The sequence below is a fragment of the Polypterus senegalus genome, chromosome 8, assembly GCF_016835505.1.
Source record: "Polypterus senegalus isolate Bchr_013 chromosome 8, ASM1683550v1, whole genome shotgun sequence".
Lineage (NCBI taxonomy): Eukaryota > Metazoa > Chordata > Cladistia > Polypteriformes > Polypteridae > Polypterus > Polypterus senegalus.
Genome location: NC_053161.1, coordinates 155,221,557 through 155,293,645, shown reverse-complemented (window position 1 = coordinate 155,293,645; position 72,089 = coordinate 155,221,557). Strand labels below are relative to the sequence as shown.

The window sequence follows — 72,089 nt, the reverse complement described above, 5'->3', positions numbered from 1 at the left end:
TTCAATAGACAGCATGGCTGAGGCAGTGTGTGCTTGATGCTGTATACCCATAATTCTCTTTCCAATCAGCTTCTGTAGAGCTGTGATTTCACACTCAGATACATTAATATAAATACTCCCGAGTGGTGCAGTGAGAGTAATATGGAAAAAGATGATCCGCTGTGGCAACCCCTAACGGGAGTAGCTGAAAGTAGAAGGTGCAGTGAGAGTAACAACACTAAAGCAGCAATGGTATTTAGAATAGTTTGACCATTCTGTGGGCCATTATATTGTTATAGGTTAATTACAATCGGATGCATTAAACTAATAAACAATATGCGGTTAATTCAGTATATTTATAAAGCCACGTTAGGGATGTGGATCTAAAATAGAAAGGAGAAACCACACTGGAACAGTAGCACTGCTTTGACGCTGGGTGCTGCCAGTTTGCAAAACTGAGCGGAGAACTTGTGTACGCCAGCGTATGAGCTAGCATGAAAATGTGCGTGGCTTTACGCCAAGTTTAGGTTTTATACATTGCAATTTGAGCATGGAAACGGGCTTATGCAACATTTTTGTGCATATGCACCATTTATACGAGGCCCCTGCTGTCTTTCTAATGGGTTTGTTTTGTTTTCTCAGCCTAATGATGGCCTGTTTTTACTTGCATGGACAGCTCTTTGGATCTCATATTGAGAGTTCACAGTCACAGCTTCCAAATGCAAACTCCACACTTAATGAAATAATGAGGGACCTGCTGATAGCTGGCTATGGAACAGCTTGGCGGGCAAATGTCCAAATACTTTTGAACTCCTGAAAATGGGGGAGGGGACCAGGTATACAAATGGCTGTCATTCCCAAATGGCTCATACGATATTTATGTTAAACCCTTTAAAATCTAAATAAAACTGAAAGTCTATACTTCAATCATGTAATTATTTCTTCATTTCAAATCCATTGTGGTGGCGTACAGTGCCAGCATTATTAAAATGGAGTCACTGTTCATATAATTGTGGACCTATAAGTGTTTATAGGTTCCTTTTTGAGGTCCTCTGTTCCTTTTCGACTACTAAGGCCTGCTGTTGAGCAACATTTGGTGATGCCACCCACCTCTGTGGTGTCAAATCTCAGTCCAGACTTTCTTCATGTGTGGCTCCTGGCTGCACAAGCTGCTCCACTCCATTAGGAATTCCACCTCCTTCAGTATGTTTAAGAAGAGTACGAAGACTCTTTTGTTTGGTGAATTTCTCTGTGATATCAGCTATTAGTTTTCAAAACCTAGGACTTGTAACTCGCTTGTATTTAGGTCAGAACTGTTCACTTGCAGTGTTCAGTTTTGTACCTTTGTCCTGTAACTCTCACCCCCAGACTGATGTTTAATTGATTGATTGTTTGTAGTACTCATTTTGTGTTAACTACCCTTAGTACAAAAGAGAAAACCTTGGTGTAAATGATATCTGTATTAATCAGTTTAGGAAATGGAAGATGGGGAGATGGAACTCTCAGTTTTTAGAAAAGCCCCTCTCCCCCTTCCAGGTGAACATTAAACAACCACCAAACGACTCGTTCCAAGGTCAGCTCTAGAGTTATGTACGGGAGCTTTTAAATGATGACCAATAAATACTTCTGCTGTAATTTTTGGGGTGAGGATTAGCTCTAGAACTTATAAGACTGTCCCTTTGATACACCTCACCAGTGGATCACGGGTCTCTTATGGGGCACGACAAGCCTCACACACATAGTATACAAAGAGTTTCTCCTGCTTCTTGCCTTGTCTTGTCCTGTTGCAAACAAATTTCCCTCCGGATAATAAAGTCTACCTAAACCAAAAATTACAGATCAAACACTTCAGACGTGCTTACAGTGCACATTGTAGACTTTCATTTAAGGGTATTTGCATACGTTTCAGTCACACCATGTAGAAATCGGGTCAGGTTGGGAAGCATGCACAGCAACGGTGCGTTGCTACACCCATCACATTACAAAACAGCTCAGGTTCCCAGTTTTGGCAACTGTGACGATGCGGGTTTGCTCCATGCTCCCATCGTCCTTCCAGGAGCCCTGAACCCGATTACCGACGAGCTTGGCAGTGAGGCACAACAAAGCAAGGGGATTATGCAAAAAGTGCAAAGTGCTTTTATTAAAAGTAACAAAAATCAAAATTGTGTCCAAATAAATAGTGCAGTGTATTCAAAAGTCTTCAAATAAATAATCTATTAAAATGGATGAAAGGTGGAGGTTAAAAACCAATAGAAAAAAATCTTTTAAAAACAAAGAGGTTTAAACAATGGCTGGAAGCAGTCTCTTAAAATCCAGAGCACGGTGCCTTCTTCTTTCTACCTGGCGGCTCCCATGCTTCTCCCATCGGGCTTCGCAACAGGAGAGTTGCCCTACCTGCAGGTGCAACTGCCTTCCACACTACGCCGGGCTCCATCTGGACCGAGACTTGGCTAAGCCATGAGTGCGGCGATTATTTATTTTAAAAAGTGGCCTTGTTAACTTGAGCTGTGGACCTGCTACACCACAGCAACCCTCAGAGGCAGATACACGGTCCAGTCCCACCTTCCGGAAATGACCGCCTATCCGCCGCAGCCAGGTGATACGTAGGCGTTCCCTTGGCCTGTTCCTGCCACTCAAGTCCTCAACAATGAGGATCCTGTGACCCCATTTTATAATAGCAGAAGTACGCATTGAAGGCATTTTATAACCCGACTCTTGTGCTATACTTTCCTTCATTGCATGAAATCCTTGGCTGGCCCACCCTATCCTCCATATGAGCTTTGGTCCCTTCCTGACTCTCTCGTTACTTTTGTGGATCTCCCCTTTTGGTATCAAACTGCCTTGAAAACATGCGTTGGCTCTTACCTTAGCCTGCTTCAATAATTTTTCCCTTTAGCAATTACTTTTAATTCCTGGAAATGTATTGATTACAATGCCCACTTTGAAATTGTAATTACGGTATGTTTGGTGTCTGTGTTACTTACTAAATCTTACATAATCTTACTTAATAAACTGATGCACTTTAAATTTAAAAGTAATAGTTTGTTACTTAAGGCTAAGCATTTTATTTCCCCATACAGTAATACCTCAGTTATCAGAAGTAGATTTAACCCTTATATACACACACCTTGGCTCATTATTGGCCCATGATGCCACGTTTACAGCTCTCATGGTTGTCATATGATACAGTGTGGATGCACTTCCCAAAGTACGCCTCATTCATTTAAACCACAACAGGTTACTGCAAAAACGTATGGCAAAATCATTTCAAATTATTTTTATCTGCACATTTTAAACACTGCCTTTGTAAGCAGCACTCAAACAAAACATGCTTTTTCCAGGATTTTTTGCATCAATGTACAGTCCCCTCCAAAAAGTATTGGAACAGCAAGGCCAATGAATTTGTTTTTGCTGTGCATTGAACACGTTTGTGTGTGAGATCAAAAGATTAATATGAGAAGAGAGATTGGAGTTTCAACTTTTATTCCCTGATATTTACATCTTGAGATATTTACACCTTTGGTATCAAACCACCCAGTTTATCAAGTGAGCAAGAGTATTGGAACATGAGAGGCAGACAGGCGTTTCTTGTTATCCACGTGTGTCATATAAGATTGGTTGTTTAATCATGAAGTAGACCTGGATGTCAGTTTAAGCTTTGGCCTTCACCTCTGAAGACTGCTTTTATAGTTAGTAAGAGTAGACCAACTTGAAGACCATAGAGCTGTCTATGGGAGAAAAGCATGGCAACTGAGAAAAGGGGGGAAATCCATTAGAGGCATTTCAAAAACATTGAGCATATGAGGATACCGTGACCCCATTTTATAACAGGATTTCATGATAAGAGAAGCTCTAAAGTCACTTTATGCTTTGGGGTGTGCATTTTTTGCCAATGGAATAACAGTTGCCTGTTTCCCTAGGCGCTGGGCGCTTGCTGTAAATCCAAGGACATATGAAATAGAAACTAGAGAAACTAGAATACTTACAAAAGAGCAGCAAAAGAAAAATTAATACAGGAAGAAAGGCAAGACCTAGGGGGCATGACAATAGAATGGGAAAAGACCTGGGTAGAAAAAAAGAGGAGGCACCTCATATGATGTGGCATTTCTTAACTCATTTACTGCTTACTACTTACCTATTTATGTATTTATTTTTTGAAAGAGCTGCTGTAAAAAGCCAAATACACCCCTGGGGACAAATAAAGTTATGTTTGTCTGTCTGTGTGTGTGAACTACGCCCATTCAGATTCTCCATGTCCATAGCCTCCCCCGGGATCTGGGAAGAGCTCTTTTGGAGGTAAGAATTGAAAGTCTTCTGGACAGGGGCCTCCCCCAGACATTCCCAGTCTACCCTCGCTACTCAATTGGGCTTTCCAGGTCTGTCCAGGTGCCTCTCCTACCATCTAACCCAACTCACCACAAGGTGGTGATCAGTTGACATCTCTGCCCCTCTCTTCACCCAAGTGTCCAGAACATATGGCCACAAATCTGGTGATAAGATTATAAAATAGATCATAGATCCTTGGCCTAAGGTGCTCTGGTACCAAGTATACTTATGAGCCACCTTATGTTTGAACATGGTGTTCGTTATAGACAAACCATGCCTAGCACACAAGTCCAATAACAAAACACCACTCACTTTTAGATTAGGGAAGGCTGTTCCTCCCAATCGCGTCTCTCCAGGTGTCTCTGTCGCTATCCACGTGGGTGTTAAGCCTGGGTAAAAATATGGATTTTCCAGTTAATTGTTATTTTTCATTTGAATTTTCATTTCAATGATTTGATATCGGTTCTTAAAGTCTCAAGATCGATCTTGTGAATGTCTATCCTGCTCAATTGCTATATGTAGTTTTTTATTTATCTTCGTGTTTGGCATCTGACCCAGAAGATGTCGTTAATGCGCCTGCTAAGTCATTATACGGAAAAAGCACTATGTGAATACCTCGCATAGAATGTAAAGGTTCCGGCTGCAGGTAAGACAGCATAAAATGATGTGTCCTCCTCCAATGAAATCAGCACATTTTTAAAGAACAACTGGATAAAAGCAAAGCCATATGTAAGCTGTACAGCTCAGAAGTTAAGTATTGTTGTTATACAACAAATTTGAAAAATCATTTATCTCGATGGTAGAGCCTAAGCAAATCTGTGCTGGAGACCGCAGGTAGCTCCAAGCTTCCATTCAATTCACCTTGTACCCAAAAAATATCAATCTGTAGCAGTTTTTATCTGTAAAGATAGAATACCCTACACCATTTGTTGAAAATGAGGGCTTTCAACAAATGAGACATTTTTGAACTGCAGTATGCTATACCAACCATAAAGCAAACGAGTGATGTTATTGCACCTGGGCTTTATGAATTCTTAAAGCATCGCCACATCTTTCACGTCAGCAGAGACAGTAGCACTAACTTGGGGCAACTGACCATCCAGAGCAGCAGACGAATCACATATCGCGACATTAGAAAGGACAGGGTAACTGTGGAGGATGTGTTACAGACAAGCGTGCTGCATGCCAGTCACACCACGAGCAACCTCGCTGCCTGTACAGTATGCAGAGCTGCTCAGATGACTGGCTCTTGTCTCAAAAACCTTTCTAGCATTTCCAATTAATGTTTCATCACGTGACTGCATCAATCACAAGTTTGTGTGTTGTCAAGTCCAATAAATGTTGCTTCACTATGTACTGCTATGGTGGAAAAAGTTTGCAACGTGCCTCACCTGGCTGAGCAAGTGGACTATTGTTGAAATTTTCAAAGCAGCGTACAATACCAAAGTGAACTTGTACACAAAGCAGCTCATCCTCATTTTAAAAATGGTTCTTCTTTGAGGAGGAAGTGTAAAGACACATTTTCAAAAACTGATTACCACAACTTTTATATGTGAGCAACTGAAGTTACTGTATGTGTCACTTGTAGAATTATAGAAAGACAGGAGTCTTCCCACTGTATCTCTTCATTTTGAGCAGTTCAAGATTTTAAATGTCCAATTGGGGAATAAATGTGGCTAACAGTTTAGTTGAAGGGTGTCTACATGGAGATTCATAACACACGAGTAGGTTATTGAACAACATTTACTACTTATGAAGCAATATTTGATTATTTTTTAATATTATTCGCAAGATGATATAGATGTTTTATAGCATTGACTTAAAAGCCTCACATAATATGTATGGAATCTGATGTGGCTATACATATGTTAGATAAATTATGCTGAATTTAGAATGAGTGCAGTGCTTTGTTCCACATCTTGCAAATACCGATGTTAACTGTTCATGACTAATCATTTATTGCTTCTTAAATGTCATTCTATGCTTATGTATATGCTGTGAAGTCATTTTGTAGACCCTCCTTCAAATAAAGTGTTACTGAACTTTGTCACTTTATATTAATGTTCTTTATGCATGGTTCAGTAATCTATAAAAAAGCCAGCACTTCAAATATATCATTGCACACTAATTCAGTCAAAACAAAATTGTTATCAAATTGAATCAGTGCCAATACCCAGCCCTAGAGGGAGGTAAAGTCACCCAGCCGAACTATGGAGTCCCAGGCTGGGGCATGTTCTTCTGTTTAATATTATAATATTATACAAACAAAGGGTCATGTTACTTCCTTTAACTCCACAGAATGTCTATTAATGTTATGTCTGTTAGTCACTTTTCCCACAGCACAGACTAATACAGGATACAGTTGTCTTGGTGATAAGTTAGTTATTTTGAATGACAGTGGAACCAATTCAAAGTCATCAATGTGTCAAATGTACATTACAGTCACGGCCATTACCTGGCTGAAATGGCAGCTGAATGGAAGGACCAGGGGAGGGGGCATCTGCAAGGCACTACCTCCCCCAGGATGTTAGAGGGCAGCCCTCCTGGGCAGCTGTGGCACCATGGATTCCCACAGGGCATGCCAGGAACTGGAGTTTGGCCAGGCCCTGATGGGTTCAATGGGGGCTGCCAGGGGAAGCTGCAGAACCCTACTTTGGGCTTTCACAACACCTGGTAGTGATTTCAGGTCTGATTAATGGACTAGCTAAAAAGGAGCCGCCTCCCTCCATTCAGGGAGCCAGAGTCAGGTGGAAGAGGACAAAGCTTGCTGGAGGAGGAGTGGAGGTGAAAGAAAGGAAAAGAAAGAGAAGAAAAGGGTTTTGCGCTGGACTGTGCAGTGGGTGCTTCCTGTACTGTGGGGAGAAATAGAAAAGGGCTTCCCCATGTGAATAAACGAGGTGCTGTGTGGCAAACTTGTGTCTCTGCCTGACTGTGTCGGGTTAAGGTGGCTGTACGCACCCCGGTGGTCCACACTACGCACCAAAAGGCATGCTTTTGTTTCAACATGGTATGTTAGCTTCTCTGTTTTTATCTCTTTTAGTTACTAATAATCTGAGATTTGCCCCAAGGATAGCGTAACTTGTCTGGTCGTCCCAAAGGTGCTGTGCCCACCACCGCTTAATTAAGAGCATTAGATACACAACTGTGTCCACAAGTCAGCCCTTGGACCTGCAGTGTTTTTAAATGCTTCTCTAATGCTGCTTGAAAGTTTATACAAAGCCAACAAGGCCAAATAGCTTTGCTTGTGTCCATCCTGTCTTTTGTTCTCAGCTTTTGAGATTTAGGCCCGTGTGCCTTATTGGAGAACATTTTTGTCTTGTTTCATCACTGATGATATTTAGTATAATTAGGAAAGCAAGAAAAGGGAACAACAAAAATTCTGGAGATCACAAATGATCTACATATTATTTTGAAAGATTAATTTTTTACGGCATCTTTAAAATGGGTCTAAACTTTTAAAGACCTAAGTCTAAGTAGTGCTGTTTTGTTCTAGTGTGTTTTTATTTTAATTTCACCTCTTCTAATTGGAGTAATCCAAAAGGTGTTTTCATCACAGAATTCATGGGTGTAAATTGACGTTGAGGTACTGTCTTGGTAAAATTGCAATCAGATGGGCAGTATAGACTCGCTATAAATGAGGCATTTTTTTCATATTCTGTAGCAGGAAGAGATGAAGAACATCCACTTAGGCCAAGCTTTCACTTCACAGAGCTCTAAACCAGTGCTTCCCAAACTGGGAACTGGAGACCACCTGAGGCTGAGGGTTTTTGCTCCAACCAGCTTTTGTTTTTAATTGGACTCCTGGGCTGATTAAGTGAACTGTTATTTCCCAAGTTCCGTGCTTTAGGAACAATATATTAACTAGAAAAGTAAGTTTGGTTAAAAAAATACTAAAATGTAGCAAGCAGTTATATGGGAATAATGTATACAGTATTTTTCTTTTTAACAATATTTTCATCTTGATTTTCATTCTACTTTCCTGGTGTTCTAATTGTTTAATTAATCCATTATTTACTAATTACTGGGTCTGACACTAAAGTAGTTGCATCCTTTGATTATAATCAGTTATTCAGTGTTGTTAGCCTGGGTATCTGCTCTGCTTGTTTTTAATTGTCATTAATAAGAAGGGAGCAAACTGCACAGAGAATGGGCAAAATATAATGAACTCAACAAAAGAGACTTAACCATTTAAATCTGGAAATATTTCTAAATGTCTTATAAATGTAAAAATCATACTGCTGTGCTTTTCTGAATCTATACTAATAAAAGGCAAAGCCCTCACTGACTGACTCACTCACTCACTCACTCATCACTAATTGTCCAACTTCCCGTGTATGTAGAAGGCTGAAATTTGGCAGGCTCATTCCTTACAGGTTACTTACAAAAGTTAACGGTCGACAACGTCCGCCATGTTAAACTTTCTTATTTATGGTCCCATCTTCACAAAATTTGGTAGGCTTCTTCCCTGCTCTAACCGAAACCGATGTACATACTTATTTCGGTGGTATGACGCCACTGACGGCCGTCATATTAAACTTTCCAATGGTCTTTGTTGCCCTCACTCACTCACTGACTCATCACTAATTCTCCAACTTCCCGTGTAGGTAGAAGGCTGAATTTTGACAGGCTCATTCCTTACAGCTTACTTACAAAATTTAAGCAGGTTTCATTTAGAAATGCTACACGTAACGGTCATAACGGTCGACAACGTCCGCCATGTTAAACTTTCTTATTTATGGCCCCATCTTCACGAAATTTAGTAGGCGGCTTCCCCGCGCTAACCAAAACCGATGTACGTACTTATTTCAGTGGTATGACACCACTGTCGGCTGCCATATTGAACTTTCCAACGGCCTTTGTTACTTATGGACCCATCTTCAAGAAATTTGGTACACAGGTTCCCAATGCTAACTGAATCCTACTTACGTACATATATACGTCCATAGCCTGCAGCTCGGTCACCGTGTGAGGCGGCATTGGGTCCCCCATCTCAACGCCTCCCACGTTGTTGGCTGCCTGCCTGCCTATATAAGGCTCCCCGTCGCTCCGGTCTCTACATTTCCTTCCTTGCTTCACCACGGGATTCACGTCTCCCTGCTGATAACTGCAGCCTTTTTATTTAATCCACGGCTGTTTTATCTTGGTAGAGTAATATATATATATTGCTCTACTTTCCCCTATTGTATTATTAATATGCAGCCTTAGAATGCCTAATCTCACAGACTTACAACTGTTTATAAGGTATTATTCTATATAACTTCTCCCCACCTTCCCTTCTATATCTATAACCTCAGGCAAATAGATGTAGTAAAAAGACAAGCAGGAGTTAAGTCACACATAAAATAATGTATTACTGATAATATTCATAAATAATAACAAAATGCAAAGAACATTTGAATATTGGCAACCATACAACCTGATAAAATGGTGGTGTGTAATTCAGGTGGCACACAGACTTGCAGTTACTTAAAATGTCTCTAGTTAAGGCATCGTTGGTGCTCAGCTTTCAGCCACATGTCTGCTCAAAATGGCTGCTGAGCTGTGCTCTTCATTGTGTTGTCTTCATCATCACAGGTTAGAGAGAGAGATGCTTCTTCATCATTTGTTAGTTAGAGAGAGAGAATGTGGTTGAGCATGTACATTTATAGATGTTCTCTCCAATTCCTAGAACCAATAGGACATCATGGTACTTAAAGGCCTCTGAGACAAGCCAATTCCAAACAGCCATATCTCAGACCAATGAGAGAAATAGTACATTTAACACCCCAACCCCCCCAAGACCATATGTTAAGCTAACCTGGCTTTGTGTGGGAGATCAAACTGGTTTAAGACACATCCCCCCAAATCCTGTCATAAAATTACAAAGAGACAGTCGTAAAAAGGGGGATGGGGGAAGGCAAACATGAATACCTCTCACCACTTGGTTTGCCTAAATTATAAATAAAGACATACAAAACATTTATCAAGTTATATGCAAAATCCCACATCACAACAACGGCTTCTCCACTGTTTTATTGTTCGTTTATTACGATTATAGTTATTGTGTAGGTATTTTAGACTTCCTTTACATTGTTCAGGTACCCATTTCCTTTATCGTTCCAACCGTACCCCCATTAACATGTCTATCGAGGTGATCACCATCGATCAAAGAACTGTCACTTACCGAGTGGCTTCCATGCCCGGAGATGGCACCTACCTTTTCCATTCTCTTTGTTACATATTGCACTGCCGTATTAGGCTCACTCTTGATATCCGGAGGAACATTGTGTATTATGTATTGAATGACTGGGACAGGTTCAAGGTGTGGACTGATAACAGTACAGGAGATAATTATACTACACAGGAGCACTAGAAGAGTGAAATGCTTAAGCCCTTCACCTATGGTTCTGCATGTGAGTTGATGGCTGCCGCTGCATTGATCAGTTGTCGCTTTCAAGTGTACAAAAATGGGCAAATATTTTACACCCTTGGACAACCGCCAATGTCTCTTAAACATCTTAGATTGACAGGTGACGATTTTAGTAGTGGACACTTTGATGTTTATGAATGTTTAAACTCTCAAAAGCTGGATGTGAAGTTATCGATGAAACCGGTTGTATGCTTACAACGCTTGACAGATGCTGAATGTCACTTCAATACAAGTCCTACAAATACTGTCGTTATTGAAACAAACCATGAAACTCAAACCGATTATGACAGCAGCAATCCAATCTGTGAGATTGAAAACAAGATTACTGTTCACATGGCCAACTGTACGTTGCATGCTCAAGAGTAAGCTCAGTGCACAGCTTGGTCATATTACAACCGGAGGGCCGAACTGACAATGTGGTATACAAAGAGATCCTTAACAAATAAGTATATTTTCCCTCAGTTTAAAAGGTTTAATTTTCTTCTTAATAAAAATTTAAGGCAGTACTTCGCCGCTGCGAAGCGCGGGTATTTTGCTAGTAATAATAATAATTAATAATAAGCCTTAGTTTATGAGCTATTTGAATATGGTAATATGATAATTCCAGCAGCACAACTCTTCGATAGTCCTGCGGCTTTTATTTTGATACAACGATTTGAGTCCACGCCCGGAAGTGCTTCTTTTCTGTTGTTAATTGTTGCAGGTTTCACATTGCACATTGCACGCAGAGCGGCGCGAACGTTGAACTAACGTGGGTCGGTTTGTGAGGCCCACCTGGAGAATCAGATCATTGAAAGAGAAAAGGTACGTTATTGTGTGTGAATGACAAAGAGATAAAGAGAGAGAGAGAAAGAGAGACTGTAGCCACTGACCCGTGTGTGAAAACTCTTCTTGGTCGGTATTGTTTTGTATGGGCTATGCTGGAATTTGTGTCCTAGTCTAGTGAAAGTGGCACATCACATTACTAGTGATCATTTTAAGCAGGGGCTCCTGCAGGGCTGAACTTTATAGGCGAATTGGAAAAGGAGTGGATGAATGTGCCCTTCCCCGATTTTACTACGCGTTCTTGATGGTCACACGTTATTATGACAGTTTTGAACGTCACGCTGGGCAGCTAGTGGCAATCTGCAACTTAATGTATCATACCTTGTTTTCAGAGGATTGTCACTGAAAGCTTTTCGGAGACAGAGCAAGTGTAACTTAAAATAATCACGTATTAGACTCCCATAAAGAATATATAAGAAAAAAAATCATGTATATCTTCAGATTGCTGATTATTTGTTTATTCATTAAGTCTTTGTTCCATACTAGAAATTATTACGCTGTTGAATACGGCATTGGCACAGTGAGATATGTCATTAACGCTTGGTGGGGTGATGATGAGGTAAGGGTTTTTAAAAACTGCCGTTTAGTGTTGTTTACGCTTTGAGTAAAGCTGTCAGATTCTTACCGTCCTTCTTGGGGCGACTGTATAAACTCTTAGTCAGGTCAGTGCTTTGTAAAGGCTGTTTCCTGTTTGTTTTGTGATGCGCCTTCAGTTTAAGTAAACATATCCATGTTAATTTTGACAGCCTCACTAAATGAAAATGAAACTGAAACGTTCCAATTGAAGCCCGTATAAATTATAATTTAAAATGACCCTGGCATAAGGAACAGCAGTTTTCTTCTTCATGTTAATTTGGATTTTGTCTTGGCTTGTAAATCTGTAAAATTCAAAGGATGTGTGAACAGGTTCTGTTTGGTTATTGTGATGGTTATGCATATCTTCTTTTTCTTTTTCTTTTTTATTTTCCAATGATCCACCTTACTTTCATTACTACTTTACCCCATTTAATTGCCACAATAAGGTGACAATTGTGACCAGAGGGCATCTTGCTTCAAACTAGTTGCTTAATCACACTCTTTTTTGATATGGTGGCCCCATGACCCATTTATCTTTTCTGAAGAATTTCCCATAAGGGTCAAGCTAAAAACGGAGGATTTCAGGAGAGAGAGCAAGAGAGAGAAGGAGACAAAATCAGTGCAATTTCAGCTTTCACAGCCCAATACAATACAATACAATACAATAAAGTTTATTTTTGTATAGCCCAAAATCACACAGGAAGTGCCACAATGGGCTTTAACAGGCCCTGCCTTTTGACAGCCCCCCAGCCTTGACTCTCTGAGAAGACAAGGAAAACTCCCAATAAAACCTTGTAGGGAAAATGGAAGAAACCTTGGGAAAGGCAGTTCAAAGAGAGACCCCTTTCCAGGTAGGTTGGGCGTGCAGTGGGTGTCAAAAGTAGGGGGTCAATACAATACAATATACAAAACAGAACAATTCCTTAAGACAGCATAAAAATAAAAATTTTAGAAGTACGGTTTAACAGTAGATAATATGACATAATTGGGTTTGGATATTTTTAGAGTCCTGGAGACCTCATCCATCTAGCTGCCTCCCCATTTGGCCATGCCACGGCTGAAACCGTTGCTCCGATGAAAGGACCCTCTTTCTCATGATTCCTGTGATCCTTCATCAGGGATGACTTTTCCATAGGCAGGCAAACAACTTGGCAGGTGGGCCGTGGCACCAATTGCCACATTTGGGTACCGAGAAAAGAAACAGAATAGGTGAGGGTTAGTATTCAAATATAATTATCATGTTACTTATGTTATAGTGCTAATGACTAACAACAGAGATGCAGTCTGTACAGTTAATCAGCAGCTCTAGTCAGGATATGCTAAACTGAAGTAGTGAGTCTTCAGCCGGGATTTAAAGGCTGAGACCGAGGGGCATCTCTTATGGAAGCAGGAAGACCATTCCACAGTTTAGGGGCCCTGTAGCTAAAAGCTCCGACCTCCACTGTTATTTTATTAATCCTTGGAATCCTAAGCAGACCGGCATCTTGAGATCTTAATGTGCTCAGGTTTGTAAGTCATGATAAGTTCAGACAAGTAAGCGGACCTTGGCCATTTAATGCTTTATATGTTAAAAGGAGGATTTTGAAATCTGCCCTGAACTTAACTGGGAGCCAGTGTAAAGATTTAAGAACTGGGGTTATGTGTTCATATTTTCTTGTTCTTGTAATAATTCTTGCAGCGGCATTTTGGATTAACTGGAGGCTGTATAGAGAACAGTTTGAACAGCCAGTGAACACCGCATTGCAGTAGTCAATCCTACTAGAGATAAATGCATGAATTAATTTCTCACAATCCTGTTTATTTAGAAAGCGCCTTAATTTCCTAACATTTTTAAGATGGAAAAAACATGTTTTGGACAACTTTGTAATATGCGCTTTAAATGACATGCTAGAATCAAAGATAACTCCTAGATTGCGGGCTGATTCAGTAAAATTAATTGGGATTCCAACTGAGTTAAATGACGACAAAATATTGCTGTGATCAGCGTCATTCCCTCCAACAATTAACATCTCTGTTTTATCTGTATTTAAAGACAAGTAGTTCTCATTCATCCATTCCTTTAATTCACTAACACAACTAATTAAAGACAACATCGGAGAAACTTCATTTGATTTAAATGAAAGGTATAACTGGGTGTCATCTGCATACGAGTGAAAATTAACATTATGTTTCCTAATGAGAGATCCCAGTGGAAGCATGTAAAGTGAAAACAGTAAAGGTCCCAGTACTGAGCCCTGCGGGACACCATATTGAACTTCTGTGTATAATGATGGAGTACTGTCAGCACATTTCTGTACATACTGGAATCGATTTGATAAATAAGAACTGAACCAAGCGAGCACGGGGCCTGTAAGCCCAACATCGTTTTCTAGCCTGTGCAGTAAAATAGAATGGTCAATGGTGTCAAATGCTGTACTTAAGTCCAACAACATAATTACAGTGGAATTTCCTTCATCAGAGGATATCAGAATGTCGTTTACAACCCGTGTTAGTGCCGTTTCTGTACTATGACCAGTGCGAAAGCCAGACTGGAATTTCTCAAATAAATTGTAATGCGTAAGGTGTGACTGAAGCTGACTGGCGACTACCCAACTAGCCCAAGCTACTAATGTTGGATAAAGGAGAGTTAAATACAACAACACCTGAATGAAGGAATGGGATATTGATAAAAAATAAGATGGATGCCAGAAAAATAGAAATGAATAAATGTTAAAAGTACAGGTTTCCGAAACGTGTAGAAGAGTTCCCAGTACATTTAAGTGATTGTAGGGGTCAGATAGCAAACCAATGGCACAGCACTCACATGGGGTAACATAATGCACTCAATGGTCTATTTTAATTTGGGGTTGATGATGATGATGTGTGGGGAAAAGGCTTTTTAAATTGATTTATTTATGTATTATTTATTTATTTAGCTTTTCAAGGTCCTATTTACTTTTAACTTGCTGGTTGTGTTATGTCTGAGACTTTAATAGTTAAACTACTGCTTTATCAAAAGCCTGTTCTTTCTACTTAACTGTTGGAAAACCAGGTGTTCTCTTACTAGACAGAGTCTGGAGAAGTTCATGTATTTAGAACAGACTGCTACAATGCATTACTCACAGATTGTTCAAATTGTTCTTTTTTGTAGACACCACTTAATTCAAAATGCTGCAGCAAGGATAATTACTCACGTACAGTTCGTTAAGTGTTTACATGGGCTTCCAGGTACGTTTAGGGCTGATTTCCAAGCTTTCTAGCCTTGAAATTTTTTTAAATGCCTCTGGCCCCCTTTACTGATAATGCACACCTCAGTATGGTTGCATTATGATCCTGAGATGCCCATCGTCTAAAGTGGCCAAGGATTAAATAAACCATAGAAGACCAATCACTTAAGTACAAAGCCCAATAGCTGTGGAGTGATCTGCAGGTTTGTGTAAGGGTGAGGGTTAGTAAGGATAAGGGTGCACCATCAGCCCTAGCGTTTCACTGAAGACTCGCTACTTTAGAGTTGATGATTAGACTTTTCATAAAGTGTCTATACTTGTTCACAACACTTTTGCTTCTGAACAAAAAACAATTATTCTAATTTGGGATCCTGAGGGTGGTTCGTCGTATGGTGGACGTGGCACCGCACCGTATCAGTGCATGCTCCCAACTTCCCTCTGTCTCTAGTTTATTGACTCTGTGCCATTTTTTAATCTTGGTTTCCTGCTCTGGCAGTTGGTTGCACTGCTAATTTGGCAAATATAACAAAGTGATTGAGACTCTTGTGATTCAGCTTTCTTATTTTATGTAATTATACTCCAGCATGTTGCTGATAGACTTCCCAGAAGAAGGAGAATGTTCACCTGGCCTAGGATGACAAAACTATGGCTTTGTTTGTTATGAGATGGACTCTTCAGAGGTTAATGCTGTTAAATGGAGTTTTTACTTTTCTTTGTTGTCCTCCAGTCATTTTTAAAATTTTACATTATTAGAATTCCATCCATCCATTATCCAACCTACTATATCCTAACTACATGGTCATGGGGGTCCGTTGGAGCCAATCACAGCCAGCACAGGGCGCAAGGCAGGAATCAAACCCCGGGCAGGGATTATTAGAATTTATATTTGCGTAATATAGATTTTATTAAACTATTGAGATGTATTTCTTTTAATCAGTTTGTTAATATGCAAGTGTATGTGTGTACTTTATTTACTCTCACTGCATTATGTGTATACACTGTATGTTTGCATATAGTAAAGTTGAATAGAACTGAATTATAGAAATAGTTAGATTGGACTGTTTCTGAAATCAGTTGGCCAATTTGCTGGATGTGTGAATTAACCCTCCGTCAGGTGCATTGCAATTTGTCACATGTGCGGGCGCAAGGTATCAGTCAGGCACATGTCAGAAATACTATTGTAAAGTAGGAATTCAAAATGCAACTGCTTACATATATCAACAGTTTGGTGTAATCCTTTAAAAGTACAACCTGTACCTACTAGTACATGATGGCATTTGCAATAATTGTATCTGTTTATTCCACTTTTAACAAAAGACAAAAAAAAAATCTGAGTACATTTTGCAAAATATTATGTACATGGCACAGAGGATGTTCTTTGAAACAAATGTTTATGTAAGAAGTACGTTATCATCATGTAACTGAGCTTGCCATCTTCGTTCAGAAGCCTGAATAAGTATAGAAAGAAAGAAAGAAAGAAATGCAGGAAACAAAGAATTAGACATACATATGGAGTGAAATTGCACTATCGGGCGCCATGTTCCTAATAGATAAATAGATACAGTGGAACCTTGGTTTGCGAGCATAATTCGTTCCAGAAACATGCTTGCAGTCCAAAGCACTCGTATATCAAAGCGAATTTCCCCATAAGAAATAATGGAAACTCAGATGATTTGTTCCACAACCCAAAACTATTCATATAAAAGTGATTAATACAAAATATAAAGTAAAAAATACATGAAACAAATTAACCTGCACATTACCTTTAAAAAGAATCATGGCTGGTGTGAGTGAATTTCTAAACTCTTGTGGGATTCCACCCAACGGGACGACACGTGGAAGAGCGGCCCAAAGCAATCGCAGTCTCCCAGCATTGTAGCAGTTCGCCATATAAGCGTATCCAAAAATAATCACGGACATGCAGACGGAGAATAGGAGATGATTGCTAGAGAGAGACAGACAGACAGACAGACAGACAGACGAACCATCAGCTCAGTTGTGATCACATGACGCTCAGCAAAAAGTGTATCCATACTACTCGTTTTGCAAGACATCGCTCGTTTATCAAGTCAAATTTTATTAAAAATTTAGCTCGTCTTGCAAAACACTCGTAAACCAAGTTACTCGCAAACCGAGGTTCCACTGTACTTTATTAATCCCAAGGGGAAATTCACATACTCCAGCAGCAGCATACTGATAAAAAACAATATTAAATTAAAAAGTGATAAAATGCAGGTAAAACAGACAATAATTTTGTATAATGTTAACGTTTACCCCCCCGGGTGGAATTGAACATTAATTTTATTTTAATTGTATTTTAATTTTTTTTTCATTTTTATTACTATTTAATTTAATTTTTAATTATTTAATTTAGTTTATTTAAGTACTATTTAATTTACTATTTAATTTAATATTGTTTCTTTGTATCAGTATACTGTTGCTGGATTATGTGAATTTCCCCTTGGGATTAATAAAGTATCTATCTATCTGAAGAGTCGCATAGTTCAAACGGTGACAAAATATAAAGTAATACTGTATATGACAATGCATTATTGCGACATATGGTTATAGAGAGTCTCGGACAAGTAAAGCAAAAGTACAAAATAAAAAAAATACTATTTTGTCACCAATGACATATTTGGGCTCAATGTGCCTGCAGGATCTCCAACACCATATCTGCCTTCCACGATGTTGAATCTGCGATTACTCATCACATTGTTCACAGGCATGTGATGTGTGAGGCTGGTTCAGAGGCGGGTCCAGCTCTGCCAATCGGAACATGGCATATCTGAAATTACATCATTTGTGTGCCTGTCAGATCAGTTGCGCCTGACAGAAGGTTAATGGAAGTGGCTATAGAAGGAAGGAGAGTCCACTATCCATTAACATGTGTTTTGTGGATAGTCGTGTGGGTTTTGTTATTAGAAATAGCTTCACTAGTCAGATACATCTTAGACTTTTATGAAGAAGCAACCAAAGTTGTAGAGGTGCATATAATGTTATTTAGGCTGACATTTACAGTGGGCATAGAAAAGAACCCCTCCTTCGAAATATTCCTTTTTTTTGCTTTACAGCCTTAAATGAAAACACACACAAAAAATATTCCTTCCCAGCTTTACTTCCTCAATACAACCTATGACATCCAAGTGAAAGACATCACAGGTACAGTTCAGAAAAATGATAAAAAATCAAAAACAAGACATACTAAGATTAGTAAAGGATCACCATAATAGTGTCAATGTCATTTTGTTGAACCACCTTTTGCTTTAATGATTCCCTTCAGTCTGTTGGGATACTTCTATTTCAGCTTTGCACATCTAGATTGAGCTATCAATATTTGCCCCCCACTCTTCTTTACAGTTTAACTGTTCAAGTTTTGTCAGATTGGATGGTGAGTGTTGGTGGTCTGCTATCTTCAAATCTTTCCACAGATTTTCAATGCGATTTCAATTTTTAAGTCTGGGCTCTGACTGGGCCACACGAGGACATTCACTTTTTTCTCCTTCAGCCACTGTGTGGTCAATTTTGCTTTGTGCTTCAGGTCGTCATGTTGAAAGGTGAATATTCTGCTCATCTTCAACTTTCTGGCAGAGGGTAGAAGGTCTTCCTCAAGAATTTGATGGTATTTTGCCCCATCCATTTTTCCTTCTACCCTAACGAGAGCCCCAGGCCCTGCAGCAGAGAAACACCCCCCTCAACAGGATGCTGCCCCCTCCATGCTTTACAGTAGGTATGGTGTGTTGTGGATGGTGAGCTGCATTGGATTTCTGCCAGGTGTACCGCTTGGTATTGAGGCCAATTAGTTTGATTTTGGTCTCATCTGACCATAAGACATTTTTTTCACTTGGCGTCAGAATCTTCAAGGTGCATTCTGGTAAAGCTCAAATGAGCCTTAATTTAGCCTTTCTTGAGAAGTGGCTTTTTCCTTGTGACCCTCTCAAACAAGCCACAATTGTGAAGCGCTTGTGAAATTGTAGTCATATTCACACAATGACCACTCTTTGCCATCAAATCCTGTAACTCCTTCAAAAGTGGCCATTGGCCTCTCGGTAGCCTCTCTTACCAGTTTCCTCCTTGCTCTTCCATCCAGTTTGGAGAGACGGCCGGATCCAGAAATGGTCCTAGTAGTACCAAACACTTGCCACTTCTTTATTATGGACTTTACTGTGCACCTTGGGATTGATAAAGCCTTTGAGATGTTTTTTGTATCCATCTTCTGCCTTATGTCTGTCCACAACTCTGTCCCTGAGATCTTTTCAAAGTGACTTGCCACCCATAGTCAGTTGTTTGCTGTCAGTTGCACTACCAAGCAAGGGAATGAATGCTCCAGGAACAGCTTCACTAATCACATGGATTACAATTGATCACAGGTGGATCAAATTCTTCTGAACTGTAGTTGTGATTAGGGAATCCATTCCCAGGAATGAAACTGCTGTAATTCCCGGGAAAACGGGAACGGCCAAGCTCGCATATATTGCGTGTAAAAATCGATCAAGAAATAACAGAGTTATAGTTGAAAATAATTAAGGTGGCGTCATTGCTGCAGCTTGCACTTCATCAGACAACAGCATTGAACAGCAACTTGAAATTGCAATGAGTCAGTCTGTTGCCTCTGCATTATCTGTGCCAAGAAACTTGCCATCACAGAATGATGACAAGAAACTGGATGCATCAGTAAAAGCTGAAATGGCAGTGTTTCAGAGCAACGGCAAGCGCGGGCGTTGTTTAGAACAAGTGTATAGGTATCTGATGATTGTGCCGCCTACTTCAGTGGAGGCAGAGCGTGCTTTCTCAACGGCTGGCATACTCTGCACGAAGGTGTGCTCTTGCCTGGACGACCGCACACTGGACACGTTAATAATAATAATTCATTACATTTATATAGCGCTTTTCTCAGTACTAAAGCGCTATCCACACAGTGAGGAACCGGGAAGCAACCCCACAATCTTTCACAGTCTCCTTACTGCAAAGCAGCAGCACTACCACTGCGCCACCTGTGAGGACGTTGTGCTTTCTACGCTCTTATTACCACAACTAAAGATACATGTACTTGTATGACAGCATGAACTGCTTGTAGATAAGATTAGTCTTTTCTTTATGTCAACATATTGCAGTAGTTTTATTAAAAATAAGTGTCAGTCATTCTAAAACCGTTCACAATCCAGGGAATGAAATGCGGGATTCCCGAATTCCCGGGAATGGATAAACCCGTCCGGGAATGGATTCCCTAGTTGTATCTTTCACTTGGAAGTTATAGATTGCATTGAGTAAGTAAAGCAGGAAAAAATATTGGTTTGTGTGTTCTCATTTAAGGCTGTAAAGCAAAATAAATGGGAATATTTCGAAGGGGGTGATTCTTTTCTATACCCACTGTATGTATAAATCTCTTTTATGTGGAACATTACAAGAGGTAGCAGTGCAGGGCACAGTACTCAGATGGCTGTGGAATGAGTTTCAGCACAGAAAACAAACCTTTATGGTAATGTGATTTTTTTTTTCCCCCACAATTAAATATTACTGAAATATAGAGTGTGGATAAATGAGTTGAGTCAAATATGTTCTGTGCTTCTTGGTACATCTTTGAATATCTTCTACCTCTCTCTCCAGACAAAGAAAAGAACCTGTCATTTTCAGCATCAGATGTGCAATATGGAGGAGACATTTCTGGCTTTGCTGGAGCATTTTGCAATGAAAACAGGTAGTCTCAGAAGAGAATTGTAATAATAAAGTGGACAACTCTGCATTGCATGGTGGTATCCTTTCCATATATGCCATGGAGAAGAAAAGTTTGGACGTAAAGGAAGAGGGTGGTGAAGAAGAGTCTGTGCAACTTAAGAAAGAGAACCTAGACATTAAGGAAGAGCAGTGTGAGTGGTGGAAAATAGGGGTCAAAGAAGAATTAGAATCAAAATGTGGTAGCGCCGAGACACAGAAATCAGAAAGTGTAAGCAATATCAAGGAAGAGGACCTTAAACCACAGTCTGCCTCTCAGTATGAGTGTCCAGATGAAGCAGTACCTGGATTAGGCTTTACCCCTTGTGGACCCCTCTCCCCACCTCAGAATCATTCTGTCCATGTGAAGTCAGAGTCTTCAGTGTTGTGCTTGAAGAGGCCTCCGAAAGAATCCTGTTCAAGTTACTCTGGGAAAGGTGAGTGCTAGAGTAACACACCATAAATCCAGGGTTTCATGTAATTTGCTTACAGCAGGGGTGCCCACACTTTTTCGGCTTGCGAGCTACTTTTAAAAAGACCAGGGGCCTCATAACGCCGTGCGTAGAACTCGTACTATAACATGGCGTAAGCACAAAAGCTGAAATGTACTTACGCACAGAAAAATCCAGATGCAGGAATCTGTGCGTACTCCAACTTCCACGTTCTTCCGCTACATAAATCCCGACCAGCGTGAAAACTAACGCTCGTGCACGCGCATTATGTAACGCCCCAAATCCTCCCAGAATTATGCCTATTTGAATATGCAAATCAATATAAATCGCCCTTAAGCGCAGCCTTCTGTGAAAAGACAATGGGAAAAGCACGGGGAAAATATAAGAATTTCAGCGAATACCAAGTGGAGGCAAAGGAAAAACATACTATTTGTTCAAATCAACCGTGGTATAATCAACAAAAGGAAGTTGATCGAGTGACATAGCGTGTTGGAGAAACTTGAAAGCTCACATCCACAAAATCGCACAGTGCCGGAAATAAAAAAAGAAGTCGCATATCAAAGTCGCCGTGAAAGCCGAGTTGTAAGCCCACTGTCTGAGTGTCATATGAAAGCTTATTAGGGTACAGAGAAAAAAGGCACACAGTGAGGAAAAAGCACGAAATGTCAACTTCAATCTCGACATTTCCACTTTAATCACGTAGTTTATTTTGTCATTAAAGTAGAACATCATAAACTTCATCTTAAAATCATTTAATTAACCAGTTTCTCAAATCACATCGTAATTAAAGTAGTACGTTAAATGCTTTGTTTTGTATTTGATCTTCTATGTGCTCTATGTGTGTGAATCACTACTTGCTTCTTAAACCGGCTCTCTTCCTCCAACTGGACACAGAATCCATTACATTTGTGATATTACAGTTCTCTGAATAACTAAAATACTGAGATGTATATGTGATATCATTTTCATGATGATAGGAGTTAAAGCACGTTATTAAACATGTTTCACTTCAATGAAATAATTTATTGCAGCAGTACAATCAGGGGCGGCTCTAGGCTTGTGGTGGCACTGGGCAGAGGAAGAATCGGTGGCTTCTTCGCCCGCCCGTCAGTAAGGTAGTTTATGCACAGTGGATGGCTGCATAGCCGCCTCGTGCTCTTGACAGAAGCATTTAACTTTTTCCGAATTTTGTCGCTGTGTTTTTAGCTGTGTTGGTATTTTCTCTTCTGTTTTATATTCAATATATATTGGCGTAGCCGTCACTGCAGTCAGTGCTTTTCTTTCCCCAAGTAACCGATCGCCATACAATCAGCTCTGTAATGGACGTTAAGCCATCTGTAAGCTTAGCGCCGATTCTTCAAAACGTTTAAAGAACATTGAAATGTCTTCGTAGTACATGTTTAATTAATCTATCCTTAACGACACTCCCAGTGAAGAATATAGATTATTTAAATGAAGTTAAAGTTTTATCTGTATAATTTAATAAACATATTTTGCTGAATTTCACCTTATAAATGATATTGTTTCTGTTTCTGAACCGCGAGGTCCGTACAGGAAAGGCTTTAAAACATTTTGCAGTGGCTGAGACAGCGTGTCCTTGAAGCTGTATACCGATAATTCCCTTTCCGATCAGCTGTTGCTGTGATTCACACTCAGATACAGTGATATAAATACTCTGAGTGGTGCAGTGAGAGAAATATTGAAAAAGATGATCCGCTGTGGCAACTCCTAACAAGAGGAGCTGAAAGAAGAAGAAGAAGAAGAAGAAGAAGTGAGAGTAACAACGCTAAAGCAGTTATGGTATTTGGAATACTATGGCTGTTCCCTCTACCATTATATTGTTACAAGTTAATTACAATCAGATGCATTACACTAATAAACAATATGCGGTTAGTTTCGGTGTATTTATAAAGCCGCGTCAGGAAAATAAGGTGTAACCACACAGGAATAGTAGCACTGCTTTGACACTGGGTGCCGCCAGTCTGCAAAACCGAGCGGAGAACTTGCGTACGACATGGTATGAGGTACCGTGGAAAAGTGCGTGGATTTACGCCAAGTGTAGGTTTTATACATCGCGATTTGATCGTGGAAAAGTTCTTACGCAACATTTACGCACCGTTTATACATGAGGCCCTAGGTCAAAACGATCAACCTACATTAAAAAATTTATGTGTATATATATATATACACACACACACACACACACACACACACACACATATATATATATATATATATATATATATATATATATATATATATATATATATATATATGCATGGTGGCGCAGTGGTAGCGCTGCTGCCTCAGAGTTAGGAGACCCGGTTCGCTTCGGTCCTCCCTGCGTGGAGTTTGCATGTTCTCCCGTGTCTGCGTGGTTTCCTCCGGCGCTCGGTTTCCTCCCACAGTCCAAAGACATGCAGGTTAGGTGGATTGGCGATTCTAAATTGGCCCTAGTGTGTGCTTGGTGTATATATATATATATATATATATATATATATATATATATATATATATATATATATATATATATATATATATATATATATATATATATATATATATATTTATATTAAAAATTTTGCTTGTCTTGCAAAACACTCGTAAACCGAGGTTCCACTGTGAATATATATATATATATATATATATATATAATATAGTGTGTGTGTGTGTATATATATATAAAAAATATATGTAAACTTAAAATATAAAAATATAAAAAATATATGTAAACTTCCTTTACCTGAACGATTCAAAAACCGAGGTCATTATTTTTAGTCCCGACTGCAAACAGGCTCCACCCCTTGGCCTCGTTTCTCTTCCCATTCCAGTAACTTCGTCTGTCTCCAATCTTGGAATCAAAATGGATACGTTCCTGAAAATGGATGCTCAAGTCAACAGCACAGTAAAATCCTGCTTTTTCCATCTAAGGCGAATCGCCAAACTCAAGCCTATTCTTTCTAACCACCTCCTGGAATCAGTAATTCATGCATTCATTACGTCCCGGCTTGACTACTCTAATTCCTGCCTTTTGGTATCAGTAAAGCCACACTTTCTAGACTCCAACTGGCTCAAAATGCGGCTGCAAGGCTTCTAACTGGAAGTAGCAGAATCCAACACATTTCACCAATTTTGAAAACCCTTCACTGGCTGCCGGTTAGATTCAGAATCGATTTTAAGATTCTCCTCCTAACCTATAAGGCATTAAACGGTCTAGCCCCGCCTATTTGAGTGTCTTGCTCCATTGTCACAATCCCCCTCGTGTTCTTAGATCCACAGATCAGCTGCTCCTAACCGTTCCCAAGGCACGTTTTAAAGCTCGTGGTGAAAGGGCTTTCTCCGTCTGTGCACCCAGGCTCTGGAACTCCCTGCCCTTAGTGGTTAGGCAAGCCGCTTCAGTCGCCACATTCAAATCTCGCCTAAAAACGCACTTCTTCACATTGGCTTTTAATTCTTAACCTGTTTCATTTTCCACTTGTCTTTTGCTATTTTCTCTATTTTATTTGGTCCCTTGACCTGTTTTAGTATCTCTGTTTTAATTCTCTCTTAATGTTTATTTTTAATATTTTGCTTTTAGTCCTGCTTGTTGGAACTGTACAGCGCTTTGGTCAGTTGTAATGCTGTGTTTTAAGCTCAACAAATAAATATGGTATGGTATATATATATATATATATATATATATATATATATATATATATATTTATATATATATACAAAAATATAAAATTCGAAGTCTGAATCACTATATATATATATATATATATATATATATATATATATATATATATATATATATATATATATATATATATATATATATACACACATATACACAATCAGCTCGCTAGCTGCTGCATTCGAAACAGTCAGTTGGCATGGTTGTATAATGCAACTACATTATACTACACCAACGATAGTCTTAACAAATAATATATTTTAAAATAAAATAATTAAAGATATTATCCAAATTGGGGTTTAATTGAGTTTAGCTGGATTTAGCTACATTTCGGACTGTTTCCGGAATGCAGTAGCTAGCGAGCTGATTGGAGACCGTAAGAGCCAATCAGAATTTTTGAAACCAAGTCTGTGATTGGTTGGTTTTGTGGCACACTTTTAACGGTGTACAGAGAGTTGAGCGCTTGCAGCAGAGAATGTTGTGAGCGCAAGCAACACATTGCGAGCAAGCGCAAATGAAAAAACTGAGCGAGAGGGGGTGCTATTGTGTGTGTGTGTATATGGATAAGTGCAAACACTGAAATACATTTTTTGCACGCAGCAATGAATTTTGTTCACTCAAATTCAGCTTTTGTACGCTCAAAATAAATTTCTTCTCAAAATGCAACACTTGCACTTGCAATATTTTTTTACGTGCGCTCAGAATAGTGGCACTGAAATAACGCCATACAATCGCAGTCTCCCAGCGCTGTAGCAGTTCGCCGTATAAGCGCATCCAAAAAGATCAAGGAACATTATAAAGATCCCGCTGCAATAAATAACAGCGCTGTTGCTGTTTCAAACTGAATAAACTGGTGTTTATTCAGCTGGTGTTAAAGTACTGAGACTCAGCTTCGTGTTTTGGGGAGCAAGATGAGGACTCGCACTTCACAGCGCACACACACACAGTCACAATGCTGTAGTAAACAGAGAGAGGCGCTGGGCGAGCGAGATAAGAAGAGAGAGAGAAAAAGACGCACTGAGCGAGCGAGATAAGGAGAGAGAAAAAGACGCGATGAGGGAGCGAGCGAGCGAGATAAGGAGAGAGAAAAAGACGCGATGAGGGAGCGAGCGAGCGAGATAAGGAGAGAGAGAAAAAGACGCGATGAGCGAGCGAGATAAGGAGAGAGAGAGAACCACCATCAGCTCAGTTGTGATCACATGACGCTCAGCAGACAGTGTATCCATACTACTCGTATTGCAAGACATCGCTCGTTTATCAAGTCAAAATTTATTAAAAATTTTTGCTTGTCTTGCAAAACACTCGTAAACCGAGGTTCCACTGTGTATGTATATATATATATATATATATATATATATATATATATATATATATATATATATATATATAATATATATATATATATATATATATATATATATATATATATATATATATATATATATATGTATGTATATATATATATATGTATATGTATGTATGTATGTATATATATATATATATATATATATATATATATATATATATATATATATATATATATATATATATATATATATATAAAAAAATATAAAATTCGAAGTCTGAATCACAATCTGATTGTATGGGCGGTTACCTACCAGGTAACACGTGTGGTTGGTCTGCAAATCGGCAGACATGCACCAAGAGTGCCCTCTCAGTTGCGATCATAGCAGATCAAAGAATGTTACATAGTTAACTGTCAAATAATGCAAATTTATTTTTTTTAACTATCAGTGAGTGCTTTCAACCTTACTTGTCGCTTTTGCACTGAACTTAATATGAATTAAATGGGTAACGGTCTTATAAACACTTGAAAGAAGTAATATAAGAATTATAGATTTTGAATTAAAAAAAAAAGTAATTTATACCAACATAATTCATTACTTATTTCTTTATTCCCCTAAAAATGGAAATATTGAAGTCAGCACTACATTTTAGATAGATACTTTACCAGCATAACATCAATTACAAATTCTACCATGCATGTCACCTGTTTGCAAAGATCACAGAACACCAAGGTGATTGTTGGCAACAGGATGTGCTGGTGATGGACACTTCTTTGTCATTTCAAATAGCTAGGACTCTATTAACTGGGAGTTTGCCAGGTGACCTATTGGTTATATACACTGCTCAAAAAAAAAAAAAGAACATTTAATCATCTCAGTGTAACACCAAGTCAACTAAACTTCAGGGACATCAATCTGTCCAGTTAAGAAGCTTAAGTGATTGTAAATCAACTTCACCTGCTTTGATGCCAATGAAAGTGACAACAGGTGACATGGAGTGGCAACAGCAAGACAACCCCTAAAAGGGAATAGTGACTGCAGACCATTGGTCTCTCCTTGTCCTTCCTGACTGGTTCTTCTCTAGTTTTGTGTTTTGCTCGTGTCCTTGTCACTACTGGTAGCCTGAGGTGGTACCTGCAGCCGATTCAGGTTGAACAGGTAGTCCAGCTCCTCCAGGATGACGTGCTGTCACAAGACGGCTTGCTGCGTCTCTCCCAGCACAGTCTCAAGAGCATGGAGGAGATACCAAGAAATGGGCCATTACACGAGTAGATCTGGACAGGGCCGTGGAAGAGCATCAACCCAGCGGTAGGACTGGTATCTGCTCCTTTGTGTGAGGAGGAAGCACTGCCAGAGCCCTATAGAATGACCTCCAGCTGGCTACTGGTGTGCATGTGTCTGACCAAAGTGTCACAGACTCAATAAGGGTGGCATGTGGGCTCGAATTCCTCTGGCGGGACCTGTGCTCACAGCCTATCACTGTGCAGCTTAGTTATCATTCGCCAGAGAATGCCACAATTGGCTGCTCCGCCATTGGTGCCCTTATTCTCCTCACAGATAAGAGTAGGTTCACACTGAGCACGTGACAGAAACTAAAGAGTGTGGTGACAATGGGGCAGTGGGAATGTGATTGTCTGGGGAGACATTTCCTTGGAGGGTCACACAGAGGCAACGGTACCCTAACTGCTTTTAGGTACCGGGGTGTTGAGTTAAATTTTCATCTCTTAACAAAGAAACAGGATTGCAGTTTCAAAGATTTTTTGTTAAGCTAATTCTACCCCGGCGGTATGGTGGCGCAGTGGTAGCGCTGCTGCCTCGCAGTAAGGAGATCTGGGTTCGCTTCCCCGGTTCTCCCTGCATGGAGTTTGCATGTTCTCCCCGTGTCTGCGTGGGTTTCCTCCCACAGTCCAAAAACATGCAAGTTGGGTGCATTGGCGATCCTAAAATTTTCCCTACTGTGTGTGTGCTTGGTGTGTGTGTGCCCTGCGGTGGGCTGGCGCCCTGCCCATGGTTTGTTCCTGCCTTGCGCCCTGTGCTGGCTCCAGCAGACCCCGGTGACCCTGTGTTAGGATATAGCGGGTTGGACAATGACTGACGAATTCTACCCCCAAATATGTGACTTGTCAAATACTCTTTGAATCCATTACTGAATTTGACTTGTTTTATGTTTTGCATTATTGAGTTCATAGTAGAGATTTATGTGCATGAAAATCGATCTCAACCCTCACAGACCCACCAAAGCTCATACCCACTCTCATTGTTTTGTTTAATTGCTTACCAATTATGTAAATAACTGTGTTGTATCCTACCAAATAAAATAACCTGCCCACTGCTTTTTTATTCTCATTTGTTCATTTACTAAACTCCCTTATTTTAATTTCAGGTCCTGGGGATTTGCAACCTATCTCAACTGCATCAGATGGGAAACAGGGCCCAAACCTGATGGAACTGCTTGCACTTGGCCAATTTAGACTGAACAGTCTGCCTAACCTTCTAGACTCTGGTATGTGGGAGAAAGTCCATGTAAACTTGGAGAGACAATGCCAACAACACACAGATAGATAGTAGCTATGACACAATTTGAACTTGATTCGAGAGCTGTAAGACCAAAGGACTAAGAGAAAGGAGAGAGAGGTTAAGAGCACGTACTGATACAGGTCATTGCTGCACCCACCACATGACAAGTCAAGTCCGGATACAGATTTAGGACCTGAGTGTAGCCATGCAACAGGTGATACCTTAGCATCACACTAGTTCAGATGGAGTGAGAGGTTTTTTTATGGTGGCTGGAGGACACTAAACATCATCTCAAATATAGTCCTTTCCAGAAATATTAGCACCCTGTGCTTGTCTCAGAAAGTGCACCACATTTCTCAGAAAAAGACAGCAATTACAAATGCTTTGGGATTTACTTGTTTATTTCTTTTGTTTCAACTGGAACAATACAAAGAAGCAGAGAAGAAAAGTCAAATGTGATATAATTCCACACAGAACTCTAGAAATGGATTGGACAACATTATTGGCAGCTTTATAAAATTATAAAAAGTAATTGGATTTCAATCATTTGACGCTCCTTTAATTTATATTGAAACTCGCCTGTGGCAAGAACCTGCTGCTGGCAATACAGAAATCAAAGTTTAAATGGAGGAAAGTTGGCTCAATCTTTGTGTCTGTGTGTACCACACTAGGCATGGAGAAAACAAAGAACTGTCTGAAGAAGAGCACGGACAATATCAAGTCCTCAAGTACTGCTGGGCAAGTTACTCAGGAAGAGTAATAATACTTTTAAAGAGTAATAATATTACTTATTGCTTAGTTCCAAAAGTAATTAGCCACATTACTCGTTATATATAGTTGTTTTGACATCCACCCCCAATAGCAGTGTCCTGCAACTAGCGCCTTTTACAAAAATCGAGCAAAATGGCCCCTTTAATTGGGTAACTGAATCGATTACAATATGCAGGCCTTCAAATTAGCTTAGGGCTCCTCTTCTGGCAAGTTGATGAAGGGGCCCGAGTTGCCTTGAAAGCTGGCATATTGTAATCGGTTCAGTTAGCCAATAAAGTATGCCGTCTTACTTGACTTCTAATTGCAGTCTTAAGTCTAGGCATGCCCTCCCGCCATGTTTGCTTCTGTTAGTTCTTTTTACAACCTTGTTTTTGCACTTTATCTTTCCCTCTTTTTAAATTTAACACCTTCTTTACTCCAGCCTGGCAATTCATTTTTAATACATGGTCAAACCACATTACTCTTAGATCGATATATATATATATATATATATATATATATATATATATATATATATATATATATATATATATATATATATATATATATATATATTCTGTTCATATGTATTCATCTCAAAAGGGCTGCTTTTATTTTATCTCTGCCGTCTACTTTGCTCTTTTGGCATCACGCATTATGTACAGTATACTTAGTACTTAAAGCATACACTTGGTTATGCTCCTTTTGACTTTTATTGCTAATATATTCACTGTGGCACTCTGGGGGACAGGGCGACATGAAAGTGGCAGACATTAACAGGCTTTTTGTTTTCAGAATGTGCAGTATTGTTATGAGAAGTACTTCAAGCTCTGTTTGGTATTAGGCTTTGTTCACACGGGCGTTAAAATCGAGCGGTTTTTTTTTTGCGTTCGTAGCGTCCGGTGAGCGCGGATGAAGCGCCGAGTGTTTTCTACACGTAGGAGTCAATGAGAGTGTTCACACGGGCTTTGGTGACGTGCGTTTGTCCGGCTGCGCGTTTATACGGCATCAAAAAAACGTTGCATGCATCTTTTTCTTGGCGTTCAAAACCCAACTAACGCAAGGAAACCGCTTTTCTAGTTCGTTTTCTGCGCGTTTATTTTACGCTTCGGCGTAGCGGGGGGTTATCATTTCAGTGCATAACACCGGTGTAAGCGCACACTCGACTACTGTTTTCTTACCTCAAAGTGACATATTCGGGGCTAACACCAAGTCGCATATTGGTTGATCGGCGTGCAGCAGACAATCAAAAGTGGAAACCGACATCCGACAGTAATTAAAAAAACTTGCGCGGAAATTTTCGCAGTTCTTCATAAAGCACAAAAAAACTTCCTTTAACCCAACGTTGTGCAGTCAGAGGATGAACCCAGTAGCGGCTGCGATTTTTTCTCTTCCTACGTCGCCGTATTACGAGTATTTTTAAAACAAGAAGATTAATATATAACATAGCAAAATGGTCCATGTTGAAAGGTGGCACCTCAAATAAAACTACAAGGGCATTCATATCCAGTTCCCGACACTGCCTCCACAGGTTAACACACAAACTACAATTTGGGCTCTAGGCTGGCGTTAGACAGAGACAAACAAACGCCGGTGTAGAAGTCAATCGATCGCCACCACAAAATGCAACATAAATGTCTAGGACGTTCAGAGCAAGTTCGTTTATCCAAAAACTTAACGCCCGTGTGAACAAGGCCTTACTGTCTAGTATACTAGGGATTTTGTAAGGTACTCAAATGATTATTGTATTTCATTACCATGTACTTGTAGAGCTTAGAGTTAGATGATTTATTGTACTTTATTTTGATATTTATAATATACTAGCAGAATACCCGCGCTTCGCAGCGGAGAAGTAGTGTTTTAAAGAAGGTACGAAAAAGAAAAGGACAAATTTTAAAACTAACGTAACATGGTTGTTAATGTAATTGTTTTGTCATTGATATGAGTGTTGTTCTCATATCTATCTATATATATATTTCTCTATCTATCTATATATATATATATATATATACCCGCGCTTGGCAGCGGAGAAGTAGTGTGTTAAAGAAGGAAAGAGAAAGAAAAGGAAACATTTTAAAAATAATGTAACATGATTGTCAAAGTAATTGTTTTGTGTATTTGGCGGCAGCGTCAGGAAGTTGTTTTCGGTAGCTGCATCAGAAAATGTACCACGACGTCTGACACGCCTCCTTTTTAGTGTTTTCTCACAGCTTGGATTGCTGCTGTCATATATATATACACACACATACATACATACATACATACATACACACATACACACACACAAATTATATACATGTGTGTATGTATGTGTGTGTGTGTGTATAAATACACATACATATACTTGTGTATATGTTTGTATGTGTCTATATGTGTGTGTATAGGTTTGGTCACTGAGTGCAAGGGAAAAATAATAAATTATAGTCTATAAGTTATTAAACAGTAAAACATTAACGTTTTAAGAAGTACAGGTACATTGAAATTACATTTTCTATGTGAACATTCAAATTTGTGCCTCTGGTAATGTGCCTTACCGGCATTTAAAGAAAATTAGTTTTGTGTCCTCTGCAGTGTTAAGAGAGAAAGGCTTTGGTTTGGGATAAAAGGAAAAAAGGTGTAAAGAAAGGAAAGTTGCCTTTTTCTTTTATATAGTATAGCAAAATACCAGGCCGCGAGAAGTAGTGTGTTAAAGAAGCAATGAAAAGAAAAGGAAACATTTTGAAAATAACGTAACCTGATTGTCAATGTAATTGTTTTGTCACTGTTGTGAGTGTTGAGTGTTGTTGTTATATATATATATATATATATATATATATATATATATATATATATATATATATATATATATATATATATATATATATATATATATATATATATATTTACACACACATATATACACAGAAATACATATATATATATACATACACACACACACACACACACACACACACATATATATATAAGCATACATATACATACATATCTACATATATACACACACAGCTATTTCGTATCAGTGCAATACGCTGTTTGTTAAAACGGTTGACTCCCGCTCTTGCGTGCAATAACAAATCAAATCATTCAGTTGTCTTTGCTCATATGTCATTTTAGAGCTGGACGCCTGGCATCTTTTTGGCCACAGGTTCGTTTCTGTTTGCTGTGAGGTTCTGTGTTGTGGAGATTCTCAGGATGGATTGCAGGTGCTCATCAGTGAGGCGACTCCTGTGTGCTGTTTTGTTAGTCTTTATCACTGAGAAGAGCTTCTCACACAGATATGTGCTACCAAACATGCACAAGGTTTGAGCCGCATGTAGACGGACTTTTTTTGTTCTTCAAAGTCACCAAAGCGCCGTGCAAACTCAGTGCGCAATAACTGTAGCTTCGCAATAACTTGCAGCATCATAAGGTAGACTTGATTAACGTGGTAAGTGTTCGGCAAGGCAGCTGAAGCGCTGCATTATGGGATCTGTAGTTTATTGTGTTACCAGCGCTTCATATACCCGGCTTTAATAACAATAATACAGTATATAAAATGATCTCACGGGCTGGATATAATTACACGCCGGGCCGGATGTGGCCCGCGGCCCTTGAGTTTGACACATATGGACTAAATAGAACTTGAAAAGATATATTTTTCAAATGTGATCGCGCAATTCAGATAGAGTTGACGCACTACAGCCTGCATGCCTCAATGAGTCATCCTCCCCTCGCTCTTACTTTTTTACCATTCATCTAATGAATACACTGAGTATGGCTTTACCAAAACAATCATTGATGGCGAATAAAGTATCCATTATTCGAGTATGTAGAGCGGGATATATATATATATATATATATACATATATATATATACCCGTATCGCAGCGAGAAGTAGTGTGTTAAAAAGGTAGAAAAGAAAAGGAAACATTTTAAAAATAATGTAACATGATTGTCAATATACAGTATTTGTTTTGTGAGTGTTACTGAGTGTTGCTGTCATCAAGGATTTGATTATCATTATTTCTTTCAATCAGGTTCGTATTTGTAGGATGTGTTGTGTTCAAGTTACATTCCGTGTTTGTCAATCGTTGTAAAGATGACAGGTTTCATTCATCGATTCGTTTCTTACTGCATCAATAAACAGCTCGTCTTCTTCTTTATCTGAGACCTGACACACTGCATGCACGGGTTTTTTACACTGTCTTCCTTTAGCGGGACATTGACTTTTTCCACCGTGTGCTTTGTTTCCACAGTAGCTGCATTTATGAATATGCTTATCAGACGCTTCATATTTTTTGCTGCCTTTTCAATTGTGTAATTCGGTTTTTGTTCAGCGCTCTTTGGAACTGTTGCTTTTATCTGTGCACTGCGTCAGTTCACGTGAGCCACTCGGTGTACTTGCATCGAAGGTTCCCAGCTGTGCTGGTGCCATCTCGTGCTATGTCCATGGCTGTATTTAATGTTACCTTAGTCCTGGCACTTAAAACTTTCTCTCGCAGTTTCGCTGAGTTTGTGCCAAACACCACGCTGACCATCTCATCTTCCTCTCCATAAGCACAGTCCTTCACCCGTGAATATTTACCCGTGGCAGTTTGCTATTGGATTGCCGCTGACGGACGGCCTTATATGGGCAGGCACTAAATTACAAACGCCAGCGGCAGCCTGTCTATGAACTTAATTTAAAGTGTAGGTTTACATCGTGCTTTGTTTCCGAAGTAGCAGAACTCATCAATATGGTTGTATATGTCACTCACTCGCTTCTTATTGTTTCGCTGCCTTCTCAATTATATGTTTTCTTCAGCGCTTTTTTGAGGTCTTCCTGATTTTCTATGTGCTGCGTGATTACGTGGGAGGCGTGATGATGTCACACGAAACTCCACCCCCATGGCGTTGAAGCTCATCTCCATTACAGTAAATGGAGAAAAACTGCTTCCAGTTATGACCATTACGCGTAGAATTTCGATATAAAACCTGCCCAACTTTTGTAAGGAAGCTGTAAGGAATGAACCTGCCAAATCTCAGCCTTCTACCTACACGGGAAGTTTGAGAATTAGTGGTGAGTGAGTGAGTGAGTCAGTGAGTGAGTGAGTGAGGGCTTTGCCTTTTATTAGTATAGATTTATATTTTTTATTTTACATACTTATTTTTTGAACTTGTTGGTCTTCCTTGTGCCTTTGTCTATGTGTAGAGTTGTAACATAAACAGTCTCCCTCAGGATTAATAAAAGTTTTCTGTTTCTGTAGAAACAATCAATTCATTTCCGGCGCCGCATCCGAGTGGCAGCCTTTCCAGCAGCTCCGTATATGACTTTATCTTTTTACCTTTTTATCTCTATTTTTCTCTATTGTGAATTTCCCCTTGGGATTAATAAAATATCTATCTATCTAGATCACACAGAATATAAATGTGCTGTCAACAGGCAGAGACACAGGAGGGGATCCTTTTCTTTTTATCCCAATATATGACAGCAATATTGCCTGGCTGACTATCCAAGTCATAGCCTTGTGATCTTAAATTGTGGTTGATTTTGCATTTAGTGCCAAGTTCACTTGGTTGTGTTGCTGAGGAGTTTGCAGGATGGCTACTGGATACTGACTTTTGGTCTTTCACGACTGACGTAGCTCTGATTTGATTCTTTTTTTTTCTTGCCTAGTCTTGTATTGGCCTTTACTCTCATTAGATTTTGTTTCCCACTCGGCTTGCATCAGTTTTTTACATCTGGTGTGTTTATCAAAGAATCTCTGTGGCTGCTGATAAACACTCAGTCATTTGTGGATTTAAATCCCCATAGAAGCAGAAAATATAAGTAAATAAGCCAATTTCTTTTAACTAATTGCTTAATTCCCAGTTCTTATTACAGTTGTGTATCACACTTGCTTGGCATGCAGTTCTATTTTAGCATTGCAAGAATCACCGGATTATATCATGTTATGAGTATTGTTTTCACAACCATTATTTCAGGCAAATATGGTGACAATTAAAAGGTGTGCAATTCTGCATAATGCTTACAAAAATTGAACAAATTGTGCTTCTCCCCAATGGTTTAGTTCTTTCCTACTGATGTGGCTACATAATCAATTGTCATCATGTGAGGGAGCAACATTTGCATTTTAATTGCAGCTAGTTGTGCTGTTCACAATTCATGCAATTTAAACACACATTTACATTTTCATGTACTGCAAATCAAATCCTGGTGGGGTAGCTCACAATTATCATGTTTTCCTATCCTCTTTATAGTTTTTGGTGTCTAAATGTTTTGCAAGTTCAGCATTTTTGGGGGGATATATTACTGAAAACACTGTTTAGCAGAGACACAATGATTTCTGTCATCCGTAAAATGGAAGTACAGCTGTTGAAATGTTATTGTGGTTTGAATTTATTGAGACAGGCAAAAGTTATTCTACAATAAATGCTTGCCTTTGTCACATCTTTCTGAGATGGCTTGTTCCGCGTTTATATAAATGTGTGAAATATTGTGTTCCTACAGATTTACCAGAGAGTGGCAGCTTTTCCCTGTCTTCAGTTCCTCAGACGTCTGCTAATCCAAGGCTACAACAGACACCCCATAATGATAATATGAAGAAACCAGCATCTGGAACTGAGCCTTTGATATCAGACATTTTTCAGTGTGGGGCTGTACCTGTTGAAAAACAAACGAGGATAGATGCGATCAACAGTCAAAAACAAATTCAAAATACGAACTCAGTGGCTTTGAGTGTCTGTCCAGCACAAAGGGGCAGTTTTTACCTGCATAACTAAATACAAAGATATTTGGAGTCAGATGACACAGAAGCCCTATTACTGTTCAGAATGTGGCAAACAATTCTTACAAATGAGCCGCCTTCGGAGCCACGCAAGAATTCATACCGGAGAGAAGCCATTTTTCTGTTCTGACTGTGGAAAACGGTTCTTGAGGATAAGCAGTCTTCAGCGGCACAAAATGATTCACACTGGAGAAAAGCCATTTTTCTGTTCTGACTGTGGCAAGCGATTTACAACCAGTGGGTGTCTTAAGATCCACACCCGAATTCACACTGGAGAGAAGCCATATTGCTGTTCTGAGTGTGGCAGACAATTCTCACGAAAGAGTAGCCTTCGGCGCCACACAAGTATTCACACTGGAGAGAATAACAGTTAATAGGAATCCGGGCTGGGCAGCGAACCTTATTACTCCTAAAGTTATTGCAGAAAGGAAAATAGACAAAAATGCATTACACCTTGGATGAAACAAATTGAAGAAAAAGTAAAACTCAGACACAGAGCGGTGTCTTTAAATAAGCTCTACAGTGGCCTCCACTAATATCAACACTTTCGGTAAATAGCAGTAGAATGGGTTGTGGAAAAAAATATCATTCTTTGTTCTACCTCTTGATCTTTCATTCAAAATATTAATACAAGTCTAACCTTTAACTGAAGTGAAATAATTGAAAGGAAAAAGAAATTCCTCAAAAATGTGTGCCAGAATTATCATATGGGTAAATCTAACTGAAGTATGCACCCATTCCTATTTTACATTTTGAATACTTGTGGTGACACACAGGCCTGATTCTCTTAGACATCAATCACAGTAGGAAAGAACACAATTAATGATGTGTGACAAAAGGTTGTTGAGCTGCAACAATCAGGAAATGGCTGTAAGAAAATGGCCGAATGTCAATTTTCCTCACAACAATATTTAATAAGTTTAAAGAACCTCGAGATGCTAAGAATTGGCCTGGCAGAGGATGTGGGTCTTTGTGTTGACCCTACGCGCATTGAGGAGGATGGCTTGAGTACTCTAAAGTATGTCCAAGGGCCATAGCTGGAGAACTGCAGATATTGGTTGGGTCTCGGCGTCAGGTAGTCTTCAAAACTATGAGCAGATGGCGACTATATAATCGCAAGCTGTTTGAGGGGGTTTGCCAGTAAAATGTCTCTGCTGTTCTCAAACAGCAAACACAAGCAATTACAGCTAGCCAGACTTTCTCACCCACTATGGAAAAATGGAGTATTACATCTTTCAAGTGAGAAAATGATGTCACCCCTATAATTAACGATCTCTAGATTTCATTTTTCCTGAGCTTCATGTACACAATATTGTTGATTTGTGAAAAAAAACAAAAAACAAACACCATTTAAATCACGCAGTCACAGCATTTAAAGCATGTGATTGTAATCCTACATTTTCATTGGTAGGTGGTCTTTCCCTATTGGTCAGTGGAGTTGCTAGGTTTCTGTCTCGCAGTATGTAGAATACTGTGTACATACTAGCTTCTTCCGTCATGCTATGACCGGAATGAAGACATAATTGGCCATCACCACTACCTTATAACATCAGGAGAGACCTAATAACTCTAAATACTGAAAAAACTCAATTTTGAAAAAAAAAAAAGGCAGTTATTAAGCTTTTTGCATTGCAGGTGAGCATTACTGGAACTTTCAGTGGACCAAGTTCTGTGGTCATATGAGACAAAAATGTTTTTTTTAGCAACAGACACCAGTGATGGGTTTAGTATGGAGACATCCAGGAAAAATAAGTCATTCTTACTGTGAAATATGTTGAAGATCTTTGTGTTTTCTGGATTTTTTTTCCCTAGGGCCCAGTACAGCTTTTTAGGATGCATGGTATCATGGACTTCATCAGATATAAAATCATAACTTGACTCTCTCTGCTATAAAGCTTAAATTGGTAAGTTGTTTGCTCTTTCAGCAGGACAATGATCCAAAGTGCACTTCAAAATCAACATAAAAATGGTTCAGCGACCATAAAATCAAGGTTTTGCTGTGGTCATCCCAGTCCCCTGACCTAAATCTATGGAATGAGCTGAAGAGGACCTTTGAATTCTGAAGTCTAGAGAGATTCTGCATGGATGGATAGTCTCCGATCCCTTGCCATGTGTCCTCCAACCTCATTTAGCATCGTATGAGAAGACTCTGAGCAGTTATGTTGGCAAAAGGGGACTGTGCAATAAACAAAGGTATGACAGTTATTATAATTTGAGAAAAATACTTGTTTTATAATATCCGTTTCTTTTACTTTTGATTATTTCATTTTTTTTTTTTTGTTTTGTTAATGTTTTGAATGAAAGATCAAGAGAATACGCAATGCAGGCTTTTTTTCCCACAGCCCTGTTTGCTTTATTTACCAAGGGTGCCAATATTCATGGCAGGCACTGTATATGGTGAGAGTGAAATCACAAAGTGCTAGCCAAAATACAACAACTGAAATCACAGTATTACATATCAACACAACGAGGACTTGAACTCCAGAAATAACTCTGAATCCTGGCAAAAGCTCAAAAGATACAAACAAAAACACATAAAGTTCAGAACAAATTGTATACAGTCAACCTACTTGAAGTCTCTAGAATGTTAGGTGGGGCATCTTAGATGGATTTTAACTACATGACAAAAAAGAAACTCCTTGAAGAAATGTTTACAAAGACATACAAATTGTCAATAAAGAAGTAATGCAGATACACAAACTACTGAGAGACATAGAAACCCACAAAGGAAAGAAATGCATAATATTGGAAGAAACAAACCATGCATACAGTCAATGTTAACTGGAGGACTCCAGTGCCTGATGCTATTTATTTAACTTCTGGTCTGAGCATCAAACATCCCTGCAGCAAGATATGGCTGTCTGTGGAAAAATAATAAAATGTAACAACCGCAGATACTATCACAGTGGCTCAATACAGGAACAACCTTCCTGTTTCTAAAAGATGAGCAAGCTGGGATTTCAAAAATTGATTGCCCCCTATTCTGCCTCTGTACTGTTTTTAAGCTTTTACAGCAGCAGACACCATTTAAATTATTGAATCAAAATAATACAATGGTGATAATGAACAAAACAAGGTTATGTGGGAACTGAATGCAGTGCACCCTGTTGCCAGACTCTTCGTATTAACCAGTATGAACCACTCACCTCTGTAGCCTCACCATGACAAAGGCTGGGTCACAATCCCAAATGTAAAAATAAGAGGACTATTTCAAGGATAATGTTTTGTATTTAACTAAATCCACCAAGCACCCTCCACAATAACCTTGGTCTTGATTTCATCATCAGCACTGGAAATCAACCTCCCCTCATATAATCATTCATCTCCTAACCTTCATATTCCTGACACTGTTTTAATGCGCGGTGGATTTCATCTGTTATGATCACATGGAATAGAAAAAAGGCAAGAGGGGGACTGGTCATCTTATGTGAAGGAAGAATGGGGTTAAATTGAGCATATTGCAATTAAATTAAAACTGTACCCCAGACATTGAAGTATTGGCTGTAGGATTTCATCCATGTTACCTGACCAGGAAGATACAGTGTATGTAATATCATCCTTATTAATGCTTATATTCCTCCCTCTGCAAATGGGGACTCAGCAACCAACACTCTAATGATGAATCACTACGACTCATGAATGGTGGACACTTCAGCCAGAGGAACCTTGTAAGGAACAATGACAGACTTCCATTAGTTGCATCATTTTCTCATGGACACATGTTGGACGTGGTTTGTTAAAAATACCTTTAAATGTAAACCTGTTACACAATTGGGCAGATATGACCACAACCTCATCCATGTTACTCCCAACTACAAGCCTGTTACTAGATGGAAAAAGCTCTCATATCATTGGCTGAGCCAGAGTTTCTTGTGGGAGTGGGGGATGTTTGTTATACTACTGTGTTATTGGAGCTTCTGTAAAATCTTAATTTCCTCTTGGGGGCAAATAAAGTCATCTCTCTTGCTCACTCTCTTAATTGTAGAAGACCTGAAGATTTTCAGCTCCACCAACCACCACCTAGGAACCTAGAAGTGTGGCCGTGATTGATTAAACAATCCTCAAACAAAATTCAGATTACTTTTTGCTCAATAAGTAAGTGTATAAACAAAAACCACTGGAAGCATTCAATGAAAATATCAACCTCAATGAAGAACAAGAGATTTCAGCCAGTCATTTTCCAACCCGCTATATTCTTACACAGGGTCACAGGGGTCTGCTGGAGCCAATCCCAGCCAACACAGGGTGCAAGGCAGGAACAAACCCCAGGCAGGGTGCCAGCCCACTGAGGTCCTGGGAAGTGAACCCAGGTCTCCTAACTGCGAGGCAGCAGCGCTACCACTGTGCCACCTCTCTTATTTGTCATCTCCTTCTTAAAGCTATAGAGTTAATAAAGCTATTGTAATAATCATAACCTGCATGTCTTTTTCCATACAAACAGCTGTAAACACACTTTTCCCCATCCCTGTATATTCAACTTGAATTGTTCCATGAGAATTCATAAAAAAAAAACAACTTGTATTTGTGTTTTATTGGCCTCTAAATCAAGAAATTACTATGTGCACATCAGCTAACATGAAAGAAAGCATCCTAAGATCTGAAGGTAGCATGGGCCTGATTGCAATAGACCCAACGTTAAGATCAACAGTATTTATTTAAAGTGCACACTTGCTCAATGTATTCTCAAGATTAACATGTATAGAAGGCAGTGCAGTATGAATTAAACAGCCTGTGGTATAAAACCTGGCCAACTTTTATGTAAAAATGAAGGCTTGACAGAAATTGCCAGCAGATAGAGACAATACAACTCACTAGGCAGCACAAATAAGAATTTAAGTGTTGAGAGAGTTGATTCTGCAGCTGCATTTAACATAACCTGTTCAAAATGTATTATTTTTAAATATAGTGTGTTTGAGATGCAGTGCACTTATAAATGTGGAAAGTCCAAAAGTATATTTGCCTATTATCTATTCATTCATTTCCACCACTTATCCAAAGCCGTGTCATGGGAGCAACAGTCTTGGCAGTGAGGCCCACACATCCCTTTCCCCAGACGCACTTGCCAACTTATACTGTGGGATCCCAAGACCCTCCCTGGGGTCTCCTCCCAGCTGATGGTACTTGAGTAATTTTGTCAGATTGTACTTTTTTTTTTTAGAATTTTACTTAATTTGTTTATATGCCAGTTATTTACGTAAATACTTTTTTTCTAATTAGCAATACTTTTATTTGAGTTGTTTTAAATATTATTTCCACCTCTGCATATTATAGTGTTGCCAGACGTTCCTTATATACGGGACATGTCCCATATTTGATAATTTTGTCCCCTGTCCCGTACTGACCTTTCAGGGACACCCAAATGTTCCGTATTTAGTTCATTTTTAAATTTCGTAATAAAAATATATTGTCACTACCTTCTTACGGTACTTAGTTGTAAATTTATAAGTAATTATACTTTCTTTTCACAGATTCTCTTGATGAAAATAACCCAAATGTAACGTGGAAGCTAGTGTTTGCTGCCTGTCTGAAACTTGTTCAGTTGCTATGATTACCCGGGGATACCGGCACAGTTACCGTTTTACTCTCCAGCCGGCCTGCCGTAGAGTTCTGTATCAGCATCGCAACATAACAGTGTCCACAAAGTGTGTTGTTACTACTTGCCACGGACCACTTGTTTTTTTCTAACTGCCAGTATTAAATAATAATAATATTTCTCTGTTGTCTGTATTAAATAAATATTTTCAAATGATTTCACTTTTCCAGAATTTATTTGAGCTTGTATTAAATAATTTTCAAATGATTTTACTTTTGTTTTCATCATAACCCATTAAAATCCTTGCTTTATGTTTTTAACTTATGTCTCTATTTTTATATATTATATTGGTCTGGTTATGTAGGGGGCATGTATAAATTTATATATATAGTAATACTGTATAGAGAGAGTGTCCCGTATTACTAAGTTTCTAATCTGGCAACCCTAGCATATTAGGTACAAATGTAAATTAATTGAAAAGTAAAAAATTATAGTATTTGGAAATTGATCGTAACCTGTTTTATTTAATTTTATTTCTGGCTATTGTACTACAGTATATGTCTTCTTGGTATACACAGTCAAGTTTGCAAGGTGTGTATTGCTATTTATACGTATATATTATATGCGTGCGTATATATAGAATAATAGAATCCTCATTTAGCTAGTTGTAATAAAAAGTGATAAGCTATTTTTTATTTCTTTTTATATCTTTGTGTCTGCAATTTGTAATTCAATAACGTTTTCAATTCCATAGTGACAGTAAGAAGCAAACTGATTTTTAAAAAGATGGGAAGTGACGTCATCAGAGTACTGTAAACGGAAGTTGAAGACCCATCACGTGCCTCTCAAGCTCGTAAACCGAGAGTGTGGGCGCGCTGGTGATTCAGGTAAACATATCTGACTGGGAACAGGTATGCATCACAAAAGTGCACGAAGCAGAGAAAAAAGGTAAGACATAGCTGCATGGAGTTGCGCTGTCGTGAGAAATACAAACTGCAGGCGCCGAGCGGAACGTGAATGCTGCTCCTAATGTCGTTTAGACGTTTTGGGGATCTCAGATTGTCCGTATGAATCTTTGGGTCGGTTCGGGTCCAGTTGGACTTTTAAAGTACAGACAGCCGCAGCCGTTACTGCTGAATATTAATTCCACGTGTATATCTTCATGCACTCGGCCAGTTTTATTCAGTTTTTAGACTGCTAGAGTTTCTGAGTACATTGTGGAAGTGGCGGCGGCGGCCGCGGCCATTCCGGATTTCTGCCTCTCTTCCTTAAGTCCGCGGCGTCTTGTTCAAGTTGCAATTGGGCGGTCTCAGTGTGGACGTCGCTAAAGTGGGTGAAGTGTGCCGAGGCGCGATGTGCTCTGTTTTTAGATGTCCCAACTTTACATTGGAGTCATTCAGCGGCGCGTCAAGGCCGATCCTGCTTTTTTTTGTTGTCCGTAACTGGAGGGAGTTAAATTCGGAAGGTTGGGTGGTCTTTCCTACATCTTCACGTTCAGATATTCCGTTTTAATTAACTCGGACATATGATTTCCACCGTTTGTATATGTTTATTCGGCTGTTAGTCCATCTGCCTGAAATTGCACACGCTGGTTGGTCGACCCGAGCGGGCATTCTTATAACAAAGTGCGTTTTTTTAAAGTCTAATTAACGGTGTTTTGTGTGCGGCGCGTTTGGAGAATGTAATGGATAAATGTGGGATCATGAGTGTTTAAAAACAATGAGGGGTTTTGTTTAAGGCTTTGGTCTTAAAATCCCGCTGCTGACGCCGTGTGCCGCCGAGCAAGTCCGTTCACCTGCCTGTGCAGCAATTGTCAAAAGAAGTGTAACCAGTTGCATCTCCCGTGTTGTAAGTCGTCATTAAAAGAGGTCAACCAAATAAGTAAATGTGAAGAAGAATAGTAACAGTTGTTGATGGTGAAGCTTGTTTGCTTCTGGATTCACATGTTTGAATGTAAGAAGTCTTTGCATCCATATTTTTATATAAATGAGTTTTCTTTAATTTGCTAACTCTGAATTTTATAAAGTGTTTGCAGTTTATTTAAAAGCCATGTGAACACTAGCTCTCATTAGTGGGTTTCTGTTGCTTTTTGTGCAGAAACACAGCTCATAGTCAGCGTAATAGAGTGACTGTGGGCTCCCTAAAAGTCGCACCAGAATTAGAAAAACTAATTCATAACTTGTACTGTTTTTTGATGAAAGCCATTTATGCAAACCCATAACATGCCAATACAGAGTAGTGATTCAGAGCAAGTTGAAATCAGCTTTAACATTACAAGGACTGTTCACAAGCTTCTCTAATACATGAAAAACAAAAAAGAAGATGCTGGTTTGGTGCTCCTGCTGAAGGCGATTGTTCGCATTAGAATGTCTGATTGTGCAATACGACTGGACATACAAATTTGTGTCATTTAAAAGCACTGGACCTGTGCATTGATTTTGAGTGTGTGCGTTTACATGTGCTTTAATAACATGAATATTATGTATTCCTTTATGCTGTTTAGTGAAATGGGGTTATTCATCAGTGTGAAACTGGGTTAACAGTCACAGATTTCCTCACAAGTAACCGGTTTATGTGGTCATGTACCCTGTTAGGTGGTTATGTTTTTGTTTCCTACAACCACGGGCAGATAATGGTGGAAGCGTCCTCAGAAAAATTTCCTGAAGCTGATGTTCAGACAATCGCATTGTTCGTTCTCTTGGCTGAAGTCATTTGTCTCAATATATCAGAAATATCTAAATTTATGTTGTTGAGCTGAACATGAAGTGCTGAAATCAGCAGCAAACTCTTTGGAGACACAGGCCTGGATTTGGGGCTTCTGGTGTCTGTTTTTTATTAATGAAATTGCTAAGCAACTTGGTTCCATTGGCAGATGTCTAAGAGTTGATAAATTATCAACAGATTGACATGAACAAAACTTTTAGTTTTGCTAATATATGATGTATAAAGTGAAATGTAGTTTACAGAATGAAAGCAAAAATTTTAAATACTGTATAACTACAGCTTCATGCCCTATATCATGTAAAGTTCCCATTATTAAAACAGCTCAAAACTTCTGTTCAGGAAGGCTTTTAGCTCTACCTGACTATTAGTTTACCTCTATGTCAAGATGCTTATGTAACCTGTATGTGTGTGCTAGGCCATCAATTATGTTGTCTGTTAGGCTTTTCTTTGAATTTACTATCTTACTGTTCATTTATTTATCTGGTTCAGTACAATGCTATACACTGTATACCCTGCCGTTCTTTCTTAAGCTCTGTGAAGTGCCTTGAGCATGGGAAAGGCACTATATAAATACAATGTATTATTATTATGAGAGAGAGTTACAGACCACCGTCCACAGCTGAAAGTGTATGTGAAGCAATTAGGCCTAATCGGAGGCTGGGTTTTAAAGCACCCACACTGTGTACAGGTCCAGATTGATCATAGTTGAAGTATGTAGTACACTTGTTAGTACACACCTAGAAATGCTTTGTGCTGTTTTTGTCTTCATAATGTTGGGGGCACAAGTTCAGAGAGTTGCTGAATGACTGACTCAAGGACAGTGAGCTAAGAGAATAGTCAAAAAGATGTGTGTGTTCACCACTATTTTTTTTTTTTCCTTTGTGTGTAGTTCTGAATACATTCTACTCTCTGCGCTCTTCCTCGAGGGGGAACATAGTAAGCTGCTGTTTCCAGTAATATGCAAACCAAATGGAGGAGGTATGCCTGGCTGTCCAGGAGCCACAAGAGATGGGATATAAACATGCAGAGGCAGATTTAAAAGAGATGAGGAATGATGAGGAAGAAGAGAATCCTTTACTGCACAGGGACCTCATTTTCATGAATATGGCGAAGATTGTGGACATTAAGGAAGAGGACTATAGTTGGGAGTCTGTGGACGGTCAGCTACATAATTCTGACATGAAAGAGGAAGACTGTGAGGCGGCAGCAGTAATCAATAAAGACCCTGAACCAATACCTGATACAAAAGGCATGCAGGAAAACGAACCTGTAAACGGCATTGAGGAGGGAAGTGTTAAACCGGAGGCTGTCTCTCAATATGTGTGTTCACGTGATCATGTACCCGGATCAAGCTTTACACCGAGTGGACCCCTCTCCATACAGAATCATTCGGTCCAAGTGAAGTCCAAGGCTTTGGCATCCGATGTGAAGAGGCCTAAGAGAGTATCATACTTGAAAAGGTACGCCTAAGAAAGAAACTGAAAGCTTGTGGCTGCTGTGATTTAGCTGATAGACTCTCATGGTTTTTTTTTCTACATAGCTCGAAAATGCAGGATTGCTTTGATGTGTGCTCCTCTGTATTTCCACATCTGCATAACACAGGTAATCCTCAACACATCAGTACAATCTATGTCCACTACTCGGTATCAGGAATAATCAAGAGGAAAAGGCAAACAAGACCCCAAATTAAACAGTTTTGCCTCAGAACACATAAAGACAGGAGCAAAAAAAAACACAGCTAATTGTAATATTAATAATAGTTTCATATGTATGACTGTCACTGCCATATGTAAACTTTGCCTTCACTTTCTGACTGTATCATTTTTTTTAACTGCTTCTGTCTTTTCCACTTTGCAGTGCTGTTCTTCATTAAATGGAGTGCTCTGTTTTTACAAATGGCTACCTCCCTATGTGGAGTGCGCTTTGGGAATTGAGAAAAACTCTCTGTAAATGGAATATCATCAGCACAACATCCCATAACTACTAAATGAGTCAGACTACCACCTGAAAGTGAATGTTAGATTAGTCCAAAATAGAAATGCCCACTGATTCAAAAGCTCTATGTAGTTCATCTGTAATTTGAGGTAATCTAAAAGCACCTTAAAGAGTGAAGATCAGCACCATACAGATATGTATATACACCTAAATCTCTCTTTTATAATAAAAATCTTGGAAAGAGAGACATTTTCACGTCCCGCAAGACAAGGCTTTGTGCCAAGAAATTTAACTAGGCCTGGGGCCGAAAATAAAAGGCAAAGAGAAGATGACAAAGTAGAATGTCGTAAAGAATTCAAAAACGTTGGCATGATACATATGCAGAGCAGGTTAGAGATAATGAAAGTACTAAAATTCGAAAGTATCAAAAAAATGGTGGTAAAGATAGCATTAGCACAAACAAACTGAGATTATTACTTGGTGAAATAATGGAACAGCGAAAAGAGATTTAATGTATTGTTTGGATTTAATCTTTAAGATGGAGACTTGTAGATCATCTAATTTGTGTTGCCATCAGGGAAAAGTAGTGTTTCTGCCCAATGAAGAGGCATATTTGTAAGAATTAAAAGATTTGTTGTTTGCTGAAAGTGAATTCCCGCGAGAGAAAATTTCAAGCCCCGTGAGAGAAGACTTTATGCAAAGAGATTTGGAAAAGTCCTGCCCACATCTAAAACATTTGGAAACCACCCACACGGTTCAATCATTTCTCATTTGCGTGAATGCTATTGTCAGACACAGTTCGTGAACGATATTCGCTCACGGGCAGTTATACGTTGTATTGTCACCAGGGCTGTGGAGTCAGAGTCGAGGGGACAGAGACAATTTTAAGTACCTGGAGTCAGGGTTGGAGTCTGCAAACGTGTACTGACTTCGACTCCTAATAAATTTTAAATTGTAATGAAAAAAAAATACAGCAAGTTCAAATGTCCCATTTCACAAACAATAGTAATAATTATGTACTTCTCTGATGTAAGAATAAAGCCCAGTGCATAGTTGTGTTACTACTTGCGTGAAGTTCACCTGAGCTATTACACAACCTGACATTCACATATAGTAATCTGGATTATGGTACACTACAAAAAGTGTTTTCATTTTATTTCAGATATAATGTGTCTAACAAATTCATTTGAGTGTAAGCAAGTGTAATCATGTAGGTGGAGGTGTGTGCTATGGCCTGATGTGTGTTCAGGGGTTCTTGTCTTTTGTTTAAACTAGCCAATACGGCAGAGAGTCAGCTTCCTAGCCAGTAGTTCTGTGGTTAAATGACGTGTATGTTGCCTTCCTTCAATCGACATGGAAAATACATTAGCATATTAACTCTTTGAGGGCTAATTATTTTTTTCATTTTGGCCAGCGGCCGCAGCCAGAGTATGCAGCAAGAGAAGTCTGAAACAGTGGTGTCAGTGTAACACATTCTGCAAGCGTCATACTGCTGGCTAAGAGAGTCAAAGTATAACATAACAGCGGATTTGTGGACGTTTATAGCTGGTTACCGCCATATACTCCAGATTCAACATCCGTCTCAACCCAAAGTGTCGACATAATTCAACACCCATCCTGAAAGAGTTAAATACACAGTAGTCGGGGAGTCGGAGTTGAAGGATTTGTCTAACGACTCCACAGTCCTGGTTGTCACGATGTAATTCCAAACACAGAATCACAATTTAGTGCGATATTGACGGAAAGGTAAAAGCGAAAAGAGATTTCTGACTTGAGTGAAACCTCTTTTGATTGGATCAATATATTGCTTATGATGATTTTGCTCTAGTAAAAAAACAATTTGAATTGGCACATCTTAATATGTTATTGGATTGTTTGTTTTCAGGAAAAGAAAGAAAACAGAATCTATACACTTGATTTAATAATGTATTATTAAATAATGTAGATCTATTAATATTTTTAATGTTAGTAAAACTAAAGATGCCTTTACTATTCTGATAAGGTAAAATGTCATTTTGCATAATTTGTAATAATCCCCTATTTGTTTATAAAATGCTGTGAATTTCCAGTCAGTGGGGGCAAAAGTTGCTCTTGAGAGATCCTTCCCTCCCGGCCCTTATTTGTGTCATCATGGAGAAGCATAGTTCATTTAAGAAAAAGAAAAGTTACCTGGAACATACTTTCTGCATGTAGACACACCAAAATACACCTTAGTCCATTTTGTTTTCTGCAAGAAAGTGCACAACACAGGAAGGCTGCTCCTTGCCTTTCCTCAGCAACCCATGCTTTCCTTTTTCCTGCAGATGAGGCTGAGCACATGCACACTGAGTTCCACGAAGGAAAGTCCAGTTTTGTGAAACTGTGCAGTCTGCTGAGAGCTCTCTACCTCATGAACTAGCGAGCAAGATAGTGGGTTTTCATAAATTAACAGTAGAAAATTAACTTTTATACATAGGGTCACAAATGATGTCCTTGTTCTCTGCCAATATACAGTAGAAAGCAAAAGTACTGGGACAATGAAGTAATGTAGGTTATTTCTGTTATTTGCATTGATGAATGCGAGACTAAAGTACACTATGTCAGCTTTTATTTATTTTACATATAAAGTAAATAATATTGGGTGGAGTGGTGGCTGTGAGGCTAAGGATATACACCAGTACCTGAAAAATAATCGCTTCAAACTTTATTACCAGAAGGAATCCTACTCTGTAGGGCCCATGAGCAAGGCCCTTAACCTGAAAATTTCCCCAGGGTGCTGAACAATGGCTGACCCTGTGCTCTGATCTCCAAAGGCCATTCAAAAAGACTGTTTCCCCTCAGGAATTAATAAATTATAAAAGTCTATCAAAAGTTATTTTTTTAATGTGTTTAGTCCCCTAGACATTTTGGAACAAACGAATAGCAGGTAATTCTTACTGCTCTTAATTATCAGCCCTTACAATTTTGGAGCTTTTTTTGTAGAGTTGGTTGTAGTCCTTGGAGTTGGTTTTTGGGGTCTAGTGTTGACATCATAGGTACAAATCAATGAAAAAACAGAGAACTGACTATACTAGAAAAGGGAGCAATTCTGAGAATGAAAGCCAAGCAAATACCAGCGAGAACCACTGGTGAACAAGTGGGCATTCCAAAATCAGCAGTATGGAGTATTTGATAAAAAAAGAAACGAACCACTGCAGGTGTAAGCAATTTGCAACAAGGAAGACCACATCTGCTGAAAACGGGAATATTGTTAGAGCTGTGAAGGCTAGAGAAACTCGGCAAAATGAATCCAAATAAATAAGACAGTGTGTGGTGGTCAAAGTGTCAGTATTCACTTTTCATGGAAGAATTAAAGAGAATAAATTCAGGAGCTACACTACAAGATTTAAACCAAGAGCAAAAATTCTAGGCTGGAATTCACAAAAGTACAAGGATGAGCTAGAGGGGTTCTGGAGCAAAGCTGTACAGACAGATGAGGTAAAAATGAACATTTACCAGAGTGGTGAGGAGGGAAAAGTGTGAAGAAATGAAGAAACTACAAATGATACGAAGAACCCCAGTTCATCTCTGAAGCATAGAGTAGACAACATAATGGCTTGGGCATGCATGACCGCTTCCTAATACTGGCTCACTGATCTTCACTGATGATATAAATGATGATGGTAGTAGGATGAATTCTGAAGTGTATACAAACATCTTCTCAAGTGCCTCTGAGCTCATTGGATGAGGGTTCATAATACAGTAAGGTAGTGGCCAAGCCATTCTTCTGATTTAAACCCACTTGAGAAAGCATTTCACCTGTTGCAGAGGAAAACAAAGTCCAGAAAGCCCCAAAACAAGCACCAACTGAAAGGGACTGATGTAAAAGGCATGGCACAGCAGGCCAAATGAAGTTGTCAAGAGTCTGGTCATGTCAATACGTCACAGACTTGGGGTAGCTATTGCATGTGAGGGATATGCAACCAAATAAAGCTGGTTACAGTTATTATTTGGATTTAGATTCATTTATCCCAATATTTTTGTTTAACTGGAACTGGGGGGACGAAACACAACAAATGTCCTTTTTCCCCCAATATTGTTTGTTATATGTCGGGAATGTTCTCCCCTAGACTTTCTTGTATACTCAAATATAGGAATGGCTATTTGAGAAGTAAACCGCAAGACAATGATAATATTTTTTTTATATTTACATTAAAGAACCATCAACAACAAATCAAATCAATAATTTATTGAACCGTTATTATAGAAGTAAAGTTGAATAAATTGAACTCTGCAGCTGCATGAATACATTTGCCATGATAGTTTTATTTTGGCAAACATTTCAGGTAAATTACCACTTTCAGTAAGTGGAAGTGGGTCAAAAGTTGCAAGAGACTTAAGTAATTTGTGTAATGTAATACTTGTACACAATTTCGTTTTCATTCTCAAATATGTATATGTATTACCATTTGAACGTCAAACGGAAAATTGTGATCATCTCAAACTGGTCATTTTTTGAAAAAATGCAGAGAGACAAAAATGTGGTGCTTTACCATAATATGATGTGAAACTATCAAGTTTTTATTATTTTTGGGGAAACGTCCGGTTATCAGAAATAGCTCAAAAGTTGTTAGAAATCCACGTTTTGTACGTAATACTTGTATACAAAATTTTGTTGACCTAAGTGAAAGGATATTCAAGTTATCGTGTTTATACACACAGACATAATTCCAAAAATGGTATTTTTGGACTCGGGGAGGTCTAAAACGTTGATTAATCAAAACCTCGAAATCGAATTTGCAATACTTTCCCTATACTTTGTATATGAGAAAGTAAAAAACAAAATGCCCAGAAGTAAAACCTGATATTCTGTACGTTTTTGTATTTTTTCTTTCCTCATAGAATACTTCTTTTATGAATATATAACAAAATCCCATATTACTTTGTTGTCACGGAACGTTTGCTTCTCTCTGTATATTTTACATGTAGCATTGATGTTCGTACTGGCACTGCTGTGTGGAGGATTATGGAAACTGGTCAGCCTCCAATGGAGAGCCAAAACAGAATTTGAAAGATTGGCCGAAGGCAGAATGCAAAAATAGTTCCATGGAGAAACTTGATCGCATAAAAGGGGTCTATTCCGTTGTTGTTAACATTAAAAATCAATGCATTACTTTTTGTAGTATCTGAAAGAGGTGAGTTTTGTTTGTGTGTGTGTATATATGTACCTAGTTCTGAGATCCGGACCTCTAGTCTAGTAAAGCGGATATGCTATCACAAACACAAAAAAATAAAATTTTCTTTTAGGAAACAGGACTTCATGGCTCCATTCAGGACCTGGATTGACAATGAGGATCTCATCAAGGAGGTCAGAAGGCGACCACACCTGCATGATTTGGCACACCAACACTACAAGGACAGAGACAAGAGATTACAAGCATGGCATGAAATTTCACAAAAACTTACACCTGATTGGGCCCAGATGTCCATTGCCCAACAACGGAGTCGAGGTAACGTGCCATGTGTGCGTTTGTATTGTTGTATGCTCCTACACTGTCATTAAAGTGGCAGTAACCTAATCTCACAGTGATCTTTATTAAGATGTAATTTTAATAAGGGAAAAATTGGAGAACTAGATTCTGTATATCTTCTAGTAGTGGCCGGCTTCTTATTGACGCCCGTTTCCAATAAACGCCGGGTTTGAAGAGATGTCATGACAAATAGACGGCAGTCTCAAATAGTAGCCAGTCTCCTTTAAGCGCCGGTCTGTAGTAAATGCCGATTGTTGGTGATTATGCCATCCATGCACAGTCCCTACCCTACTGTTTGCTATATTGAGACCTGGTCAGTAAAACATGATGAGGTGCTGCCCAATCTTGAGCGGTCATCATTGTATACAGACAAAAGAAGGAAGAGATGTCTCCATAGTACCTTTAAAGAATGTAGTCTTAAGGTAGTTCTATTGTGTTCAGATGTAGTGTCTGATCCAGCTTACATCTCTAGAACACATCAGAGTGTGAAGAGCTACCAGAAGCTTCCACAACAACATAAGTGAATGAATAATTGGCATCAGCAACCACAAACATTACAACATAGAAATAACTTTTATAGTTGTAGTATTTGGTACCAGGGGTAGCATGGCATTGTGCTCTTGATGTACTTCTCGTCAATGGTACATTTAGGAAAATTGCACTGGCTTCAGAAAAGGTCAGCACCTTCAGCCTAGTACCCTCAGTTGGGTTTTTGCATTAAAGTCCCTTTTAGAATGTTCTAGATGTTCTTTTCACTATGGTGCTTATTGTACATTTTCCAGGTGTGAATTCAAAGCAGTGAAGTGTAGGAGTCCCTTGTGGCAAGAAATCTGCAAAGAAAGAAATGTAAACTGGCAATAGATTTTTTTTTTTCTTTTCTAGTAAATGCAGTGAAAACGCGTTGGAGGACGATAAAGGATAATTTCCTTCGTCAGGTGAGACAAATCAAAGAAACCGGTGGTGGCTCAGCTGCTGGAACCGCACAGACAATTCTTCGCTTTAAGGAATTGCGGTTCCTGTTACCAATAGTTGAAGGAGCAAGGTGAGAATTTTTTTTTTTTTTTTTTTAGCCTTTAATTTTTACATTTTTTAATAGAAAAAAATGATTTTTTCTTGTTTTTAGTACTTTTTTCAGCATGGAGGGTTCTAAACCCTCGCCTTGTGGTGAAGAGGATGGAAGCATCACTACAAATGGGGACAGTATGCATCCATCAGCACGGACTTCAGAAGTAACTGCAGTTCAGGTTAAAGAAGGAGAAAGAGAGAAGACACAGCCAAAGGAAAACAATCAAAAAACAGCTGCTAATGATGTTATGGGGGAGCAAGTCACCATTATGCGGGGTATGGCAGATCGTTCCGAAAATGAGCTCTGCAGTGACTTTCATTTTTGCATGAGTATTGTGCCATTAATGAGGGTGGTACCCAGAGATCGAGTACTTGATTTGCGAAGTGACATGTTAAATGTCATTAAATTTTATACACGGTCTAATAATACTTCTTCTGCAGCTCCTGTAGCCAACCAATTCAACCAAAATCACCACCTATAACATCGGTGGTTTCCAGTACTGCCTCACTAACACCTTATTATCCGCAGCACTGTCCTTCTTGTGGAATGTTTTCTCACTACCAAAGTGGGTCATATTTAGATACCCATCCACCTTCCCACCCCCTGATCTGCTCAATGAACTCGCCCCTTTTGTTATTAATAGGCTACCAACCCTTCCACGTTTCCCCCGACATGAACAATGATGTTTCTTGCATTGTGAACAGTACTTAGGGGGGCTAACATCTTTCTTGTCCTTCTACTTGATCACATATGTTTTGCCCCTTGCACCACAGTATACCTTCAGCCGACCGAGTTCACCAAACATATCACAGTAGTTTTGTTGTAAAGTGCCGTATGTTATCAGTTTCATGATCTGTGTCAACACCAGATGACCAATTTACATTATCACTATCAATTGATTCTGCTAGTGGTTTGTTTTCAGTTTTGTTATAAAACTGGCGTGATGGCTTTGTTTAATATTCTTTTTGTTGAAGACTCCGCCCCTTTCAAAAATATTGATAGCTAGCATAAATTGGCAGACTGCAGAGAAAAATCCATGCATTTTGTTTGCAGTATGATTTTGTTTTATGTATAAAATGGCAGTTGAATACTGTCCCAACTCTCCACATTTCATCAAAACTGATTAACTCAAGTAGGACTCTGGAATAGCTATATGTCAGCCACTTGGTTCCTTAACAGATAAAACTGTCAGATTGCAAGCCCTTGATAGACTGAGGTCAGTGGAACAGCAACAGATGCAGACACAGAAATGTAATTTGAAAAGAAGTGCAATTTATTGTGCAACAAATGGCAAAAACAGTCACAAATGTTGTGTATTTCAAAAAGGCAAAGAAAAACAAAAAATATACTGTACAAATTGCACCCATCCAATTGTTCTTTTGGGGTCCTTCTGTCAAATACAGATTCATATTATTAACTGACTCCTGTTCTCTAGCAACACTGTACATCATCCTGCTCACCCAGCTTATTCTCCCTTTCCACTTCCCCGAAAGGCTTCTATGAACTCTCCCAGTAATCAGCTGACAAGGGACCTGGACACCCATCCACCTGTTGCGCGTCTCATGCACCTTTAAACCTGGGAGCTATCCACACACATGCCTGATCACGAGGTGCTGCTAGCTGTCGCCCATACACACCTCCCAACACGCGCACTGGTCGTCCTCAGCGAACATTGCTGTGCCCTATCTTAAGGCCATATTTATATATTTTTATATATCTTTTTTCATGGACAGGCACCTCTCTATACATAGTCATTCCTTAATGATTGTCCCATAAGAACAAAAGAAATGTGGCAAAAAATAGGGGACCAATCAGTCCATCAAGCTGGTTTGTTTAGCTAAGCTGTCCCAATTTTTCATCCAGATCTTTCTTAAGGGTTTTCAAGGTTTCTGCTTCACCTCCATGTCTCTGTTGTTTGTTTGTTTGTTCCTGAGTCCCACAACTCTTTGTGTTAAGTGCTTCCTGGCTTTAGTCCTAAATGCTCATCCCCTTAATTTCCTCTGATGACCTCGACTTTGTGAGTCACTTTGTTCAGGATCCTCCCCTCATCACACTAGCAGAAGTGGTCCTTAACTCCTTCTGTGTCTTTTTTTTTTTTTTTATCTTGCCAGTAGAGTTGCAGTGGTTACTATAATGGGATATAGTTAAGCCAACATATTTATTGGCTGGGCAGAAGAATTTTTTTCTTCCGAGCCAAGCTTTCTTTCAGACAAAAGGTATATTGACGATTGTTTTGTTGCTGCCGTACATCCAACAATTCGGGTACAGGAATTCATTATTGATTTTACTAGCTTCCATCCATCTCTTGGGTTTACATTCCTCCTTTACCTGTGTAGGCATCTGTCTTTCTGTCGGCTTTCTGGGACTTAAAACCATTGTCTGTTACAAGTTAGCTTCCCTACAGCTCCTTCCATATCTGGTGTTCTAAAAACTCTACCTCTTTCACATCTTCTGAGACTCTGCCGTCTCTGCTGTGATGAAGTTCACTTCTGTGATGAAACACTTGGAATGAGGAATTTCTGCATCACACATACACGCACATGTTACCGGAGTGAAGAACTAGATATTCTGTATGCCTACAACACAATTAATGGAAGTGATGATACAGCTCTTTGTGCTCTATTCTCTGACTGGTGTCCCTGTCCCTGGGGACTATCAAATTGTCCTTGCAGAGGTCATACCTTTAATATTTGTAGTATTGATATATTCACTGTTTGGAGGAACAATAACCAGTACATCCTTAGTGTAAATTTTACATTACATTACAATTATCAGGATATCAGACATGGACAGCACATTTCCATAAGTGGCTTGTTTTAATATGACCATGTTGAACAATTCTCATAAGGCACATCTCCCACCTGGACCCTTCATCTTCCATATCGAGTACAAAATAACTTATTATAAATACATATTCATGACGCGTATCTCGGTGAGTGTGGCCATCTCTGTGTGTGAAGGGAAAGCAGAGGAATGCGAATCCAGGGAGCAGCCACCTACGTCCAGAAGAATAGAGAGCACAATCCGTAAGGGGCTCTCCCTTGCACTGAGAGTTCTGTGCTGCTTATGTCTAAACAGAAGCACAGTGAGAAGATGGCACTTTTAAGCCATGATGATGGAGCTGCATGCTAAAAAGACAAAAGCTGAAGGTAAAGGCTAGACCAGGGGTGGGCAAAGTCATTCCTAGAGGGCTGCAGGGGCCGCAGGTTTTTGTTTCAACCCAGTTGCTTAATTAGAAAACGATCGTTGCCAATAATTACATTCCATGGCTTGTTAGTGCTTTAACTCTGCTTTGTCAAGTCATTCTCATATCCTAGATTTTTTTTTCCATTCTAAGGATATCATCCAAGTACTTTGAAGTGTAAAATGGATGGGTAATTCTCAATCTTTCAATTTTTCTTTTTCTCTTCTCTTACCTTCCAAGTATTTAATTAAACCAAATAGTGCACGATAAATACACGCAGGTGTAAAGGGTAACAAGCAAAATGGATAACTGCTGGTTTCTTTGGTCATTTGCATCTTATTGCTAATAAGGAGCAATTAAAAACCGAGAATGCAGCTGTTTAAGACTTAAATAAGCAATAAGGGTTCAAAATCTTAACGAGGGAGATAACTAAAATGAAGCAGAAGTGTTTCTAGAGCAATAAGTGCTTCTTATTAAGCAATTGGATTGGAACAAAAACCTGCAGCCACTGTGGCCCTCCAGGAATGACTTTGCCCACCCCTGGGCTAGACACTACTGTGCCAAAATCCTGCAAATTGGGGAGGGAGTGCTAATGGTAGACATATTTGTATTGGTTGGTATTCCAGAGTTGCCATTATTGCAACAGTGATGATATGAGAAGCTCCTCTACATCCGTTTGTATATACGGCTAATAGGAACACCATTACACTAGCCGAATATGTTAATATGAAAATAGTTACCAGTTCTAGTGTACATTAGCCAATGTTGGTGGGTATTGTATTGTGATGTTTGGATTATTTTATTATTTCTATGCCATTATAGATTTTTAAATCTACAGTATTGACCTCGGAAGTTTGTACCTGATGGCAGTTGCACATCCTTCATACCTGTTTTGGATTGTGTACAGTTTTGTAATGATTTTGCTAAATTTTAATAAAAAGATACAGCAAATGCCTGGAGTGTTGCCATTTTCCCCTTATATATGTGCCGTTTTATGTAAGCGCTGGGTAAAATGATTGAGTGTCGAAGTTACATACGTGGAAGTGCTAAGCGTATATGTGAACACGTCAACGTGATTACGACTGTTAACCTGTGATTATTGCCTTGTTGTTTGGCTGGCTGGCTGGCTGCACTGGTCCCATTAAGACCCCATTAATTTGTCTGTGAAGAAGAAAGAGCAAAGGAGACTCTCCCTAGTCCATGGGCCATGTTATGGGAGCAAAGCTCGTGCAGTAATAAGTTGACAGGCATTGCTCGGGGATATTCACAAACCCACCTCCGGGCATGCAGAACATCCTTTTTCTCAAACCCTGAATAACCTTTCAATGTGGCAGCAGGCGTTCTGGTTGTTTTGATTGTACTGCTGCTCCGTAAGGCGTTAAAGGATGCAGAGGGGTCCAAGTGTTTGCACAAAAGACACACTGGGTCACACATTTAAAGTCTCCAGCCACACCTCTGGATCAGCCTGCTGTTAAAGATGCCAGCATGACATTTGTGCTGCTTGGCCACCTGGTAACAATGTTCGATATCTATAGTTTATCGTTGCACACCTTTGCACGATTAATTGATGCAGAATTGTGTTTGCTTGATAAATGCTGCATTCTTGGCAGTTGCCATGAAAGTCTAGTGTCCGATGTGAGTAAGTCCGTGACAGTGATTACTCTACTCTTAACATGCCCGAGTTTGTGGAAATCATCACTCTGTTAATCCTTATTTGGCCTAATGATAAAACAGTCAAGGCAATTGATTAATCTGTGGATGATGCAACACGCTGTACTTCGATGTACTGTATATGACACAGGTGACACGCACACTGATTAAATGACTCCCCTGCTAAAAGACACACTGAGAGAAAGAATTTATTGGAATTAACGAAGGAGCTTCTACATGCACTTGAACTGCTTATCAAAAATTGCAACGAGTCCTACCACCCCACATTTGGACAAACAGCATCCTGACATCTGTTCTCTGTGGGAGCTCCTTGTGGCTGTGGTATGAGGGGTTCTTCATTTCTAAACTCTACAGATGTGTTTTAGTGCAGCCACGTTGCAGAGGTTTTGGCTCTAAACTGCCCATTTCAGGTCCTGCCATGACATCTCAATGGGGTTCAAGTCATGACTCTGGCTAGGCCAATCCAAATTCCTAATTTCATTTTTTTTTTCAGCCATTCAGAAGTGGATTTGCTCTTATGCTTCGGATTGTTGTCCTGCTGCATAACCCAGTTGTGCTTGAGCTTCAGATCATGGATTAATGACTGGACATTATCCTTCAGTATTTTGTGATCGGCAGCCAAATTCTTGCTTCCCTTAATTACGGTAAGTCAGCAAGGCTCTGAAATGGCACACTCTCACTGCACCACCACCATGTTTGACTGTGGGCTTGAAGTTCTTATTGTGAAAATGTCGGTTAGTTTTATGCAAGATGTAACCGGTCCAGAAAGTGTCACGTTTGACACCTCAGTTTGCCCAGTGTCTTTCTAGTGATGGAGCCTTGGACACTAACGTTAGCTTTACAGAGGGAGGCCTGCCGTCCATTAGACGTTTGCCTGGGTTTTTCAGTGACTCCCTAGACGAGCTTTCTATGCAGTAATTTTGCCAGGCTGGCAACTCCTGGGCAGGTTTACCACCGTCGTCCATTTGGAGCTGATGGCTCTCACAGCAGTTTTAAGGATTGCTTTAGTACTCGGGTGTTGTACTGTGTTAGCCATTATGAATGTAGTGAGAAGTCAAGTAAAATGACACCTTTTATTGGCTAACTAAAAATATTGCAATATGCAAGCTTTTGAGGCAACTCGGGCTCCTTCTTCAGGCAGGTTGTAATTAATTACAATTACAGAGTTGCCTTGAAAGCTTGCATATTGTAATCTTTAGGGATTGCTTTGTAACCCTTTCCTGACTGATATACAGTCAGGTCCAGAAGTATTTGGACAGTTACACAGTTTTCATAATGTTGGCACAGTACACTACTACAGTGGACTCAAAATGAAGCAATCATTATGTGACTGAAGTGTAGACTTTCACCTTTAATTTAAGGGGTTTACCAGAAATATTGGATGAGCTGTTTAGGAAATACATCCATTTTTATACGTGGTCCCCCTATTTTCAGGAGCTCTACTTTTGTAAGTTGTTTTGGATATAAGCGTCTGCTATGCAAATAAATGTAATTTGGACATCAGCCTTACGTTTCTGGATTCCAATTTTATGGGAGGAGTCCTGGCATATCCTTTATTTCTTGTATACAATACAATTTTTATTTTTTTTGTATAGCCCAAAATCACACAAGGAGTGCCACAATGGGCTATTAACAGGCCCTGCCTCTTGACAGCCCCCCAGCCTTGACTCTCTAAGAAGACAAGAAAAAACTCAAAAAAAAAAACCACGTAGGGGAAAAATGGAAGAAACATTGGGAAAGGCAGTTCAAAAAGAGACCCCTTTTCAGGTAGGTTGGGCGTGCAGTGGGTGTCCAAAAAAAAGCTGGGTCAATACGATATACAGAACAGAACACAAGTTATCCTCAATACAATACTACAAGAAGAGAGCAGAATTCAACAGTAGATGATATTACACAATAGGATTTGGATTTGTTCAGAGTACTGGAGACCTCGGCCATCAAGCTGCCTCCCCCCTATTGGCCATTCCACAGCTGAGTCAGCGCTGGGCCAGCCAATCCGATGAAATGAATTGTATGAAAGTAACAATACAAGTTCTGCTCTTTATCTTCAACTGACCACTGGACTGTTTCTACTCCTCTTAATTTCTTGCTCAAGTTTAATTTTTTGTGGCTTTCTCTGTCCCACTGTGGTGGGCCCAGCAACACTTGGACTGTCACTGCATTGGAGGTCTTCTTCTGAAAATGTTACACTTTCACCACCACCACCACCACCACCACCTCCATCTAGTCTAGTGCAGAGACAATAGGTTGGCACCTTTTTATCCTGGGAAACATGCAGCCAGCAAGAATCACTTTTTGGACCATTCCCATACTGTAAACGTAGTTTCACTTGGATGAGTATAACAAAGCCCACTATATGAAGATGCTTGAGCAGTTAGTACGGTAAGTATGGACTACCACCTTTCTTGTCTATTTCACAACTTACTTCCTCAGGGCTTCGCCTCCGTTTTAGTTTCTCCAGTATGAATTCTTGTGTGTCTTTAAAGGTGGGTGCTAGAAGAAAATCGTTTGCCACAGTCTGAACAACAGTATGGCTTCTCTCGAGTGTGAGTTCTTGTGTGGGTGTGAAGATGACTACATTTCAAGAATTGTCATATTCCAAGCAGCAATATGGCTTTCCTCCAGTATATTTTTTCACGTAGGTCTGAAGATCGCTCATTTGTGCAAATTCTTTCCCACATTCAGCACAACAATACGGCTTCTGACCAGTGCACGTGAAGATTGTTTCTATGTAAGAATTCTTTACCGCAGTCTGAACCAGCTATACAGCCTCTCCCCGGAGTGGATTCTTGTATGTTTCTGAAGATTGCTACTGCAAGAGAAATGTTTGCCACATTCGGAACAGAAATATGGCTTCTCGCCAGTGTGAATTCTTGTGTGGGCCTTTAAATGGCAACTTTTGGCCCACTGCTTTCCACATTCAGAACAACGGAAAGGTTTCTGTCTTGTATGACTCCTTTTTTGCTTTCTTTTAGATTTTTGTTCAGAAGTTTTTCTCTGCTCCTGCCAAACATACAAAGCTACTGGTGAGTGTACGCCAGAGGTTGAGTAGTGCTAGCATCAATTAATTTCACAACAGGCAGATAAATATATGGCAATGATTTGAATTTGACTTGTTTCATATTGTCATTTTGCAGTGGTCGAGGAAATGACGATGAGGAGAAGGTGCTGCTTTCTTGGAAATCTGCAGAAATACATAAATGCATAATTTCACAAAAGAAGTACAGAGGACATAATAATTTAGTGAACAATAGTTTATTCCTGTTAGAATGAAGCTAGCATACAACAACAAGCCAACCCTAGTAGTTTCATTTAATTTCTGGTTAAATAAAAATTGATTATGAAGGGAAAAAAAAGTTGCAGCTGTCAGACACCATCCCCACCTGATTACTTTGTTTCAGTAAAGGGTCACGGTGTGTGTGGAGTTTGCGTGTCCCACCCCCAATGTCTCATGGTTCTCTTCTTCAGTTTGAAAGACAGGCACATTGGGCTACCTGGTGACTATAAACTGATCTGGCATGAGAGGGCTTGGAGATGTATTGGTGCTCCGTGCCTGATGTCGCTGAGATCGATTGGTGACTTGCTGATAGATGAATGGACGCGGGCTCAAACGACATGGATTATGTCAAAGGGATAAAGAAGTAGAGGAATCAAGATGTATAGGAAAAGTCATTTAAAATGAATTTGACTTTGCTTTTTATAGTATAACCTCTGACTACTAGAGAGTTAAATTCAGTTTCTTGCAACATGCACTTCAATATGTGTTGCAGATTATGCTATTACTAGACATTAAGCCCGTTACAATAACGGGCACGAGAACAGTAGTGCATAAACATTTGTATGAACAGTCTATATTAAATGGCAAGGGACCTTGTATGTGGCTGTAATATGCGTCACTGTATTGTGGGCCTTTAATTTTCTCTCTCAGTAATACTGGTTTGTATTTCCGTGAAATGCCTGTAATTTTGTCTGACAGTAATACAGTGGAACCTCGGTTCACGACCATAATTCGTTCCAAAACTCTGGTCGTAAACCGATTTGGTTGTGAACCGAAATAATTTCCCCCATAGGATTGTATGTAAATACAATTAATCTGCTCCAGACCGTATGAACTGTATGTAAATATAGTTTAAGTTTTTAAGCACAAATATAGTTAATTACACCATTGAATGCACAGCGTAATAGTAATCTAAATGTAAAAACATTGAGTAACACTAAGAAAACCTTGAACAACAGAGAAAACTAACACTGCAAGAGTTTAAGCTATAGCCTTACAACCCGCCCGCTAAAAACACCTTTTTTTTTTTAATGAGTTTTAAGCACAGGGAAAAAAATTTACATTTGAAAAATCCATAATTTAATAAACAACCAAGAAAAGTAACATTGTAACAATGCACGTGCGCACCTGTGTGTGTGTGTGTGTGGTCTCTGTCGTGGGGCCTGTGTGTGTGTGTGTGTCTGTCTCTCTTAAGCGCGCGCCCCTGTGTCTGTGTGTGTGTGTGTCTGTCTCGCCTGTCTGTCTGTCTGTGTCTGTCTCGCCTGTGTGTGTCTGTCTGTCTGTCTGTCTCGTGCACCTGTGTGTGTGTGCTTGTCGCGCGTGTGTGTGTGTCTGTCTGTCTGTCTGTCTGGTGCGCCTGTGTGTCTGTGTGTATATGTCTGTCTCGCGCGCGCGTGTGTGTGTGTCTGTCTGTCTGTCTGGTGCGCCTGTGTGTCTGTGTGTATATGTCTGTCTGGCGCGCCTGTGTGTCTGTGTGTATATGTCTGTCTCGCGCTCTGTGTGTGTGTGCGTGCGTGTGTGTGTCTGTCTGTCTGTCTGTCTGTCTGTCTGTCTCACGTGCGCCTGTGTGTCTCTCTCTCTGCACACACAGGGAATGCACAGGAAGAAACTGAACACGTGCAGTGTGGCCCCGCGCATACACACGGACACCTGGACGCACACAGGGGTTTTATTAAAGAGGACATAATATACAGACTCAAGAATAGAGAAAAGAACATATCAGAAAAACACAATGAGAAACACCCAGCATTGAGGGAAGCAAGAATCTGGCTGCCGATCACAAAAAACTGAAGGATAATGTCCAGTCATTAGTCCATGATCTGAAACTCAAGCACAATTGGGTTATGCAGCAGGACAACAATCCGAAGCATAAGAGCAAATTGTTATTTTTAAACAATTTTTGATTTTGTACACTTGCAAATAGGTACGTCTTACGCTGAAAAAATGGAAGTGCTCTTATAACATCCTGAACAATCGGCAATTCAAAAATTGTTTAAAAATAATGTCAAGGAAGGATAAAATAAAACTACAAAAACCAAATAGCAGCCTGCTATGTCTCTTCACACCAGAGTCATCTGCTGGATCTAACAGTACTTTGTAGAACGGGCAGATACTCCGCGTATTCTGCACTTCTACTGTGCTGTACAAGACGCGTGCAGGCCTTTCCCTCGCAAGCTGCTGCATAATTCTGACCATTTTACGCTACCATTGCTATCCACTTAGAAGCAAAAGCGGAAAAAGAACACCCATATACTCGTGGTCTGCTGAGAGAGTTGAAACATTACAAGACTGCTTGTTTGGGCTGACTGGGATGTGTTGGAAAACGCTTGTGAAATCATCCACAAGCCCACAGACACACAGTTTGTTTGCATGTGCTTTACTAACTCGGTTATTCACAGAAACCTGATTTCTAAAGTACCATGTAGGCGTGAAACAATGTGTGGATATACGGCAGTAACTCGCGTGTGTCCAGTCCATGGCGTTTCACATTCATCCACTCTGTTGTTGTGTAAATCAAATGACAGTTATCTTCCACGTTATATATTTCCACAGTTAAATAATGAAACTTAAGATACACACGGTAAGAAAACTGTGCGTTTCCACTGCCCTGTTCATCCACACACCACTTCTTAAAGAAACAATAGTCCATTAATACTGTATCATTATCTGCCTCTGTTCTTAATGCATAAACTAATCTTGAACTATGAAATAAATTTAACATATCTTCAAATTAACAAAACTGGGCTCCCACATACCATGTAAGCCCTTATTCTGTTTAGAGCAGTGGTCTCAAACTCCAGTCCTGGAAGGCCGCAGTGGCTGCAGGTTTTCATTCTAACCCTTTTCTTAATGAGTGACCTGTTTTTGCTGCTCATTAACTTCTTTTGAATTCATTTTAATTGACTTGTTTTTTTAAGATTTGTTCATCTGAATTGCTTCATTTCTTTCCTTAAATGGCACCCAAACCGAAATGAAATGCGAGGTGAGTGAGCCGACAGAAGACAATTCAGTCAGGGCCTCAAACTCCAATCAGTTGTTTAATCAGGGGCCGAGTCTTGTCATTTATCAAACCCGTTCTTTAACTCCATCGCTGCTCTCATTGTGCAACAGCAGACATTTCTGAAATTGTTGTTTTCCTCTATTGTGTGATGGACACCAGGGGCCTCATGTATAACGCCGTGCGTAGAACTCTAACATGACGTAAGCACAAAAGCCGAAATGTGTTTACGCACAGAAAAATCCAGATGCAGGAATCTGTGCGTACTCCAGCTTCCACCTTCTTCCGTTACATAAATCCCGATCAGCGTGAAAACTAACGCTCGTGCACGCGCTTTATGTAACGCCCCAACTCCTCCCAGAATTACGCCTCTTTGAATATGCAAATCAATATAAATCGCCCTTAAACTCAGCCTTCTGTGAAAAGACAATGGGAAAAGCACGGAGGAAAATATAAGAATTTCAGCGAATACCAAGTGGAGGCAAAGGAAAAACATACTATTTGTTCAAATAAACCGTGGTATAATCAACAAAAGGAAGTTGATCGAGTGGCATAGCGTGTTGGAGAAACTTGAAAGCTCACATTCACAAAATCGCACAGTCCCGGAAATAAAAAAGAAGTCACATATCAAAGTCGCCGTGAAAAGCCGAGTTGTAAGCCCACTGTCTGAGTGTCATATGAAAGCTTATTAGGGTACAGAGAAAAAAGGCACACAGTGGGGAAAAAACACGAAATGTCAACTTCAATCTCGACATTTCCACTTTAATCATGTAGTTTATTTTGTCATTTAGTAGAACATCATAAACTTAATCTTAAAATCGTTTAATTAAGCAGTTTCTCAAATCACATCGTAATTAAAGTAGCACATTAAATGCTTTGTTTTGTATTTGATCTTCTACTCGTATGTGATCTATGTGTGTGAATCACTACTTGCTTCTTAAACTGGCTCTCTTCCTCCAACTGGACACAGAGTCCATTACATTTGTGATATTACAGCTCTCTGAATAACTAAAATACTGAGATGTATACGTGATATCATTTTCATGATGATAGGAGCTAATGCACATTATTAAACATGTGTTTCATGAGCCTCGTGCTCATGACAAGCATTTATCTTTTGTCGAAATTTGTCGCTGCGTTTTTAGCTGTGTTGTTATTTTCTCTTTCTGTTTTATATTCAATATATATTGGCGTAGCCGTCACTGCTTTTCTTTCCCCAAGTAACCGATCGCCACACAATCAGCTCTGTAATAGACGTTAAGCCATCTGTTAGCTTAGCGCCGATTCTTCAAAACGTTTAAAGAACATTGAAATATCTTGGTAGTACATGTTTAATTATTCTATCCTTCACGACACTCCCAGTGAAGAATATAGATTATTTAAATGAAGTTAAAGTTTTATCTATATAATTTAACAAACATATTTTGCTGCATTTCACCTTAAAAATGATATCGTCATCATATGGCTGAGACAGCGTGTCCTTAAAGCTGTATACCGATAATTCTCTTTCCGATCAGCTGCTGCTGTGATTCACACTCAGATACAGTGATATAAATACTCAGTCGTGCAGTGAGAGTAATATGGAAAAAGATGATCCGCTGTGGCAACTCCTAACGGGAGCAGCTGAAAGAAGAAGGAGAAGAAGGAGAAGTGAGAGTAACAACGCTAAAGCAGTTCTGGTATTTGGAATACTATGGCTGTTCCCTGGACCATTATATTGTTACGAGTTAATTACAATCAGATGCATTACACTAATAAACAATATGCGGTTAGTTTCGGTGTATTTATAAAGCCGCGTCATGAAAATAAAGAGTAATCACACAAGAACAGTACCATTGCTTTGACGCTGGGTGCCGCCAGATTGCAAAACCGAGCGGAGAACTTGCGTACGACAAGGCATGAGGTACCGTGGAAAAGTGCGTGGCTTTACGCCAAGTGTAGGTTTTATACATCGCGATTTGAACGTGGAAAAGCTCTTACGCAACATTTCTGTGCGTACGCACCGTTTATACATGAGGCCCCAGTTGTTTTGGCTCATTTTGTATCTCATTATTGTTTGGCTGCTAATTAAGGAAAAAAAAAAAACAACGGGGCTGAGTCTTCAAGAGCAAGTCAATTAAAATTAATGCAAAAACAGGTCACTAATTAAGAAAAAGGTTAGATTGAAAGCCTGAAGCCAAGGTGGTCCTCCTGGACTGGAGTTTGAGACCACTGGTTTAAAGAAATGGGGTTAACAGACAGGAGTAACCTGACTATGTGGCCATGAAAACTTAATTTGGATACAATTTGCAGTCCGCTTATGTCCGTTGCACTCTCTCTTTCACCTGTGCATGTGTTAGCTATGCACAAGCTCTCAGCAGCCATAGGTAGATGTGTCCACAAGATCAGCTTCCTGAGGCAAATGCTTGGGCGATTGTACTATGAAATTATCCATCCATCCATTATCTAACCTTCTATATCCTAACTACAGGGTCACGGGGGTCTGCTGGAGCCAATCCCAGCCAACACAGGGCGCAAGGCAGGAAACAAACCCCGGGCAGGGCGCCAGCCCACCGCAGATTATGAAATTATCTGTTTCAATATTTCAGAAATCGCTAAACTTATGTTGATGTGCTGAAAGTACAGTGCTAAGTTGAACATCACAGTCTAACAGCATTTAAAGTAAAATGCGTTACGTAGTTGGGTTACTTTTTAAAGTAACGAGTAACCTCACGCAATACTTATCTTATTGATGTACAAATACCGGCGTTACTGTTATCCCAGTAGCACTGAGTGTAAGGCATGGGCTCAGTCACACAGTCAAGCAGAAAAGGAAAGTGTGCTGCGTGCAATCCAATAACAGAAACCCGTAAATAAAGAAGCCGTTTAGTTTTAATCCAGTTCTGATCGAGTAACACAATGGCCAGTGTCAAGACGAGGCTGAAGTTGGCTACTTACACAGAATTTCCATTTCCCCTTAAATTCTGTTGTATTTTGTGATGAATGCCATTTACTTAACAGCACATGAAGGATTCCTTACATATTTATAAAACACAAGAGAATGATCACAGGCACCTTGCTTGTTCTCTGGTTCTGGTATGATGTTTAAAGGGTTCGGACACTCCACTCAAAGGTGATATTTTATTTAAGTGTTACTTACCCCATGTAGTTTGTAGGGCTGGCCAAGCAAAAAAAAATTTAATCTCATGTTTTTGTGGAGAATTATAATGTTCCTCATAGAATAAAACAAAATGGTGTCCAATGCTGGACAACAGCAAACAATGCAAAAAAACATCCATGAGTGGAAAAAAAAAATCTCCCTTAATTTCTGTCACATAACTTACATATGTGATATCCCATTTGTATGGTGAAGATATGCAAAATGTGTGTGTGTGTGTGTGATTTGTTAAAATATTAACACTAACGTCCTGAAAACTCATTGAATGTCAATATGAAAGACGTCATTCCCACAATGCTGTGTGTTTGAATTGAAGATTCGCCTCCCCACCCATCCTTCGTTCATTGGTCAAGAATGCTGTCTTCAATTCAAAATGACTAACCTTTAAAGGTAATGAAACAGCAGTGCCTTGGTATGCTACAAATATCCTGGTTCTCAATACCATCAAGACAGTGGAAATGGCAAATTGCTCTTGTAAACAGCAGTTACAATCTCTTCCTCTAGTAAATAATGATTTTATAGTCAATAAGGTGGAATTCCTTAAATTTCTCTGCACAGCTACCACAAGCACTCTCAGCTGTGACATTAACACCACTTCCATCTCTAATAAGTAGTTTCAGGTCAAGTCAAGTTGGGGGGCATGCACTGGTACAGCACGTTGCTGCACCCACCACATGATGAAACAGCTTGGGATCCCGGTTGGCACCCCCCCAGGCAGACACGCATTGCAGTCCTACCCTCCGGAAATGATCATCTCTCTGCCACAGCCAGGTGTTACGTGGGCGACCACTTGGCCAGGTCCAGCCACTTGGGTCCTCAGCAATGATAATCCTATGAGCTGGATCACCCTCAGGGAATTGTGCCACATGGCTCTAGTGCCATAACTGACGCCCCCTCACAATGCAGGTAATGTGCGTCATTTGGGACTCCATGAGTAACCGCTCATTCGACACAAATTCAAACCAACATACCCAAGGATTTTCTGGAGAGACACAGTACCAAATGAGTCCAGTCTTTGTCTTAGGTCACTGGATAGCGTCCATGTCTCGTAACCATATAGCACGACAGGAAGCACCAGGACTCTAAAGACTTGGACCTTCGCCCTTTTGCATAGGCATCAGGAGCGCCACACACCTCTTTCCAGTGACCTCACGACCCTCCATACTCTTTCAATTTATTTACTGACTTTATTGGAAGAGTCACCGGAGACATGAATGTCACTGTCAAGGTAAGCAAACCTCTCGACAAGGTCGACACCCTCTCTGCAAACAGACACACTGCTGATGACTGTGCCCAAGAGGTCATTGAAGGCCTGGATCTATGAAGTTCTGGTGAATAAAACTGATTCTGAGGACCATGTAGTGTAGCTACTTTGGAGGTTCCCCACTTGCTGCTGGTGCCCAGACTCGATTTCTTCATGACACTTTTGTAAATATGTAAGGCCGATTTGCTCCTTAGCAGTGCCCTACCGTCAGTAGTGCCAATGCAGGTTTTCACCTTGCGTATCCCCGTCCCTGCTCAGTGCCATGGTATTTTGCTTGAAAATCCAACTATATAACATATTTTCATTCAGTGATCTTGTACATCTTCTTTAAATTTTGTTTTTTAAACAAAATAATAATTTTTTAAATGTTACTTACCACATGCAGGTTTTTTCGATGGCCAAGAAACAATTTTAATCTCATATCTTCAGGCAGAATGGAGAAAAACGTTTGAACATATCATAATAGATGTCAACAGCGACCAATGCTGTACAATAGCAAATGATGTGAAAAACATCCACAGAAGAAAAAACAAAAAAAATCTTGTGTCATATAATCCCCATGTTGGGTTATCACATGCATAAAGCGTGCAGCATACAACCAGACATGGGAGTCGCATTTTGGATGAAGACAGGACTCTTAAACAATGGGGAGGGGGGTGGTCTTCAATTCAAAAAGTCAGTCCCATTAGGCATGAGGTTAGTGTTTATGATTTGCACAGATTGCTCTTGAAGTACAGTAACTGCACAGAATGGAGAAGGGCTTTGGAAGAAAGATGATTGAAGATAAATAGGAAGAAGACAGAATATCAGAGGTTTAATGATGATCAGGATTCAGAAGTTAGCCTGCAGGGAGAGCTACTAAAAAGAAGAGGGGATACATTTAAATATCTAGGATCAGTGGTCACCCAGGAAAGAAGAGTAGATGCAGAGATAACACATAGAGTGCAGTGTGGATGGAATAACTGGAATAGGGTATCAGAAGTATTGTGTGATATTAAGAATGAATTCTTAAGAATTAAAGGTCAGGTTTTTAAGACAGTGGCAAGACCAGTCATGATGTATGGAGCTGAGATGTGGGCAGTAGAGGGAATGCAGGAGAAGTTGGATGTGGCAGAAATGAGAATGTTGACATGAATGTGTGGAGATATAAAAAAGAACAGAATAAGATATGAGTCAATCAGAGGTATAACAAAAGTAGGAGAAATAGCTAAGTAAGTACAGGATAGTAGGCTGAGGCGTTATGGAAATGTGACGAGGAGACGCAATGAAGATGTGGGCAAGAAAGTGATAGGAATGGAAGTACAGGGGATGAAAAAGTGAGGGAGGCCACAAAAAGAGGAGAATGAGTAAATAAAAGATTTGAAGGAAAAGGGCTTGACTGGCGAGGAGGTGCAGGACCGAGCTGTATGGAGAAGGTTGATCAAAATCACAGAGAAGTGGGAAAATGAGGAAGAAGAAAGTGTCTCTAATGCAGACAATGGAACACTTAGAAAAATATCTCTAGTTATACGTTTGTGTGGCTTGTTTATAAGAATAACAAAGAGACTTTGTAACATTTAGCCTTGTTCACGCAAAGCAGCATGAAGCCATGACAATGATGTCCGAGTCTGTAGGAGTGGCAGGCTGCACCATTTCTCCTCTGGCATTGCACCATTGCAAAGGAGATCATTATCTGTGCATCTCGATGGGTGGTGGGAGGTGAGCGGTTCAGGGATTGGCACGTCTTCCACCAATCAGGGCATACATGGATGACAGGACTACCATAACAACAAAATGGTGCACCAGAAGCCTGCCGGGAAACATCAAGTGGGCACGAACAGAAATCAAACCAAGTAAATCTCGCAGCATCTCAATCGTCCAAGGCCAACTTACAGACAAATGGTTCCATATCAACAATGAACCAATTCCAACAATCTTGGAGAAGCCCATCAAGAGCCTTGGAAGGTGGTATAACGCCAACCTCAAAGATACTCGGCCACTGGAACAACTCGGGCAGGATACAGTCAACAGCCTCGAGCAAATGAACAACATTGCTCTACCAGGGAAGTTGAAGCTGTGGGGCTTTCAGTTTGGGTTGCTACCAATAACCACTTACGAGGTAACACTAATTGCATGCCAGCCAATTGGAGAGGCTAGCAAACTCACAAGTGAGGAAATGGCTTGGACTAACAAGGTACCTCAGCAGCACTAGAATCTATGGGAACAGAGCCCTCTCATTACCAACCACTAGCCGAGTGGAGGAATTCAAATGTGCCAAGGCAAGGCTCGACATGTTCCTCCCAGATTCTTGGGACCCAGTGGTGAGAGGAGTAGCTCCTACCCTGCCCTCCAGCATTAAAATATAGTAGGCCACAGAAGAGGCTTTGGCCTGGGAACAAAAACATCTACCGAACAGAAGGCAACCATGCCGATAATGGTAATAGAGGAGGTGCGCAAACAGGAAGAAGAATTAGCAAGGTGACAATCCCATAGGTCAAACGAGACGAGGCCACTGGATGAGGTGGGAAGGTGTGAAGACAAAATTCACATGGAATGAACTGTGGCACATGGAGTCAAACAGGCTGAATTATATCATCAAGGCCACATATGACATCCTGCCCACTCCCATAAACTTAAATCTCTGTCTTGGGGAGGACCCTGCTTGTCTCCTGTGTACAGCTCCGACAACCCTTAAGCACATCTTATTCAGATGCAAGACCAGCCTAACACACGGTAGATATGCCTGGCCACACAATCAAGTGTTAAGCCAAATCTTAGTGCAAGTAACCGACAACGCCATACCTCTTAACAATGACGCAGTCCCCTGACAACCTCCATCCTTTATCCAGGAGGGGGAAAAACTGAAGACAATCCCCTCAACCTCATGAATAAGGACCTCTGAACGCAGACTCATTTTTATCATCGGAGAAAGCAAGAACCACCCTGCAGCCAGACCTAGTCCTCTGGTCCAACTCCAGCAAACAGGCCTACGTCATTGAGCTGACAGTCCCATGGGAGGGTGCAGCTGACGAAGCTCATGAATGTAAGAAGCTGAGGTACTCCAACCTAGCAGCTGAAGCAGAGGACAGAGGATGGAAGGTGAAAGTAAACCCAGTTGAAGTACATTGTGGGGGTTTTGTAGCCAGTGTGACAGCAAAGTTCCTCAGGGAAATGGGTGTCAAAGGGCTGTTAAAAAATGGTGTTTTTTAAAATAATCCATTTGGCCGTGTCCGTCTCCGTGGGTGTGATCGGTCAGCTGTGGGGACTTGATGAGGTAACTGTGGCGAGTCGCACCTACACGTGAGGGTGTGATCGTTCATCAGCTTCCTGC

The 72,089-nt window shown here is 39.8% G+C and overlaps 3 protein-coding genes across 3 annotated transcripts; all 3 read left to right on the top strand.

Moving 5' to 3' along the window:
• The first annotated feature begins 11,414 nt into the window (after nt 1-11,414).
• LOC120533231 lies at nt 11,415-36,497 on the top strand. Its single transcript, XM_039760011.1, has 4 exons — nt 11,415-11,518; nt 20,929-21,470; nt 28,852-28,971; nt 36,205-36,497. Exons 2-4 carry the CDS (start codon nt 21,095-21,097, stop codon nt 36,474-36,476), a joined length of 768 nt encoding a protein of 255 aa, XP_039615945.1. The 5' UTR covers nt 11,415-11,518; nt 20,929-21,094; the 3' UTR covers nt 36,477-36,497.
• A 1-nt stretch (nt 36,498) lies between these two features.
• On the top strand, nt 36,499-36,855 carry LOC120534635 (gastrula zinc finger protein XlCGF17.1-like). Its single transcript, XM_039762227.1, has one exon. It carries the CDS (start codon nt 36,499-36,501, stop codon nt 36,853-36,855), a length of 357 nt encoding a protein of 118 aa, XP_039618161.1.
• A 5,989-nt stretch (nt 36,856-42,844) lies between these two features.
• Nucleotides 42,845-55,644, top strand: LOC120533221. The gene is made up of 5 exons (XM_039759997.1): nt 42,845-42,962; nt 45,628-46,198; nt 51,939-52,141; nt 53,045-53,204; nt 53,286-55,644. Exons 2-5 carry the CDS (start codon nt 45,708-45,710, stop codon nt 53,707-53,709), a joined length of 1,278 nt encoding a protein of 425 aa, XP_039615931.1. The 5' UTR covers nt 42,845-42,962; nt 45,628-45,707; the 3' UTR covers nt 53,710-55,644.
• Nucleotides 55,645-72,089: the final 16,445 nt, after the last annotated feature.

Excerpts from the sequence above, each read along its gene's own strand:
- LOC120533231 (XM_039760011.1), top strand. The coding sequence starts at position 21,095 with ATGGAGAAGAAAAGTTTGGACGTAAAGGAAGAGGGTGGTGAAGAAGAG. Across the intron at positions 21,471-28,851 it reads TTCAAGTTACTCTGGGAAAG|GTCCTGGGGATTTGCAACCT; the intron begins GTGAGTGCTAGA and ends TTTTAATTTCAG. Across the intron at positions 28,972-36,204 it reads GCCTAACCTTCTAGACTCTG|ATTTACCAGAGAGTGGCAGC; the intron begins GTATGTGGGAGA and ends GTGTTCCTACAG.
- LOC120534635 (XM_039762227.1), top strand. The coding sequence starts at position 36,499 with ATGACACAGAAGCCCTATTACTGTTCAGAATGTGGCAAACAATTCTTA.
- LOC120533221 (XM_039759997.1), top strand. The coding sequence starts at position 45,708 with ATGGAGGAGGTATGCCTGGCTGTCCAGGAGCCACAAGAGATGGGATAT. Across the intron at positions 46,199-51,938 it reads AGAGTATCATACTTGAAAAG|GAAACAGGACTTCATGGCTC; the intron begins GTACGCCTAAGA and ends ATTTTCTTTTAG. Across the intron at positions 52,142-53,044 it reads TGCCCAACAACGGAGTCGAG|TAAATGCAGTGAAAACGCGT; the intron begins GTAACGTGCCAT and ends TTTCTTTTCTAG.